At 39.7% G+C, this 72,089-nt stretch overlaps 2 long non-coding RNA genes across 2 annotated transcripts in view; both read left to right on the top strand.

The window, feature by feature from the left end:
- Positions 1 to 31,610: 31,610 nt before the first annotated feature.
- On the top strand, positions 31,611 to 60,196 carry LOC108447537. Its single transcript, XR_001863143.1, has 5 exons — positions 31,611 to 31,674; positions 31,949 to 32,114; positions 40,401 to 40,556; positions 54,258 to 54,340; positions 59,987 to 60,196. It is a non-coding gene; the product is annotated as an uncharacterized LOC108447537 (long non-coding RNA).
- A 6,599-nt stretch (positions 60,197 to 66,795) lies between these two features.
- Positions 66,796 to 72,089, top strand: part of LOC108447538 — an 8,075-nt gene continuing 2,781 nt past the window's right edge. Inside the window, exons 1-3 of the long non-coding RNA XR_001863144.1 lie at positions 66,796 to 66,885; positions 69,756 to 69,831; positions 71,134 to 71,243. This is a non-coding gene — a long non-coding RNA (uncharacterized LOC108447538). The remainder of the gene's footprint in view (positions 66,886 to 69,755; positions 69,832 to 71,133; positions 71,244 to 72,089) is intronic.

Raw genomic sequence — 72,089 nt, 5'->3', positions numbered from 1 at the left:
GTGAAACAACCACTTCTTGACAACTAGCAGCTTCTTTCAAAATCCAAAAATTTTGCCCTTCTGCCACTGATTTATTTGCTTATTGGTTTTCAGAATATCAGTTTGTTCCTTCAAGTAAAACTAAATTTTCAAAAGACAGATGTGTTGAGGTTTTCCCCCGAGCTCAAAATCCTTTTTCTTTTTGAAGCAAGTAAGCAGAACTGCGGACTATGTTTGCTTATTGTGCTCCAGCTCTTCACAAGGAAGCAGGACCAAGGGCTCTGTGAGAGTGAGATCTGTGATACTGAGCTAGCTATACATTTTCTCTCTCCTAAATTTCCACATGGAGGTGTTTGTGGCCCTCCAAGACCAAATGCCTGAATACCGGGTATGACGGCAGCCTGACGCCTCACACATCCAAGACCTCCAGCTCCCCACTGGTGGAAACGCGTCACGTACGATGGAAAAGTAAAACACAAAGAACAATTATAGATCTTTGACGAGTTTCTGACGCTGGAAGGACCCAATCAAATTTTCTCATCTGACTGTCCTGAAGAGAGGAAAAACACTTATCTTAAAGATTCACGATCTGAGTGCCCGATAGGATCTGCCGTTTCCATAGAGCCGGGCCCTAGATTTCCCTTTAATGTAATTAAGCCTGAAGATTTATGAATACAACAGGCCAGAACTTGATCCATGTTCATTTTCAATTACTGCAGTGAAAGGCCTCCATCCAGATGTCTCTATTTACAGCATTCACACAGGCAGGACCGGGGGCTGGGGGAGGAGGGACCGCAAATTGTCACACTTGTTAATTCTTCACTGAGGACACTCAGCAGAGGTCTTGGCTTTGACCCCGTGACAAAAGGCAGGGGTCTGCTGGAGCAAGTGCATCAATGATGAGGGGGCTGACCTGCCGACCTGCCAGGGTCACTCCCTCTGCTTTGTAGGTATTTGGGTAATAATGGGGGTTCATTCCTTATTTTTATTTCTGTTACAGTGCCGGGGCAGGGAAAGAAAGAGAGGAGCTCTGATGTGAAAGACAAACATACATAATGAGAGGATCAAGCTTCCCCTGGCAACAGTAACGACTATGAAATGCTACAGGGGAAATACACAGTACTTAGTGACCCACATAATCAGGCCTATTTTAGCAGCTTTGTTTTATTTTTCTTTTGAGCGTTTCTTTTTTTTTTTTTCTCATGTTCCCAGATCCATATCTTAGTGCAATGAGCAGTATTTGGGAAGAGCATCTTTTCTCCGTCACCAGACCTAACCTGGTGCTAGGTAGGCTTTTTGTCACATGTGTGGTGGCTGCTACAATACCAAGTGTTGTACTGTCTGTCTGTATTTTCATTCCAGTTCCTCAAGGCTTTTGACAGACACATGCTAGATGGTTTCTCCCCCGTTTTAAAAATGCTTAAAGCAAAGTAACTGAAGAGTTACTGTAAAAGAAAACTATACCTTTTAGCCATCTGCACAGAGGTCAGGGCTTTGTTCATCTTTGACAAGGCTGGTGAAACATTGTGAATTCCTAAAAACAGCAGTTTCTCTCTCATAATAGCATTTCTATTTTCACAACACAAGGAACAAGGCTGTGACAGGGCAATATTGTTTTCACTGAGCTATAATTGCATGTCATAAATTAAAATATCTTCATTAGAGAAAACCCCTTTACAAATTTTCCAAAAGGATAGATTATTTCTTGAAATGGCAGAAAGTGTTCCACTCCATTAGCATTTCAAAGAGATTTATTTCTTTTGCCTGCTGAAGCTGTACCTTTTTGACTTGCAGATAGGCTTAGAGGTTTTAAAGGGATTTGAACAAACTTTACCAAATGTGAAATTATGAGCAAAACCAGAAGCTCAGAGCATCCTTTCCAGTGAATAAAATATTTCCAGTGAATAAAAACTGCATAAATACTGCCCAGGAATGGCTCTTGTATAAAGCTATTTGGAAAAGGAAAGCGAAAAAGGAGGAATGAACACCTGATGCTATCAAAACCAACAAATTTTTCGTCATTTATTGAGATGAAATTCAGAAGTTTATTAAAAAAAAAAAATAGTTGAAAACAACCCAGGAAGAGTGGGTGCCAGTAATCAGAACAGCCATAGAAACACTGATTCATGTAGGTTTGAAAGGACCTTTTAGATCATGGAGTCCAGCCATTGTAAACTGTGTCTCTGTTGTAATCAGTTGGCTACAGGGTTAAGAATCTGAATGTGATTTATACTCAGCTGTTGCTCACACCACGAGGTATATGGTAGCTTCAGGCTTAAGACCTATTTGAACTTTAGGCTCTCTTGTTTTTTAGCACAGATTTCACCTGGGACTTGCTAAGCTTTGTGGCTCTAGGTTTCAGTGTGAAATGTTTCTTGGATGAGGCTCCTTGTTGTCATAGGGGGTCTGCAGTCCTACCTGGAAGAGCAGCCATTTCAGAGTGTCCACACAGGGTGCACAGTTCTTGCCCATCTGTTTTGGGATAGAGTCCTCTTGTCATGCTCCTGGTGTCCCTCCCTTTCTCGTCACTCTGAGAAAAGCCAAGGAAAGTGGCCACAGGTTATCAGGGAGGATTTGCTGTTCAAAAGACTGATCAACAAAAGAGAAAAGCAGCTAAAAATACTTTGATAAAAGAAAATTCAAGGTTTTTGCAGTTGTTTATGTCTAGGGTGAGAAGATAAGAATCCTCAAAACTTGTGTTAAATTGATCCCAAACCATCGTACTAAAAGGACTGGGGAGGAAGTGGTAAGGAGTAAGGGAAGCATCTTCTCATTAACCATGGACTGATAACAACCAGGTTTTTTCAGCCGCAATTTATAACTTTTTTTTGTAAGAAACAACCATTTTACTTCCAAATAGAAAGACAAGGATTTATTTTAGAAACCAATAAGTGAAGTTGCAGATGTGTGGCCTGATCTCGCTGTACTTGACTGTTCAATTCTTGCTTCTCTTATGGTCAGGAGGAAGAATCAGCCAGCGATGGCAATGCCTTCCATAATCTTAAATAACCCCTGATTGTGTCTTACTGAGCAGTCTGTGCTGGCCTACTGAAAACTGGACCAACACAGAGCATTTCGGAAAACCCCACCTGCAACGGCCTGTGATTAACATTACAGGCGTAGAAAAATTGCTTTAAATATACACTTATGGTTTCCATGCTACCTTGCTCAGTTGGTGCTTGTGTTGTTTTGTTCCAGATGTCATCCTGAATAAACTTTGTAAATTTTTGTTTTATGTAAGCGTTGAAATTCATAATTTTAGTTGGTTTTGATTGAAGAACATCTACAAAAGAGACCCCTAGTTTGAATGAATATTGTAATATGAATATGTTGAAAAAGAATGTATTTTATTTATAAGATTTGTCCTAGCAGAGAATACTTTAGCTTCATATTATTTAATATCATTGTTGGACATGATTACATCTTGACTACAGGAAGTAAAAAGGATACAAAACTTCCTTTGCTTAGGAAGAAGAGAATTTGTCAAGCAGTGAGCTGAGGCAGTGCAGTTCAAGCTCCACTTCGATGGAGGAGGGATTTGAAGCCCGCAGGGTAGACCCCAGCCATCAAATTGCATGGCATTTTTGAAGCAGCCCAGGGGCTGCTCTCTGCCCAGGATTCACTTGTGTTAATATTCAAACTGAAGTTTTATACCAGATTCTCACAGAAGCATGGCTCTGCTGAGGTTGATAGAAATGTGCTGATTTAAATCAGTTGTTATCTCTTCTTCCACAGTTAACAATGATCTCATATCCCAGGACTTCAAAATACGTGTTCCAAAGCTTGACATTCAGAAAGTTACATATTTGTTTATTAGGAGCTGAATGTGATCTATTACTGTAATGTAATTACAAGGAATAAATACTTTGTGGACTCTTATAATTTCCTTTTTGCGACATATTGAAACACTTTTTACTTTTTTTGTTACTATTTATCTACCTTTTCAAAGGATTTATTCTGAAATATATTGCTCCTGCGTATTTGAATTTTAAATGCTGTAGTAGGTAATGAATGTGTTTCGTTTTTTCTGCCCTGCCCTTGGTGGATGGGTAGGAGTTTTGCTGAGGCAGGGCTTTCAAAGTCAAACATACAAAAGCAAGAAAATTTGAACAAACAGATTGTCAGTCGGGTAAAACTTGACAGAAAAAAAGTGGTGGGTGCTAGTTTGTGAACACAGTTGTTGTGGATGTCAGACAATGTAGCTGACAGGTGTGTTGTTGCTTCTGGACTTGCACAGTTTTGGTGTCTAATGGAGTCTAGGAATTTGGATGTTTGAGGACCTCAAACCTCCCTCACATACAGTTTACCTGGAAGATGGCAGCTATGCAAACCCTCCAGCTCTTCAAAAGGGACACTGGTTCCTCTGCCTCCTCTTTCCACAGGTGGCACTGGCATTTGGGACCTCTGTGGTACTGGTCTTTCTCACCCATGCCCTTAAGGAGGGTTCTGGATTTGACTTTGACTCTTCAGGGAAGGCTTTGGGGTAAAAACAGGGAAGGGATGGTGTGGCTGAGGTCTGAAAGGAAACCTGCTCTCTGAGGATATACCAGTATAATTCTGGTGCCCTCACCAATATCTTTCTCTGCAGTAGAGATAGCTGTGATTGCCAAGGTTCCCAGATTATTCCCATTGCATATGCCGAGATTCTATGCATGCATTTAAATCTGGATTTATTTGCTTGGACATTGGGACCATTCTTGGTACAGGTGGGGTTGCACATATCATTTGCAGATTCAGACTCAAAGCTAATAGATCTGTAATTGCATCTCTTTCTTACACAGTTAAATTTTCCACTTGGCAAAATGATCTGAGGTGATGTAAGCTGCTTTATTAATAAAACATAACCCTCCCTTTCCCCCTTACTCTCTTGAATTCTGCTCCAGGGATTACTGAGTTTATCCTAGATAATCTCAGCAATGAGGTTTGGTTGTTTTACTCTCCTTGGAAAGATAGTGTACAGGCCCGAGAGGTCTAAGAAATCAAGATTTACTGCCAGCATCTCTGACTAATGCTAGTACACAGTCTGTTTTCCACATGTTCCTATTTCTTTATGAACCACAAACAGTAATGGTATCTTCAACTTTCATACACTGGTTTGATATAATCTTCTACAAAATGTTAGTTCAAGTCTTATTGGTATTTGTCCTTTGAACAGCTAGCCTTTATGCCTGTAATCACATTTATGGGCTTTCATCAGACCTCAGGAGTGTACCTTCCTCCTTCAGTTTATAATTTACATGATGAGCTCATACCTGAAAACACCTGTGAAAAGCCACTTAGTTTACACTTGCATTAAGTGGATAATAATGAGGTAAGCTTCCTCCCCACCCCACTGTACTGCTTCTCTCTGAAGATTTTGGGCATCATGTCCTGAGCCACAGCACAGAAGGTTAAATAGAAATTAGACCAAGTTATCTGCTTCATATCTGAAGTATAAATTACTTCCTATTACAGGGAAGAGTAAAGACGTGTTATTTTCAGAGGGACAACAAAAATCCTAAACTGACCAGTGGCTCAATATGGCAGCTTGGTCACTTCTTTCAGAAAAATATTTTGAAGCAAGTAATATTAAAGAACTCTATTTAAAACAAAGAGTGAGCTGAAAGATGATACTCACTTACTGTCTCTAAGTCTTCTGAAGGCCAAGATATTTGTAAACCTCTTTAAAGTAGCCTTAAATTCAGTATCATAAAAACATGAGAAATGTTTTCCTAACCTCTACTGAACTATACAGAAATATGAAGGACTGATCAGGTTTTCTTAGGGTTTTTTCTGACTGATGAGCTCTACTTGCTTTCTTATTTTTTTTAAAAATGTGCTTTTTATTAAAAACACCTGATACAGTAGGTAGAACCAAAATTTCTGCTGTTAATCTAATATAATTGCTGTTGTGAGGATGTTTTTACCTTGTTCTCTGAGTAGAGCCAGGATTCTGTGGTCACACTGGTGTGTTACAGTGCTCCCTTCAATATTCCATTGTTTTATGAAAGTAAGAGCTAGAAAATTCAAGTATTGAAGTTGAAAATCCCCAGTGCAACTTCATGTTAAGTGAGATGCTGTTGTTCACTTGGATTTTTTTTTTCTTCTTGTGAGTTTGATAAATGAGGCACTTGCCACACCAGTCAAAATTTCAAACTGCATATTTTGCTGTGGGGTTTCAGATGAAGTTTATTTGCTGCCTAGGTAACAAATCCAGATGTGGCACTTGTCTGTGTATTTTACTGAATTATGTGGAACAAGCTGAGGACAAACACAGGAGGCTGTACTTGGTTAAAGTACATGCTGTGGCACCCCAGTTTGTGTTACTAGGGAAAACAAATATTGTATCCTTGTCATTTGGATTTGTCTGGAAGTGAAACCAGAAGCTTGGCATTTAGACACGAATAACTGCTTGTATGATTTCCATTATCTTTAGCTGAGCTAAGATTGTTTTACTTTAGACAGTAATTGCTTTGTGTATTGTTTAAAGCCTCATGACTACAGTGTTTCAACAGAGAAGAAAATTCAAGCAGAGGGAAGAACAGGACTGATTCCTGCTACAGAAAACTAACAGTAGCTTGTGTCTTTTTATCTCTGATAACTTGAATCTTGGATCTGGTTTTCTAATTTTGATTGACTTTAAAATGTATGTTTCTGAACTGCAAAGCTCATCTTGCAGCTGGAATTCATGCAGTTATCAATAATAATTTTGCACATCAGTGCAGTACAGAGATAATCCTTCTTGGAAGACCAACTGCATTTTCTAGAGAGCAATTCACCTGGCAAACAAAACCACTAATACTTTGCTGCTAAAGGGATTTACTGAGAAAAAATCCAGGGTCCTGCTGTAACATATCTAACTTTCTGCTCTGTGCTGCTTAGCATGGTAATAACCTGAGATTTGACATCATACACATTTAGAATGTAGAGAAGTTATTTGCTGTATTTCTTGAGGTTACAAATGAAGGTAATATTCACAGTACAAATACATTGTATTCCTAATGTACTTTGAATCGTTCTGATTTCAGTGGGAGATTTTGCAGTTTTATAGCCAATTCCTGTCACTTGACCTCTCCTCAACCCAAAATGAATGTGACCCAACACGGGGGTTGAACTATCTCTATTTTGGTGAATGGCTCGATTGCTAAGAACAAACAGGGGTTAGCAGCTTGAGTGTTTGTGGTGATTGTGGTCTCAGGCTCCCTCTCTGGGCTGAGACTGCCCCTGCTTCAAGCCTTTACAACTCTGCCTTGGCTTTAGGAGCAGGACTGAGTTGATCATATTTCAGCAAGCAGACTAGGCATAATGGAGAAGGAGAGAGGCAGAGCTTGATTTTGAGCAAAGAGTTGTGATCAGTCCTGTCTCCACTGAAGTCTGTGTCAGTTCTGATGTGGACTTGGATAAGGTCAGGCTTTGGTGTGACGTGATGGGGTCATTTATCAGCAAGGCTACTGGTGCCATCCCATGCTGCACCTGAAGGAAGCTCCAGAAAAGTTTCCTGTGATGGAAATATTCAAAGAATGGAGTTTGCTGGGCAGCAATGAGACAGAGAAATAGTCATGAGGGACAGCAACTGAAGAGATTGGAAATAGTTAAAAAAAAATAAAAACCAATCCACAGCTCAACTTGCATCTTCTCAGCCAGTAACAGAAATGGATTCTAATGTCTAAAGCTCTTGCACTTTAAAATGATAAACAAAATTTGAAGGCTGAAAAACTCCATTTTACCTTATCCTCATAACTGAATTTCAGAGGCATTTTCACTAATATTGATGGGATGCTTTAAAGTTATGATCAGGGTAGCAGTGTAATAATTGATGTTCTGAAATCTTTGGAATTATACTGACTTTTCCCTTGGAATCTTCAGGAGAAATCCAGAAGGGATCCTGTCTCTTCTGCACACTTTGATAATCACAAAGACCGTAGGACACACTTGCTGTGACCAAAGTCACCTGGAAGAGGTTGTTGACAGTGTTGTGTCAACCTCCTCAGTAGTTTTGCTTACAGTGTCAGTGGTTTAAATGTGGATTTTTACATCTAAGTTGATAGCTCTTCTATAAATAGTGACTCAGAGAAGTATTGCCAATACATTGTATATCCAACATGGATCTGAATTATCTCCCATTTTAAAAGTCAGTTGTTTGGCTTAACAGGGGTGTCTTTGAGAGGCTCCATACGGTAATACTAAATTTCAAAAAGGTGCACATCTGTCAGCTTTTGACAGTAATGAATCTTAAGTAGGTTTGCAAGTTATTTACGGGTATCAAAGTGATGTTCCTATTGTAGATCAAGAGTCAGAGCGTGCTTCCCCTCTCTCCTGCTTTCCCCCTTGCAGTGCTGTAAATCTAACTTCTGCCCATCCCATTGTTGGAAGAAAAGCAGCCATATTGTGCTGATTGCTATTAAATTAAAGCAGAAAGGGAGGGAAACAAATGCGGAAGCCAATCTTACCAGCAGGGATACCACTATCTTTTATTTTGCCTTTTGGGGGTCACAAAGTCATGGCAGGCAGCTGACCTCTGATAACCTTTTCAGTGCCACAGCATGCAGTTTCTTTCGGAAGAACTTAATTAAACACAACTGAAGTTCCTGGCTAACATTTGTTCCTGAAAAGAGTTGCCTTTGATTGGTGTTTTCTGCTGAGGGGGCAGCAGAGATGCAGCTTTTGTTCGGGGGAGAAAAGTTAGCATATGTTAGTTAAGGATTTGTGGTTTCTTATAGTGGTGCTGGGTCTTTCTGAAAATTCACCGGAGTTCCCAGCTAGCACCAAAGCGGCACAGCAGTGGAAGAAAAGCACACTGAGCAAGTTTAAAACTCATTTTCAATGAGGCTACTCCTATTCATTGCTGTGCTCCAAGGTAAATAAAATTATGTTCTCCCTATATGTATTGGTGGTAGACCATGTCTTTGATATGAACCATGAAGTATCAAACATGTATCCACCAAGGCCTGACTGTGAGCCCGAGCACGATAAGATTTATTTAGTTCTTCTGTTGTGGGAACGTGCTTGCAACACAGGAGAGAATAAGCAGATTTTATGGTATAGGTTATAAATCCAGAACACTGACTGAATTTAGGTAGCAGCTATCCGGTAAAGCATGTAAAGCTCTTTTAGTTGGAGAAATACACAGATACAAGTAATCTTCTGTAGGGTTTTGTAAGTGTGATCAGATTGGCATTTTGTAAGTGGAACCAATGGCAGAACATTTGACTAGAGAGAAAGACTGTTAATAACTCTCTGAAATGTAACTCTGTTACTTACCTCATGTTTGCAGAATCCTTTTGAAATAGGAAACACTACTGATGAGTCTCTTGGTCTAATTCAGGATGTGTGAGTGTCTGCATGAGTCCTTGATGGAGACAAGCTTAAAATTTTAGCTTTGCTCTAGTAGCAACAGGCAGAGAGAAGACCTTTCCTCTTCTTGGTGGCATGGGTTGGGAGCTGGCAGTTCTTAGGTCACTGGTTTGGGCAGGGAAGAAGGCCCAGCTCTCTGACAGGGGAATTGATGTCCTCACAAGAGGGGTAGCTCTCATCAGCTTCTACCTGTTGCCATAGCACAAGGGGTTCTCAGTCTGCAGTGTCTGACTTTGTTTCCTGGGTCAAATGGTACAGACTCTCTGTCAGCTGAGGTCCTGCTCTGCTGGTAGTCCTTTCTCAGTGGGACAGGAGCTCCCTGTGAGCTCTCAGGGCAGCCAGGAGCAGGGCAGCAGCTCCTGCTCTTGTGGATTGTCCTGGATTGTTGCCATGTGAGGTGAAATGGCACTGCTTCATTGAGACCTGTGGGGGTGGGCTGTGGGAAGACTGGGGAAAGGAATACAATATGCCATGGGAGGTCGATTCTCCTTTGCTAAGGGAGATTCACTTTAGCAAATCCCAGCTAAGCAAAAATTTCCCCATTTTTTGCTCAGCAGTCTTCTCTTTCCTCCTTTTGCCCCTGATCTTTGATACTGCAAAAGAGATGTGTGGACAGTGTTTGCTGAGGCTGTGTCGCCTCCCTTGTAGTTAATAGGTGTCCGTGCAGGCAAAGGGTCTGGAAAGCATCTGTTTTCGGGGTTGGGGCCACACTGCAGAAATGATGCTGTCAAAACTGCCTGGAAAGATCAGGTTACCAGCTCATTAGAGGGAATGTGTCCTGGTAACTGTAAAATGAGCTTCCATATTCCCTCATTTCTAGCATCTAATTTGCGAGGTGGTTTCATTTATTAGCATACATTCAAGTGTGTGTGCACTTGTATGGCTCTTTCTTTAAGAAACAAAAACATTAACTCTCTAGTACACCACCTGTTTGCACTTCATTGTCAACTGTGAGGGGTTGTTTTATTGGCTTCATTGTTTTACTTTTCATGGGGTTTTTTTATTAACATGCAGGCTGCAATCTGATTTCTTTTGCTAGAAATGGACTTTGTTTGTCATTAATACCATACTTCTGGCTGTATTTCTTTATTTAAAAGAAATAAAGCTTTCTTTTATATCTAGTCTTTATATCTACCCTTGGTCTGTGCCTCTGTCCTAGTGGCTTTGCAAATGTACTTGGTTTAGCTTTTCAATATGTAATTAATGCCAAACAAGTTAATTGCTTTACAAGTGTCCAAAATTCCCTCGTTTCATTTCTATTCATTTATCAACCTTCATTATACAGCCACTGTTCCACATAAACAGAAATGATTGTTAATTAATGCCTAATGTCGTATTCATTAGAAAATCAGGTTAATGGCTAGTAATGAATATCTGAGATACTTGTTACTTTCTAGTATGTTTTTTTTTCCTTGTTGATTACAATACTTTTTTAATCTACAAAATCATACCCGTGTGATTGAAACATGATGAGGTCAAACTGAAACATGATGAGGTCAAAATTTTGCAGTAGCCCCCAACCATTCCCATATTACAGATGCTTTTTCTTTAGGTGGAGTGCTATAGATATTTGACAAAGACAGTCAACCTCTAACTACTAGTTTATCCTCAGTTTGTGATTAGGAGACTTACTCATGTTATTTCAATCATTTTATGCTAATCAAGGTGACAAAGATCATTCCTACATACCTTTCTATTGTCATGAGAAAGTGAATGGTTAGATTAACTTGATGATCCTAGAAGTCTTTTCCAACCTTAATGATTGTGATTATACAGGATTAGTACCTGTAGGTGGCACATACTGAGACATATAGTCATTCTAGTCAGAAAGCATATTTCTCATTGTGAGAGTACGGGTGCAAACTAATGTTTCCACATAGTTTTGCAAGCAATTAAGGTTGAAGATGGGTGAGCACTCAAATTGAAAGCAGTGATGTTTTATTCTACCTAAACTTTGACTAGATAATACTATTTCACAGGCATCTATATATTCATGTGCTGTTGAAGATCAGTGGGAATGAGCAGGTCTTAAACGGTTTAAACCACAGATCCTCAGCTGCTGTGTGTTGTCTCACCCCATGAGGATGATCTGCTCCCAGGGACTTCTAAAGCAGCGTTGGAGGAATACATCTGTACAGCTGTACACCCTGCTCTGATAGCTGATGTTGAGTGGAATTTTTCTAGGAAGTGATCTGCTTTATTGTAGTTCTGGGCATGGAAATATAGTTCTGCTCTGAATATTGGTTGTCACTTGGGACCTTCAGAAAATATGCTTTGGGAAAGACCTTCTTTGAATCAAAGATAAAACTGGATCCTGACTTTTTCTGTGGTTCAAATTTTACTCAAATTTATCCCAGGACAGATATGAGATCCTACCCTGACCAAATTGCTTTCTGACAATAGTTGACAGCATTCTTTAGGCCCTCCCAGAGCAGTGCGTTTTCACTTGTGGTCTCTATAACTACGTCAATCATTAGCATGGTTGCCATCTCCCACCCCTCTTGTGGTTGTGTTTTGACAGATGAAGAAATTCCTAGAGGTTGGCTATAGTGAAATGTTTTAAAATATTATGTTTTGACCTAGAAGGGTTCAGTAATCCTGATTATGCTAGATAATCCAAATGTAAACATGTGTATGTACATGCATATGTAGTGTCTTCTCCTAGATATTTAGAGAAAAATAACGTTGAATAATATCTCTTGCCTTGCTTTGTAAGGACTGCCTGCCAAAAAAAGATTCGGTTATTTTAAGTTATATATCCATAATAGCTGGGCTATATTTCACATTCTGTTTTATAAAGCGTTGGCTCATCTTTGTTTGCTGTTGCTTCTGCCATGGTAACATGAAGGTCTGGAGATCCTACAAGCATTAAAGCTGGAGCTATAGCTCTTCTGAGAACTCATTTTTGTATTGATGTCCATCAACAGCCTTCCTGTTTTGCCTTATTAGACCTTTAAGGAACTTCACAAACAGATTGAGCACTAATGGTGATGAACATGGTCCTGCTGGACACCCCAACCACAACGTCTCTTTACATTTAAAAATAAATTACTCCTTATTAGTAACTAAACCTTAAAAGAATACATTTGCCCTGATTGTAAATAGTGTGAAAAAGAATCCCCAGAGTGACTGTGCAGACTGCTGTTTGTCAGACACTGCAGATAATTTAAAAGAGAAAAAGAAACACAGTACAGTTAAAATGTAGTTATCTTTATAATGTTCCTGTCAAACAAATTACAACATGAAATAAGATGAGAGAATTTCTGCAATGAAAGACAGTAAATTGTATTTATTACTTAGTGAAAGTATGTAAGTGACAGTGCTCCATCAGAGGGCATCATCTGCTTCCAGTTAATGTTGGTAGCTTGGTAGTAACCCCAGTCAGGATCAGAGTCCTACATCAACACCACAGCTGAGTGTGTTACATGTGTTGTTTGATCTCTAGCAGGAGTAATTAGCGGCGCTGATTGTCGGAGTGATTCACAAGGGTGTATATCATATGCTGAAAGTCAAACATGTGCTGTGGGATTTTTCAGAATTAATTTCTACTGGCATCTCAGATTTCATCAGCCCCCTCTCTGTCTGCTTAGCACTTCGCATGATAGAATTTTAATAAAAGTGCCAAAATGTAGGCACATGCTGGCATTGCTCATTAGGCAAAGACAGCTTGGAATGGCTTCAAGACGCAATATAGAAGAGCATGGTGGTACCTCAAGGCAAGTGTTTTGTGCATGGCTTTAGAACACATGTATGATGGGTTCCTGGATTTGGCCTGGAAAAGGAAAGGTAAGCAATTAATACTGACACAGGGCTTCAATCCACTATGAGAATAACAGTGAGTTAAGTCACAAGTATCTGATTTTATTTATTTATTTATTATTGGTTATTTTGAGTGGGTCAAGAATATCAGCCAATATATAATGGAGCCATCTCATGCTTTGTCTCTCAGATCACCCTGCCATACTTCAAACTCACATGAGGTAAGACTAAAAACATCAGCTAAAATTTCTGGTGTGACACCTGAGAGCCTCCTTAGATCTGTTATATCTTTGAAAGCTGCTTTATAAATCTCTTCTAGAAGTGGTGTGCTGAGCCTGCAAAAGCAGAATAAAAGTAAACCACACTGCTTATTAAATATATTGCAGGCTGTCCCTTGTTACATAGCCCATGTGAATGGAGTGTCACGGGTTGGAGACATTTACTGCTGTGCTTGCCCTACTTATAGTCTCGCACACAGCCTCCCTTTTCCACCCACAAAGTTAGCTGCTTTTTATCTCATTATTTAATAAGCACTATTTCTACATCAGTAGCATACAGCGTATCCAAAATTCCCATCATATCTGTGGGAGATGGCTTTGCTTATTTTTTGTGTGTACTTCATTTCTTATGTGGTTTTTAGGAATTTATGTTCTGATCAGGTTTGGAACAAGTGTTCTTATGCTGTTGGATAGCTCTTGATCTTCTGACTGATTAAATAACCCCTTTTCCACACACAAGGATTATAAAGCAACACAAAACAACAACAAATAAAACCTCGTTTGGCGTAATCTCTAGTAGTATTTCTAGTACTATCACCTTCTGCATTTAATGTGCTATTCAGATGCTCTCTGAAGAATATTTTAGGAATACATAGATGTTGAAGCATTGATTTTATTATTCATCTGCTGTGTAAGAATCAAAATCAGCTTTATAGGTGCAATTTTCTCTTCACTAGAGGTACAAAGACCAAAAATTACAAGAATAATTTCATCTTTCTCTTTCAAATAAAAATAAATAGATGAGTTCATCAAGGAAATTGCTGACCTGTTATATTTTTTCTTTCATTTGCTAATGATCTCCTTTTTCAGTGAATGAAGCTTGAGCCTGGTGATTTTTCCTGCAATGTGTACATGTATATCTGGTAAATTAATGGCAGTGTGCTGGGGAAGATGGTAGCCATAGGCCAAGTCTTTCTGTTGCCATGGATCCATTGCAGGCCCCTCTGATTGTAGCTTGTTAGGGCTTTGTTTAAACAAGTAGGAACTGGGGGAAAAAAACGGTTTTCAGCTATTTCTCTCATTTACATTTTAACTGTTCTAATTGTCCTAATTTCCTTCCTATTTACAATGAATGGTGAAAGGAGTAAGCCTTCAGTGGTGACCACCACACTCTTCAAACTCAGGCCACACACTCTGTCCATGTTTTTTTCCTTGTGCTGCTCTGCATGGAAGGGATTTAGCCTGCCTGGGTCTGCCTGTGGGACACAACATGCTGTACCTTTGATATGTACATACTCATATTGTGTGAGAACTGGCAGTGCTTTGGTGTTATGAAACAGTGCTTAATTGCACCTCGGGGGAATGATCCGCCATGGTCAATTGTGGCACTTTCTTAAATTCACCAGTGTTTTAAACAGAGAGATACACCCTTTAATATTGTGCATTGCTGTTTGTATTGAGGCCAGGTGTATGCTGAACACAGGCTGCCTTGTGCAGCCGCTGCTGCTGTGCCAGTTTGGGGCACTGCCACGGTAACAAAATGTCAGTGGGCAGCTGGCCTTGCACGGGCAGGAGTAAAATATCTGTGTTCCCCACACAAATGTGTTCCCCAGCATAGCCTTCCTATGGGGTCCACAGTAAAAAATGGGAAATAAGTAAAATTCAACCAGGATATGAAGAATCAGATTTTGGTACTTAGTCTGCTCTGATCTGAACTTCACCTCCACTTCAGGACCTGTTATCTCCACACTTTCCCTCTCAGGGGCCATGTCAGCTATGCCTGTGCAGAAGTGCTGCCTCTCTCTTTCTACAGACCTTCTCCTGTATCAATAGAGAATTACTGTGAATCAGAAGAGCTGCTAGACCTTGTTTTCATTGCAGATAAAGTCTTTTTTAATCTAGTGAATTAGGGAAATGTAAAGTGACTTCAAGTGATGTAAATCCAGTTTACTGTTACATTAAAAACCATTTTTTCTCATCAAGTAGGAGTGTTTGCTTTAATGTAGATGAACCCAGCTTGTTTCTAGGTTTGAAAGTTGTATTTTACCCTGAGGATGAGTATTGCAACTTTGCTGTGGCTGGAGATGCTTAAGGCTGTTCCACTTAGAAGCAATATTTAGTAATGGTGCCAAAATAATATAAGTAATTATTGTCAATTTACTATCCATAATTATGTGATTAATGATGGCGCTAATAATAAAAGCCAACTTGTTGGGTGGCTTTCATTTATTCAAGTCTGTGTGAACTGGAAAGTGGGACCCAATGTGTTTCTTTTGTTCAGCTGTAAGATGCATCTCACTAAAGGACAGCATCTAAGCTTTTTAATATTGCATGTAACCCAAAAGACTCAGACTGGCCTCAGATAATGATCCAATGAAGTGTCCCAACACTGTAGAAGAAGGAGGCAGGATTAGGACTACAGTTACTCCATTTTCTTCCTCTTTTCTCAATGATAGTCACAAGCTATAGAAATTTTCTGCATTCCTTCAGCCCTGAGGTTTTTAGGGCAGAGGCAGTTGGGAAGTAAAGCTGGTGGAACAGCTGATGAAACCTCCCATAAGATGCTATTCCTCTACCTTTGTGAACTCTGCTGTTAATATTTCTTGTGACAGTGCTGGAATAGTACTTGTTCCTGGCCTCTTGGCTTTGGTGTTCCTTCACCTCAGGCACAGGCCTTTCTCCCTGCCTCTGCCGTCCAATTTCATGGTGAGGTTTTTGGGGCAGGAACTGACACTTGTGTTCTGTGCGATGTTTTACATGGTAGATCTTGGTTGTGTTTGTTAAGCTGTGTAGTTACAAAAATCATGGCAGTCTGTCTGGGAGGGAGAGGAGTTGGTTTGGTAACATTTAGCTTAAGGAATTGCCTAATCAACATTTGCCTATATGAGTACAAATCACTATTCCAGTGGGCTCATGCTTTTATTTGCCCAACATTTGGAAGATTCTCTACTTGCCTTTCTGTCACCATATTTTTTTTCTTCTGCATTACAAACAATCCAAGCATTTGTGTCAGCTTCATGTTGTGTTTTCCTCTGTTATAAATGGCTCTTAAAGGAAGTCATGTAAGTTTTCTTCTCTCCCAGAGCAGACACAGAAGTAATTTCCATGGTCTTACAGTCCTGAGGTGTGCAATGTGCTGCTGGGGTCAGCAGCCGGTGTGTGTAAAGGTCTGCAGCGTTGCCCTGATAGTTGAAGTCCTGACTCTCCAAAGCACCTAGAAATAAATAGTTTCTTGCTGGCCAAGGTGAGCAGGAGCTTGCAGGCTCTTGGTGCGTGTCTGTAATGCAGCAGCTGGGGAATGTCCCTCTGACCAGCTGCAGAGCTGTGGGGAGGCAGCTGGTCCACGACGGGCAAAACCGGCTAAGTTTGGTGCAAATTCTGAGCCTAGAAAGGGAAGTGTGGAGGCAGTGCTGGTGTGCCTATGGCAGTATAGACATAGTGGTAATACCCTCTAGTGGAGACAAGAGGTCTGCCAGCGAGAGAAGGAGGGTTGCCAGCAGATTCAAACACCGACTTGAAGAGCTTCAGGACAGCTTTATCACATACTGTACAGCTGCTGTCGGATTGTGTATAGGAAACGATTTGCTTGTACATTTGTGATGGTTAGAGAATATGATTTATTTCCACGTCTCCTAGCCACTGTTACTAGGCAGGAAGAGCTCTGTAGCACGGACCAATGGTTTGCTACATCATTCTTAGCATTATACATGGGGACAAAGTAAGTAATGAACACTCAATTTGTAATGCATAGCAACACAGGATAGAGGCTATTATCACCTTCTTTTTTGGTCACTTTTTTCTAAAATTGTGCTTTCCTGATGACTGCAAGTAACAGAAGTAAGAATTTGTTGTGTGCTCTTTCCCACTGCTATTATTCTTCCACTTCTCTGAAAACTCCATGGGAACACTGGAATTTCTGCTGCTGAAATATAAATGGAAATATGGGGATTCAGCGGAATTAAATAAGTAAACGAGAACACCACCAAAACATATTTCCCCCCACCCCCCAGTTATTTGCAAGTGTAAAGTTGCATGGTATTTTATCAAGATTTATAGCAATGTTATACTGGGACAATTGGATATTTGTCAGTAATTAATACTCTGGCATATCGACTACTTCTTTTATAACCCACATTAATTTCAGTAGGAACAGAACTAAGATACGTTGCTGTTCTGTGATGCCTCTCTTTTGTTATGAGATAATATCAGTGTCACGGAAAAAGCTCAAGAAAGGGCTAATATACATGAACCAGAAAATCTCCAGTCTTTACCTTGAATAATTTATCAGTTAAGTAAAGGATATTACTTTCAACTGGAATATGTTATGTTAGAGGAAGAAAATATATCAGAAGTCTATAATATTTGGCTTCTTTAGAAATTTTACAATTTAGCTTTCACTCACAGAAAGCTATATGAGAAATTGTTTATATAATAACACAGTAGACATAATTTGATATTATTTTATAAGATTTTTATCAGTATTGCAAGTAGGGAAACATTTCCACATAAAATACACCAGCGATTATATTATTAAAAAAGAAATTAAAACCAAACTGCTATAGGTATTGCAGAACCAAAAATAAGAGGAAGAAGTCAATGTTGATCTTCTAGTATCCATATTTAACATATCAATGCTTATCCTGTATTTATCCCTTTCTTTTGATTATCCATTTAAACGCAAAAATTTTCCACGACTTCTGATTTTGTTTGTACACAAAACCCAACATTTATTCTGCTTCTATCATTTTGTTTTGCTAACAACAAAGGTTATAAAGTATGACCTTGTTGTTCAAACAGTTCAGTTTTGTCCATGGTGAAGGTACCCAGGCTTCAGGTGGGACCTGGTGTAATTTTGCTGACTTCTGAGGAGTAGCTCCACATTTGCATCTCTGAAAGTAACAAACTTAATTAGGCCTGTTGGGTTGCCTGCTTAAAGTCCTATGGACCCAGATTTTAAAACTGCTTCCTAGGTTTTCAGCAGGCTCAGATAGGGTGGCATTTAAAGCAAATGCTTAGTGGCTTTAGATAAAGTGGAAGTTTTGGAAATCCCATCAGTGCTGATTGCTATAACCAACAGGACTAACTACGTGTAAGTGCATTGGCACACCCTATCCAGCATCTTAAATTTGTGTGAATGCAGCATAAAACCAGCATCCAAGTTTACTTTGTGAGCAGTGTGAAACAGTTATATTGGTTTAAGGTGCACGGATTAAGGCATACTGCTGAATGAGATAATGACCCATTGCTGGAGCCACTCTGGAGTGATGAACTCCGTGATGGTTTATTTATTGTCCGTGGAAAACTTCACAGGAAAATCACACATCTAAAGATAAAATGAGATGAAATTGCAGTTTAGAATTGTATGAGGCTATTACATATTATAAGGTGTGAGGGGGATAGATGGTGGGGAAAAAAGAGATGCAGTGGTAATAAGTGTGATATTCCCTCCAGGTATAAGCAACTTAAATTCATCTGCCAGGTGAATTTAAGGCACTGAGACACTCCCATTCATGGCTGGGCTCTGAAGGGAATTATTTCAGCTATGATCTGAAAGGCAGCCAGCCTGCAAGGTTACAGTATGTTAGTTTACATGTTTTCATCACAGCTGTCTGGAGTTTGTTTTTCATATTATTTTTATTAAGAACTGCAGAAAAAACCCCAAAACTTTGAAATCAGAGGATATTGGCAAATAGCAGTAAAATATTTGCCTATTTCTCATTTACCATTTTGAAAGGGACTGTTTTTTCCTCTAGAACTATAAAACTTGTCAAGCTCGGATAAAATATGAAGAAATTAATCTGCTGTGACTTTTTTTGTTTTTAAAGCTGTTAGAAAAGGAAACGATGAGTAGGAAATAAAAGTTATTTCAGTTTTTACTGGAGCAGCTAGGTTGTTTGTGCTGAATCCCTGGACTGAGCAGTCACGGCCATGAGATGAATCAATGAGTGGGAGGATGGCACCATCCCTCTCCTGTGGGTAGTGCATCACCCTCGTATCCCCAGCCCGGTAACCGCAGTTACTGCAGCAAAAATTGTGAAACAAATTGCAATATATAATTCCAGCCAAAACATAAGAATAGCCCCAAATCCCTCTTTTTGTATTTAAAATCCTGGAGGAATAGTAACCCATGTTTTGTATGATGAGAGAAAAATGCAGTAAGCTCACAGTGTTTTTCTTTCTTTGTATAGAAAGGTATGTTTTCTCTAACAAGAACAGTCTAAATATTCCATTAATGCCTATGTGCATTATTAGCAAAACCCCTTTCAGGATAGATTACAGTATTTTGATTCGTTACTCATTAGTATGTATAATTATCGTTTAACAATGTTATGAAGGACTGATGAAGGGAAGCAGGTGTTTAAACATGTGGTACCAGGAGTTTGACACAGCATTTAATTCTCTTTATTTGTGCTTTTTAAAGACATTTATTCAACGAGGGAAAACAATGAGGCACCATATAGCCATGAGTGTTTGCAAGAGAAAGAAAAAAGATGTTTAATCAATTTTTGGAGCAACTATTTTTTAATTAATGACAGTGAGCTTTTTAACGGTACTATAACATTATATGAAGAATAGTGAAAGTAACGAGATGTGTTACAGTTTTAGATAGGAAGAAATTTATATCTTGTGATGGGCTTTAGAACCATAAAATGTTTCTGGGTATCATGGTAATGGCAACAAAAACTGAAAAGCCCAGTGTGGTTTTCGAAGTTCACACACTGGGGGGTGCTAATTCCAGGATGTTGTTACCAGGACCATGAGGAGGGCCAGTGCAGCCACATGGGTGATCCCCACCCTGCCTGTCCCACGCTGGGCTTAGCCTTGTCCATTACCTCTGAGGCATCAGCATCCTTGCTGGAGAACATGGGGTGAGGGCCACTTCTTCAGAGCTGTGTGAAGTTAGGATCTTCAGGGCCAAAGAGTACTGTGAACTGTCTGCCTGAATGAGAAGACTCCTGTTTACCTCCAGGAAATGCCTGAAATCCTCCATGCTTAAGAGCTAATCTTTACCAGTAGCAGTGGTCTCCCTGGTCACTGCAGTTTGCCTTCTCGTACTAATTATTATTTAGCTACCAAGTGTAAATTAATATAAGCTAATATAACCTTATAAAATAATCTTTATTCGGGTTAAAAAGATGTGCCCTGCCCTATGGCAAAAGTCATTGTAGGTCATCCTAATTATCCCTGTCAACCATAAAATGTACAAATAAAAAGTAAACGTAAGGTGGTGTTTCATGACTACACCTGTTTCTCATTGCTTGATACCTTTGTTTTCCTTGCACAGTACTCTAATATTAATGAAAACGGCATATTTTTTTATAAGGAAACTAGTTTTTCTTTTCCTCCATTTACTTTGTCTCCAAATTGCTCTTACATGTCATTAACAGGGAGGCCTGTGGGCCAAATAAGCTGCCTTTTTCCTGTCATTTCTGATTGACCACCTTGTTCAGATGAGTTCTCAGCATGTTTTGCAGGTATAGAAATCTTTGAGCTTGCTTGTGCTTTGCTTTAATTAGGAAAATTTATTTATTATTTCAAGGGTAATGATTACTGTGATCAGAATTGTAACTCTGAGCAGGTGTGACTGTATATACTGAATCAGGCCCTGGGCAGAGCCAGTTTCAGGACCCTTCTTGTTTTTCTTGCAGACTAGTCTTTCCTACCTTTTAGCAGGCAGATGGGGCAAGGTGTTGTTCTGCTCAGCAATCAGTTTGCCTAGTTTTTAATGAGTTTCCTGTGTTAATCTGGGTGTCAAATGCTTTCATCAGGGAATTTCTTTGCCCTGCACATGGTGTTGCTTCACTTCTCACCTCTAGTGTACACCAGGCCTGATCAGGTGTTTATGCTACCATAAAGCACTACACAGAATTTGCAGTTGTCATTGGCTGTGTAAATACCAACTCCTTTAAAGGCTGTATTTGAGTTAAGGAAGGGGTTTGGGCATAAATACAGGTGGTCAGTAATGACTTAGTCCAGGAGATTTACCTCCTGGCTCTTCTGGTGGTTGGTGCTTGGAGTTTGGCAGTCTGTGCTTTTTACTGAATTTTCTTCTATTTTTCAGTGGCAATTTGAAGTCTCAAAGAGCATATTCCCACAGACCTCAACATTGGTAGCTGGCCTGTCATTTCCTGGTGGGCTAGGGGGGTCCTTGGTGCTGCTTCCTAACAAGGTCACCCTTGAGGACCCAGGGGCTCATGCCCAAGTGGTGCTCAGCAGAGGCTGGTTTTAAGGGAGCAGCTGCTGTAATTTCAAGTGTCTAAGTCAGGTCCCTGCTCTGGATTGTCTGCCTGAGACAATTTGACTTATATAGTAATTTAGGCAGCTGAGCCTCCTTATTTAGCCATCTAAATATGTACTCTGCTGCTTTATAACCTGAGGTTTCAGTCAAAGATAGACCCCTGCTGTGGGACTCCCAGCTCCCTCTCCAGGGTGCCTTGCTTCATGCAGTGCCTGTGCCCACCACACTGTGCCAGCTCTTCCTGGTCAGGGGGGCTTTTCCTTCCCCCCAGTCCCTTCCAACCTGTTGAGAGAGAGTGTCAGTTCAGCTCCTTCCTTCAGATGAGATCTGCTGCCTGGTACAATGAGAAGTTATCAGGATGCAGAGCTTGTTTCACACATTGTGTCAGTGATGTGAAACCCAGGAAAGCACAAGCTTTTATTATATTAAATATTAGTTTAAATAAATATTAGTTCAATAATAATTATTGATTTATTAAATATTATTAAGTACTATTATATTTATATAAATATATAAAATATTAGCATTTTGTCAGAGGGCTCCAATCCTTAAAAGTAAGCCAGACTGACTTTAGTGTGAGCAGAGAGTTTTGGGCACCCTGCAGACAGCCCAAAGAACAGATCCTGCAGCAACGGGCCTGAGGTCATTTTAATATGGCTTTTGTGTCTTCATAAAAAAATGTAACTTCTGGTGTCACTTGCATGAGAGTTGATGTTTAACTTTTTGGCCTTTAAGAAATTATAGTTTGACATGAATTTTAACTTTCCTGGCTAATAAAATTATCATGATGGAACAGCCCAAGTAAATAATAGATACAATAACTCTTCTTTGCCTATTGTGTGCTTTTACTATTCATAATTTTTAGGACCACAGATATTAGATACACTTACGTAAGACTTAACGAACAGTAATTATCTTTTGGCTAAAGCAAAAGCCCAAACGAATGCTAAGCTGCATTATCGCTTGGCTTCTGACATGAGCTGATAATCAGATTTTCTTGCTTAAATCCATGGTGCTTGAACAATGCTACCCACTGTCTGTCCTTCCCGATATTACCCTTAATTAGAAAGAACAGAAACACAAATCTGAATTATTTCAAAATCTGGTTTCCATGGTCAGTGGTTGGAAGGGCTTAACTTTATTACAAATAAACCTGGCTTTATTTACTAATGAAATCTGAAATGCTGGGCCTGTAATAGTAGATAGTCTAATAGCGTGGAGTTTACATGCTGAAAAATCTTGTGTGGGCAAAGTATTTTGTAATAAATCATTAAGTAATTGAATTATGATTCTTTTATCCAATTAATAAAGCAGAAAAGGAGACCCATAGGAAGCCCTATACCATAGTTTAGGCCAAGTAATGACACATTGTTCTCTAGCCTTGTTCTTTGTATGTAGGACTTTCTTCTAAGATGCATTTGGCGAATGCCTGTTTCTATCTTTCCAAACACTAGAGACTTTAATTTGTCTTTTTTTCCCTAATCCTCTGTATTTACTGGCTCCTTGTTTCTGAACTTTTAATGAAAGCGTCGGTTTTTTTTTTCTTTTGTATGTAACAGGGGAAATCATTGTATTTGGCTCTTCTTATTTGTTTAGAGGTTTGGAAGCTCCTTTTCCACCACTAAATACAGTCTTTTAATTTGCAGTGATAAGTTTTACTCTCTGTAAAAAGCCAGAAAGATTATCTTATGCTACCTGATCTCTCTAACTCCACTCTGATATAATTGCAAATATACTTTTATTGTAACTGTTGTAGTAAAATGCAACTTCAGCAAAATGTAATTTTAAGTCTACCAAAAAAACAGACAACTAAGACTACATAAATTATTTATTTAGTGAATGCTTTTTGTTTCACAGCATATATATGTGTAGCTCTTGTTAATGTACCAGAACACATATAAACTTATATGAATAGTTGGAGTTTTCTGCAGCATTTTCAAGCTACCTCCTTTTCCTAGTAAAATATTGTTCATCTTTAATAGATATTTTGTGCATAATAAAGAGTTATTTAAGGGAAAAGCCAGGAAGAAAACCACAGTGTTCTTGGCAAGCCAACAATTGAAAAGTACAGGTGCTAGGAGTGGGTACAAACCTAAAGTAAATAGTTAGTTGGTTTTTTTTTTTAATCAAAAGAAGGTACCTTTCATTCTGAGAAATTTATTTCTTTTAAATATTTGCAATCCACAGCTGATAGCACATAATGCCACTTTTCTTTCTTCCTTTACAAAGGGAATAGCTTTTGGTAACAAGCAGATGCTTGAGTGGCCTGTGTGGCATGAGGTGTACCATCAGCCAAGAAAATCAATATTTACTGTTCTAGTATCTTTGTGGTGTGGGAGTTTGCCTTGTTTAAAAAGTGGATTGTGTATAATATATAAGGCCTTGCTTTTAGTTGACCAGAAGAGGGGTGTTATTGAAAAGGGCATGTTCTCTGCAATGAGTCACACTTAACCCTCCATGTCCTATAGTTCTGGTCTGTTCATTTATTACACAAACCAAAATCAGCTGAATGGTTAGATCTGAGAGGTGCTTGCAGTCATTCTCATCCTTGAAAGTATTTGTTTGGACATCATTAGTATGATTAATAACAACAATAAAAGCAGTCATTTGTTCAGCAGCCGAATGAGTCCTCAGCCCCCAGCAGAGACCTCTGACTACTGCCTCCTCACAGTTTGCAAGAGCGGAGTTCTCCTGGTGATGACCGCAGCGAGGGCTGGTGGGGGAGGCATTAAATCTGCATTTCACTGTAAGGAGAAATACAGGTCTATGCACTACTTGTCTACTTGGGGAAATAAACTTTTCTCCTCAAGGAAGCATCCATATTGAATAAGACAATTAAGAAATCTCAGGAATAGTTTCCCAGTAATAATGGTTTACTCTTTGAGGTTTCATTTGCTGGAAAGACTCGGATCTTTGTTTTACATTGATTTTTCCCTCCCCCACCTGCATTATAAGAAGAGAGTTTCATCCATTGCGATAAATTCGCATCCTCTCTTTTCTCATACTGAGCCTTTCATCCTTATTTTTTTAAGCCATAGAGGTGGAGTATAAATGAGGAAAACAGATGCTGAAAATGGCTGTAGGGAAGCTGTGAAGTTTGCAGGCCAATTTGGTGAAACGGGAAGGCACTCATGGAATGGAAATGATTGCTCATTTCACTGTTCAGCTTTGCTCTTCTCTCGTCTTCCACGGTTTATTAGGCAGATACTGTTTGCAACACCACACTTCAAATGTTTATGAGTTGCAGTTATGCAGGAGCATAAACCTCTACTTTGTAAAACTCTTGATCCTGTGCAAGGCTCTTGACTGTGTCACAAAGGATGAGTGCTTCTTTAATGGAGAACTGGAGTGGCGAAGAGTTTAAGGGTTCCAAAGTCGGTCCCCTTGCTGCTTTTCAGTGCATTTGCTTTTGTCATCTTTGCCAGGATTTGGGAATCCAGAGGGGAAGAGGGAATCTGTATGCAAATAAGTGATGGAAATGTTTTTGAACATGTTATGGACAGAGAATGACAACCTGCAGAGGATACTAAAGGTGGGTGTTCAGTCTCCCAGGAGCTTGGAAGCTGCAGCAAGTGCAAGTCCTGAGCCTGGCTCAAAGACTAAGGCTTGAGTTGGGAGGCTGGTGGAGGGATGTCTCCCACTGAGCTACTTCTTCCCACAAACTCTCCATGAGCCTTACCTCCTGTTACTGCCAAAATCTCCTCCCTTGCATTTTCCCAGGCTTTTCTGGCTTATCCAAGAGATTGGAGTTAAATGCCCAAGGTGTAAACTGTAGTGCTGGCATGCATAATGTAGGCAAAAATTTAATTTAGTCATTGGCATCTCTTTTGACAGCCAGAAGGTTGAGAAACATGGAGGGATGTGGAGGGGAGGTGGAAAGTCTGACATACTCAGGGGACTGGTCAAGGTTACAGATGCTCACTCAGGTCCTAAAATGCTGGGGGAAGGACTCAGTGAGAGCTGCTGCAAACACAAGAAGGCTGACATGCGAAGTTAAATGCACAGGTTACTGTGCATTTGATAAAACATTACCTCTGCATAAACCAGAACAGATTCTCCAGCAGTCAACATGCTGTGATATTTAATTGGTCTCTGTCTAGCTCCTGGAAATCTGTGGGCCTTATCTTACCCAGCTTCTGATGCTTAGACTTAAAAAGCTCATGTTAAAATAAGAAATTGAAGTTATTTGTTTGAAAATGAATGTGAGATAGCAAGAAGTGCAGATGACTGGAAAAACCTGTCTGAGTTTCAAACTGTACCAAAACTACATATATCTTCTTTCTCTTTATAAACTCTTCTTATGCCTGGAATTTTAAAAAGGCAGAATTTTGTGGAAAATACTTCTTACACCTCCACTTCAGTGCTGTTTGTTCAGGGTAGAAGTACAGTGTCATATGCACAGAGATGTGTGTAATCTCACTGGTGTTTCACTTTATAGAGTACTCAGAGAGGGCAAGCCTTCCTGCCTGGCCCTGGATTTGTGGTGCTGCTGAGGGTGTTGTGTGGTCCTGGGCTCAGCACCAGGTTCCAGGGCAATCCAGCTAAACAGGGGAGTCAAACCTGGGGGAGCTTCCCCTTCTCAGAAAAATATGTGAGGCCACATAAGCATGTGTTTTATGCAAAATCCTTCAGGGATTAATGTCCAGTAAGACTCAAAGTAAGGAGAAATTATTTACTATAACTATACTTGTGTGATAAAATTATTCTTGCATTGTATATGGCAGCATCATCTTGTGACGTAGACATACAGTAGAATCACACCACATGCCATCTTTAGGGTAATTTTTAAATTTTCAACAATTATGAATGACTAAAAAGTCTATGGCAATGAATTTCTATTTCTTGCTTGTTATTAGCAGCATAAAGGCATCATGTATTGCTTATTGCATTGTTTTCTTGCAGGCCTTGTGTTTTTAAAAAATTATGGTTATAATTTTCCTGAAGATACCAGTACTTTTTTTCATGCTAACAAGAACTATTTCAACTATCTGGCTTAATCTTCCTCATAGTCCACTTGGTGGATGGCAGTAGCATTGAAATAGAGCAGTCCAATTTCCATTATAAGAGTTCTCAGGAGTGAGGAGGCTGCTGTATTTCTCCCAAACCAACCCTCCCAACAGCTACATCAGCAGCAGCACCTTTTGCTTTTCTACATCCACCTTCTCACTTTTGGAAAACACCGTGTATTTATTGATCTCTTAAAGATAGTCACCTTCTAGATAATTTTTGCAAGTAAAAATTTGGGCCTTTTTCTCCTGCCATGGTGCAGTCCAGAGGCGAAGAAAGCTTTCATTGTGGTTTATCTTTTCCATCTTTCTGTATGACTCGGACACAAAATTCCATTTTTTTCCGAGATGGGCTGGAAGCGCAGCACAAACATGTCATACTGATTTCCATGAATACCGTATTCTGTGTCTTGGAAAGAGCCATGACGACACCTCGGCATGCAGAACCTACTTAGGAATATTGCCTTGAGTTGTTAGGACTCAGCAGGAGGGGCTGTGTAACCTTTTCGCTTACCCTGAAAAGCAGAAGGTCCAGTTTGTTTCTTCCCAGTAGTCTAGGGTCAAATGTTTGCTCAATAGGGAGCAAGAGGTTTTCTGTATAGTCTCCAGCTTCAAAGGAGAATTGGTGTGAGGCCAAATGCCAAGTGCTTTGGAAATTTCTCCTGGTTGACTAAGGGCTACAGTTTATCTCAGATTATTGCCAAGAGAGGGCAGAGATTCATAAGGGAAGTCTTAATAAGAAACTCAATTTTAGGGACTGAGTCAAATCTTTAGCAGGAGGTGTTTGGAAACATGCTGAGAACAGGAGAGGACTTCCTTTATTTAGCAAGTCTGCTGTTTCCTTAAGATAAATTTTGATTTTTATGTCTTCTAGACTGGCAGCTGTGAGAATGGTCTGAAGTGCATTTTGAAAGTGACGGAGCAAGTGTGACCTATGCATACAATTTCCAGTAATATATAGGGCAAAATGAAAATGTGCTTTTAGTGTTAGGTTACAAGATGCTTTAGCATTAATTCATAATGTATTAAAGTGTTCTCAGACTGCCTCTATGTATAGGTTGCAAGTTGAATGTCTGACATAAGGAGAAAACTGTCAGATACGAAAAATAGTTGATGTATGGTCATCAAGAAGAATATTGGGAAAACAGACAACCAGGAGCATTCTGAGTGGTTTTTAATTTTTTACATGAACTAACTTCAACCTATGTGAAATGTGGTAACAAGCTGTAATACCTAGAGTAAGAGAGAAAAGGTTTTGTTGATATATGGATTATTGGATATTGCTGCTGAAAATTGTAATCTTTATTCATTATTATAAGGTATGGCCATCCTACTCTTTAAATTTTATGTTATCAGTGGTGGAAGGCAAAAAGGACACGTTCTAACTTCTCAGATTTAATTGTTTTGTATTTACTGTCTGTCTTAGTGTCTTGTCTTTTTAACAGTTTCAGCTGAAACAGTCATGCTGCTTCTGAGAAGTGTCAGGGAAAACTTTGCTGGGCTAGTGGGGAAAGATTGAGACTATTTCTTTGAGAAACACTGGAGCTCCCTGGGAGCAGGGACTAGATCTCAAGCAGGATTTATGCCTCTCTCCAGGATTTGCCTTTTGCCAGAGACCTGAATTTTGCAAAGACCGTAATTATTTATATGTTATTATTTAGAGTTGCATTAACAGAATTGCTCTTCTTGGCGTGGTCTGGTCAAGTTAGCCTTTGTATCTGATAGCATGTGGAATTTTTTCCTTTGTTCTGAGCATAAGAAGGATGACAGTGGGCCAATTTTCCATGAAAAACTTCACCTTGATTAAACCCAGCAAGATTAGGGAGTCATAGGGAGAAGCCAGATCCAAGAGGTAGGAAAGAAGTAATCCACAAGCAAAAGATGAGTGTACAAAAAAGCCCGAAGGTAAAATTCAGAAATAGGTGTAGAGACTGCTGATGGCTTTGGAGCATGGCAATGGAGAATTCAGACACCACCATAGAAAGTGAGCTGCTACAATACTGGATGGAGTTTATAAACTCTTTCATGCTTTTGCCTAGGTGCTTAGCAAATAAGTGGTCCTCTAAATGTGACTGGGATGGCTCACTGGAAATCAGATGCTAATTTTTTTGTCAGGCTGAAGGGTTGTCCCTTACACCTGATTTAGTTACAAGCAAACTTGCTGTTGCAGGTCGCTCTCAGTTCAAACAAGTGGAAATTCAGGCTCTCTACAGCAAAGCTTTTGAGCACAAAAAAAGTTAAATGTGAAGCAGTTAAGTCTGGGTCTGGCTTTAGCCCTAAGCATAGAGTTAAGCATTTTGTCAGGTCCCATGTATGATGCCTGAATCCTTTGCCTTGCCAAAAAGAAGTCAGCTGAATTGTGGTTTTTTTCCTCCCCTCCAACATAAATTTTGAATGTAGCCAGTGTTTCTAATTATTGTCTGGTTACTTTACACAGGTATGTGTCTGATTTATAGAAAGCTCTCTCAGCAGCACGACTGTCATTCAGGATTTGCAGAAACAGCCTTCTATTATTTGGTAGTGGTTTGGTTTCTGAAGGGTAGGCTGTAGACACAAACAAGAGACATAGCCCTCAGAAACATTCATGCAGCATCCTTCAGGAAGGGAGGGGAGGTTATCCAAGTCTCCATGCTGCTGTACTCATATAAATGCTCCCTCTTTTGTTGCTGCTGGACTCCAAAGAATAAAACCAAAACACAAAGCGAAGGCAGCACCACTGAGCAAATGCCACAGTGTTCCCTTAATCCATGTGGATCAAAAAACATGAACGTTTTGATTCTGTAAAGAATCTTCCTCAGCATGCTGGATTAATCACATGGATTAATAAAACACTGTTGCACTCACTCAGTGGTGCCTCTTCTGCTTTGTGTTTTCTTTTATTATTCTTTGGAGCCCTGCAGGAACAAAAGACGGCGTGTTTATAAGAGTACCATAGGCACTGGGAATTCTATAAACCTCTCTGTCTATAAGATATGCTTCTTGAATTTTTCCCCATGGATCATATACTGCAGATTTGTCTGCATACTAAACCCTGCCCTAGTGTCCCTATCTGCCTAAAATACACTCAGTTTAAATCCAGTGTTTTTTCTTTCGTTGTGTTTCTGTTTAGTTCTGCAGAGCACGACAGGGATCACATGTGGAATGCTCTCTATCTGCTTTTGTGCAGCAAACACTTTTGTGTATCATTTCAGTCACTGACTGGAGAGTAGAGCTGGTGGGCAGGGGCAGCTTCAGAGAAACACATGATTCTAGCAGCTCTCATGCACAGAAGTGACTCAGGATGTACAGACTCACACTTTTCATTAATATATACTCACTTTTGAAAATACATGCTAATGTTAGCCTTTGGGAATCTGTGTGATAAGATGCCAGCATCCAGCACTTGACTATTAAACTCCCTCTCTGTATGCTGCTTCCAGTTCTCTGTATTTTTTTACGAACTTTGCTTTCCAAAAAGCATTCTTTTCTGCCTTGTAGATGAAGGCTGACCCCCTCCTCTGCTGTAGGCCCCCACTTCTTTTCATCAGTGCAGAACATAGGATGAGTAGTAATCAATCTTGTGTTATAGATAGGTTAAAGGTCTGAAATTTCAGGGTTTAGCAGAGCTAAAATTGTAGCTTTAACCCTTGAAAAGAGGACATACTATGGTCCCTAGGTGACCCTAATGGAGTCAATTTCAAAGATGCAAAATAACTTAATATTTGTGAGTAGAATATTCTTGGAGATTTTTTGTGTGTTTATCAGTCATAGGGTTCGGTATACAGTAATAAAAAAAAGGGTCTTAAGAAAAAATATTTTGAAGGCTTTCAAAAATATTCTGCTCATGACTTGCAAATCCATATTTTATCTACATACATGCCTGTGTTTATTGTTATCCACCGTAATTAGAGATTCTGGCCTTTGTCTGTTAGCTCAGTCTCACAGCCATTCTGCCTTCCAGGACACCTGGGTTACATTGAACCTAACAAATTACAGTGTCATGGTCTCTTACAGAAATTTAGCGTGCATATGAACTGATATCCTCTATCCTAGGCCTTCTGGAAGATCTGTTCTAAAGAATGTAGGTGCCATAGCAAATCAGTCCAGCAGAATGCTTTTTTCAAACAGTGAGTTTCTGTATCCTCTTGCAGATGGGCTTTTTTTCACAGGACCAGGGAAACATCTTTCTCTCACTATTCTTCATTGTTTGTCAGGCTTCCTAAATTCCTTCTTTTCCCACCTTCCTACCCACGCCTTTGTCCCAACATGTGCTGCAGCCTCCCGTTTACACACCCATTGCTGCAGTGCTGGGTGACTCTCATATTGCACCCACCACCTACAGAATGCTCCAGACTCCAGCCCCACTGGTTTCTGTCCTACAGCATCCCCTGAACTTCACATGACACAGGTGTTCAGACTCTTTTTCTCTCTGTCCCACTGTTTCCTTCTGCTAAAACCAACCCTCCTTCCCTCTGCCAGAGATGGGAACTTGATTGACTGTAGCATTAAACCACCAGTGGTCTGACTTTTTCTTTTCAAATGCTGCTCTGAAAATGAATCTCTTTCAGGCTGATAAGGCCAATTTCAAGCAGCAGGACATCCTGCAGTGAGCTCCTCCTTTACTTTCATAGTATATCTGATTTGCCTAGGATTCCCTTTTTCATAGCCTGCTTTATTCTTTGAGTTTTAGAAATTCTCCCATGAATCGTGTTGTACAATTGATTCATGCTACATAATCATTTTTCTACCATGGATTGCAGAAATTGTGGCACTTTATTCTGCAAATTGAATTGCGCTGAGCACCTTCTTCTGCTGTCATATTTTGTAGCCAATAATGTTAAAATATTGTTTGAGACTATTATCTATCGGTAATGAGTGGTTCCAGGGTTGTGCAGTATCATTTCCTATAGAAATTCTAAAAGCAAAAAAGGTAGTGACATGGGTAGAATTGCTCAATAAACAGAATTTTAAACACATAGGGCATAAGATCTTTCCCTCTGTGGTAAGTGCCATTCATTAATGATGAATGTAGAAACACAGTCCCCTACAGACTGGTGTCACATAAGTATCCACTATAAAGCCTTTTACATCTTTCCTTTCATCTTTTAGGTGCTGACCAAAGTCCTGTGGTGAAAGGAGAAGCAATGTCCCTGATAAAATGGTAAGGCTACTGACATATGTGATGTGTTGCAAGGGAATCACATACGATATCTGAATACAGATTGCTACTACCAATGGATATAGATTGCTACTGCCAACATGAGCAACAACTGTAGAGTTGTATTGTTTAGAGTGGGAGCCATGACTGCTGGGTACTGCAGGAATGTTTCTTTGTTCAAAGGCATTTCTTATCCACCAAAGTGAAAAAAAACCCAATTCCCTCCCCCAGGTGTTTGTGTCATAAATGAAACATGTATATTCCTTTCTGTTGCTAGATGAGAAGAGTTGAGCGTTCGAGAGCAGCTGATGTGGCAACACTCTCCTAAGCAACCAGAGAATTATAGCCCGGGTTACTCTAGAAGGGACTTTGTGCAAAACTGACTACACAGATATCCAGCCTGATGAGCAGCTACAGTTTGCAGTGGTGGTGATGATGACTTGGTAAGTGTGGCATGTCCCGGGAAACGCTGTGCAGAGACTGTGCTCCTTAGCCCTGGTCACTGGAGTGTTTTGTTCACTTGGGTTGCAGATCGCAGGAGAGATGTGGTGCCTATTTTGGAGCAGAAAAGATGATAAGGCTCTTGGCAAATCGGGGAATAGTCTTTAAGAACGTGAAAGGTTGTTGCAAAGAAGAAGGGAGTAGTGTTTTTCTTCCTGTCCATGACTGTTAGGGCAAGACATAGTACTTTTAAACTACAGCCTCAGAATTTAGTTTGGATTTTTCTTTTTTTAATGGCAAGGATATATGCTTTAAGTGCTCATAATTTCTCAGAATAGCTTTGGTAGAAATCAGGGCTAGGACACATAAAGCTGATCCTGCCTTGGAGCAGCGGATGGAATAGATGAATTCTGACCTCCTGTGGTCCTGTACAGATACATTTAGAAGTGTTTCTCTTGATACTGCCATCACATTGCCCACCAGGAATGGAGTAGGCATTTTGCCTCTCATCAGGCAAAGTCTCATAAACCCAAGGTTTAATGTTTTGTTGAAATAGGGGTTCTTTAAAGACATGGGGTCTAAATAAAGTTATTTTCTTAACTGACTGCCTTGTGTTAGGTTCTAAATCCATATTTCATCATCTGACTAGGACATCTTTCACAACTGTTGAGTGTTTACTAGTTTACAAAAGACATAAAGGTTTTATTCTAGTGTATCAATTTCTGGGTGAGCTGGCAGGGGAGTGGTGATATAATTTTTCTTCAATTTTATTTTAATACTAGTTTGATGTGTCACTGTAGCTGAAAGGGCCAATAGCAAAATCATTGCCCCAGTCCATTCTTGCAGTGTTTTTCTTTGTTGTTGTTGCCTGAAATTAAAAGTTAATGTGCTCAAGCACAGAAGAAACAATGTAAATCAGCTTTAGGTCAGTTCTCATCTCCTAAAATTAAAAGGACAGTTTAAGCTGGCTTCACAGGCTCCCAAATTATTTCCAGAAGTACTACCTTCTGAATTTTAGATCTGGGGGGTTTTTGTGTGCTACAAGGCTTTTGTCTGCTGGTCCAGGATGGTAAGTATGTGGGTTATTTGTGCATTTTTAGTGCCTGTATGCTGAACAGTCTGCAGATTTTGTACAAAATTACTGCAATCAAAGTTTGCTCTGGCTATCCTGCTTACTTGTAAATGAAAGGATAACATAATATGTGCTTTTCACTCTGTCTCTGTAGGATCTGTGCAGTGTTTTGTGATGGAGAGAGCTGCTCCAGAGCATAGGGCACCTGGTGGGCCAGCAGGGGGAGAGCCCCCATGTACCCAGCAGCAGCCCTGGCCCAAGCTCTGCTCTGCAGAAAACAGGCCAGAAACACCAGTCCAGCAAGGGGAGGAAAAAAAAGTAGCTGCCTGTGTGTAGAGAGATATGGAACTGCTGCAGGACACCAGTGTGAGTTTGTGCCTGTTCCATGAGGAGGCCCATAAAAAAACAAGATAGTGGAAATCAGGAGTTGCTCTGTCTTGTTCCATTAATTTCTCTGTGTTATTTTCTCTCCCTGGATTTTAGCTACCTAGAAGTCAGGCAACTAATCTGAACTAATCTACTTGTCCAAACTCTTTTTATATACAGGAGAGAATGATAAACACCTTTTCAGGTGATCCCAGCTCTCTGCTTTAGATATCTACCTTAGAAGCAGGAGTACAGGGCTCTGCCTAGTGACCCTGCATGGCTGTCTTGTCCTTCGTCTTTGGATGGGTTCTGAAATTGCAGAAAAGTAGCAATGACTATTGCAAGGTCCAACAAGATTTGGGTATCTGGTTGGGGTGGATTAAAGCTATTGCAGATTGGGATATGGAAAAAAGTGAAGAAGATAAAGGGAGTGAAGAGCCTCAGTCTAAGCCACAGGTAAGGGGAGTGTTCCTTTAATAAAGAAGCAGCCTCACAGCCTCTGTAAGACATGGCAAAAGTGTGCAATTGACCATACTGCAAATGGCCCCTTTTGCTGGAGCAGTGATTGCTTTCAGTGCAACAGCGAGCACTAGAAAAGCTAAATGCTACAGCCAGGAAAGGAAGGGAAGAGTGTGATTTTGCTGGGACTTTGTATGGAGACAATGTGTGTTACAAGAGTAAGGAACCAACCCAACCTCCTGAAGGGATGTAGGAAGTTCCAAATGAGAATAAAGAGAACTGGCTGATTATACCAAGTCTGGTTGCTGAGAATTCAGATTGTGTATTTAACTTCTTGTGATGTACTTTCATAGGTTTTTATATTTTTGAGGGTCAGCCAACAATTGTGTAGGATGAGAAGTATGATGAAAACTTAATGCAATGTGCCTTTCTTCCCTTGCAAGTCACAACAATTGTACTTATTAAATTGAGATATTACACAAACACATCACTTAGACATCTCGTAGCAATCTTGATAATAACATGAAGGGGTTATTTTACATGAGGGGCATGAAATCCTGTCAGTATGATCAAACTAATAAAAACTGATGCAATTTTTCAAGAGTTGTTCAGAGCAGATGTGTAAGCATCCTGTATCCAGCTTCAGTGATTCATGTGGTCCTGAGCCATACAACCATGTGTTGATGGTGACAACAAGTAATGACTAGGAGGAGCTTTTTCAGGCCCTGATTAAAGAATTTTTGAGTGCTTTTAAGGACATGTTGAGTTGTATTCTTTTCCAGGAGAGTATTTGAATGGGATTTAATCCTATGCTCAAACACTTTTCTGAAAGTGGTTGTCTTCTGGAATCAACTTTCATTTCCATTTGTGGTCTAGTGACAGCCCCCACCTGGGTTTGAAATGAGGTCATTTGGCCTGAAAGGTGGGGGTAAAGGTATCTAAGTAGCTTTCACGGAGACTTATTCTGTTGCCTATAGCTACTTTCATCTTAAATAAGGAAGTGTGGCATGTTTGTATTCACAAATCCCGTTGTGCAATGTTCTGTCTCAATTGGGGCTGTCTGTGTCTCCATATTAATTCTCAGGGCAGCTGCAATTTCCTCCATTTCATGCAAATTAGCTTCAGCCTTAAAGCTCCTGGCAGGTTGCCAGCATAGCCCTCTTTGGCAAAATTTGGATTCATCGGCGGAAGGGTATTAGCCTTTTTGCTTTAAAGGCCTTTGTTTAGGCAAATATTTCTCTATTTTAAAGGCAAATACTTAAGAAAATCTCTATCTTTTAGCAAGATGCATTCTTTAACCACTAGAACAGTCCTAAAGATAGTTAAATAAACCACAACTAACAAAAATAATGGTATACATTCTTACTGCTTATCTTGAGCATTTCTATAAATGCCACTGCACCAGTGCCATTAAAATGCGTGTCAGGAATTTTCCTTGGCTGCCTCTATGCAGTCTTTTAAGATCATTTAACTACATAATGACTTTTAAAGATATTCTTTTTGAAATGGAAGGGCCTTTTTACAAAGCCTAGCTGAAAAAGGTATTCCACAGATTTTCAATGCAATATCTTAATTCCATCTCTCTGACTTTTTTTAAAAGTTAAACTCTTTAGTTTGCACAATGATTTTGTGGTCTTGTGTGTTCTACAATTATTCTGAGAATTTTTTTACCTTTTACATCATTATGAACACTCTCACAGTTTTTTGTTTTGTTCTGGGTGTATGCTATTCTTCTTAAAAGTCAGATTTAATCTTTTTCTGTAAAGATAATAAAGGTACTTAATTCTTCCTCCTTCTATTCTTTTCACAAGAATCACATTTCATAGATTTCCCAGGTACCCATTATTTAAATTCTAGTTCTACCTGAACATTGACAATAAAATAGCCTGAAAGTTTCTGGGTTCATGGTGTGACACACTGGTTTTGAATTTAATTAGGTAGCAAATAAGAGTTCTCTTTTTCAGATATCACTGCCGTAGAGTTTCTTGGCTGTTAAGATTCAAGATGTGTTTGTCCTGTATCACCTATCATCAATAGAAGTAGAAATCCTGCAGGAGAAAAACTGATCTGTGGTTCCACCTGTGCAAAACGTTATTTTTACCTGGTACTCAAACCCTCTAAGGCATAGTGGAGTACCACAGATATTACCAAAACCACCTTCTCAAGACTCTGGTTATCATTGCAATGACTGACTTTTCTCTCTCTTATTACTGTAGACGTGCAAGATGATACGATCCCAAGCTGTTTGTGACAACTGAAGTGTCCTCCATGGCTAGTATTTAGAAAAATATCACCGTATTTGCACTCTAGTGACTGGAGGAACTTTGCAACTGACTGTCTCCTTGTTCCTGTAGGTGTTGAACAAACCCTCATAAAATCTCCTGATTTTTAGGCCATCTGTTGTTTATGCACTTTAATCGTATCTGTTGTTACCTCCTCTCAAAGAGAAACTGTGACAATCATTTCAGTTTTTTTATTCTGTGGCCTTCTCTGAGTCTCTGTAGTTTCCTACAGTCCCTGGTCAGCCGTGGAGAGCCCTCTCTGCACACAGGAGTGAAGGCACCTAGTCTGCCTTGAGATTATCCTGGGTGATAGAAGAATTATATAGATATTCATTCTTTGGGGATGGATTGAAATTTTGCGAGTAATACAGAAAAGAATGGGTTTTGTTCAGCAAAATAGGACTAGCTTTTTTAGCTGCTGTAGCTCATCTCCTGGTTGGATGCTTTAGGTGGTTGGATTTTTAGAAACATTTTGATGACAGTGGGCAGAGAGTAGTTTTACTTGTGCTGGAAACTTGGTTGTGTTGTAAAATGAAGAGATAAACGTACCAGCTCTTTAGGGACACCCACTGTGACCAGTCACAGCCAGCAAATGTTACATCCACAAAGTGATGGATGTCTCTCTTTGAAAAGTTTAAGGGGCTGAAAACTTCTGTTGTGTTATTTGAAATCTTATCACTCTAAGAAGCATTCTTCTGCCTGAACCAGGGAAGAATTTGATTGGAAATACTATCTCAACCAAAATCTAAGCTGGTGGGTCATAAACTCTTTGAAGGTTTACTGTCTTTAAATGATATGTGTTTTAAAATGGATATTTGTTTACCAGGCAAATGATTTTACAGGGAATTAGGTAATGTCGTGGGTACCAATGGTATCACTTTGATTACAAAGAATCAGAATTCCATTTTAATAAAATACAGAAGTTCTGAGATCTGAAACACAATTGTTTATCTGGTTTCTTAATTTATTTTGTGTATGTAAAAATCCTACTAATGTAAATCCTATTAATGTAAAGAATTCAATAATTGCCTAGTGGTTTGGCCAAACATTGTTATTATGAATGTCTATTGGTCCATCTATTGGTACAACCAACTTTTATTTTGAATGCTGGGAATTTTCACAGTACGAATAGTCCCCCAGCTAATTACTGATTGGGGTGGAGTTCCAAGGCATTTTGGGCGGTTTTAAGTTACTTTTTTTAAGTTACTTTTTTTTGGACACAACTCTTCTATGTTGTGAGGCACAGGGGAAGTTGTGGTAGAAGCAGTTTGAAGGCAATAGCATAGATAAGCACAGAGGACAGGAATGTCTTAAACCAGCTTTGCCTGCAAGCTTGAGAGTCATGAAACTGTATCCTGGAGTTTGATCTAACTCAGTCTCAAGCTTGGCCTTGCTACTGGACCAGAGCTCCATACCAGAGTCCTGGCACTCCAGCTCTTGTTGTGTAGAGATAATTCTACTCTGTGTTCTTTGTATGTCATTGCTACTCATTAATCAAAATTAAATTACTGTCCCCAGAATGTCCAAATGACTCAGATCCACTGAAAGAAGGTGGTCATGTCTAAAAAAGTGAGTGTTTGCCATAGGGAAGTGCTACCAAGGAGCTTGTGGCATCATTTAGATTAACTTTATAAATCTGTGGTCCTTTTCTCCTGTAAATTTTAGACTCCTGCAGGTAGTAAATTTTACTTTTCAATAGGCAATATCACTATTTGACCTAAACAGGGTGAACTCTTGCCTGTACTTACAGTTAGCAAGATTTAGTGGAACATTTGGCTGTCAGATGATAATTTCTTGTTTTGATACTCTCACACAAGTTAAAGGGGACACTTAGTGCTTGAGACTGCACCAAATGGAGTTAAATCTGTGACCAAGTTCTGTTAATAAAAATGTAAGAAAACCAAAAGCCATCAGTACTGTGCATAGTGTCAGCTGTGTCCAAAATTAGTCTTGGGAAAACCTGCCTGACTAATGGACAGGCTTAACACATGATAAAATAACAGATTTCAAAACCTGCCCACTAGTCAGATCTGGGAAGCGAGGTCACACATGTGTACAGCTGCCCTTTGTGGTCCCACTGACTTCTGCTTTCTTCTGAGTTATTCATATGGCCAAAAAGATGCTTTGGGGAGAGAGCTGGGTGCCATTGATGCAATGGTGCTGCTGGGCTGTGTGGTGCAGAAAGCATGAATGACTTGCCCAAAGTTTGCCAGTGACAGCAACAGGATCTGATCAGGGATTGCACTCTACACCTGGCTCTGTGCCTTTCACCATTGAATCTACATGAAGGAAACTGAGGTGTCTTGGAACCTGTACTGTTCCCTGTGTTCTGAAGAATGGCTTTCGTCTAAGGTGTTTTAATTGTGATGCATGTTAAAATGTCTCTACATACACAGTGTATATGCCAGAGTTGCAGTTTTTCCCAAGACAAGTGGCTGTATCCTAACAAGTCTGTTTGTAAATAGTTGTTTTTATTTAAAAATGTCTCTGGGCTGCATTCGGAACTCTCCTAACGATAAGCAAGGGTCAGAACCACCAGCTTTCCTGAATGTGATCATTAGTTTATGATGCCTGCACAATATGGGGATATATCCTACACAAGAATGTACGGAAGATCTCTTTTTAATTAGAGCGCTAGGAAAAAAATCACTTCATGGAGCAAAGTGTACTTAGAGGTCTTAGCTGAGCTTTTAAGTCCATTTGATGGAACCATCAGGTGTATTTACCAGCCTTGGTCCTTGGAGGTGAGTGTTTGCTCAGAGGTCTGGGAGTGACTCCTCAAGGAGCTTGCACACTGCAGGTACTCAGTATAAATTCATATGCATCAAACGCTCAGACAAAAAAGAAGTGTGGAGGAACCTGCGTCCCGGGTATTTACACAATGCACCTCAATTGCCCGAGAACAGAGGACCTCTGTTTGAGAGCTTTGCGTTGCCAATCCTTTACGTGGCTGGAATTGATCATTTTAAGAAAGGGAGCGGTAAGATGAGAGGAGTGGGATGGTTTATTGCAAAGTTCCTTTAGTGTTTGAGAAATGGAGAAATTTGGATGAATTGCACCTTTCAGCCAGGACTTGCTGCCATCCATCTCTTGGTTCCTTAAGAGTAACTGGGATTTTTGCAGTGAGTGCAGCTTTCTGCCAGAAAATCTCAACTTTTGTTAATATATAGGCATTCATCATGTGCTGTTCATTAGCACACATATTGCTAATGCCTGGCAATGGAGCGAACATTTTTCTAGAGTGGGGTCGAAAAACTAATTATTCACCATATGGTGGCCGGCTCAGCAACAATTGCTGAAGCCATGGAAGCAAAAGGAAGTTGGCTGGTTGATTTCTTTGGACAGTTTGCACAGTGATGACTCTCTTGACACATGCCATTCATGTGGCCGCTGCATAACAGATGGGCTAAGGCTGGGAACTGTGGAAAAATCATGGCAGAGATCTGGTGGCAGCCTCTGTCTTTTTATCCTTCAGAATGACTTTGGGTCACATGGGCTGTGAAAATAACAAGTAGGGGATTGTGCTCTAAGGATTTCCCTGTTTCTTTCATAAAGCCAGAGCGTAATTTTGACTGCCTTTTCGTATTTTGTTTATTAAAGGGATCAGGGTTTTAGATGAAAGAGATTACTTGGTTTGTGGTAGGGGGCTGTGCTGTGCCCATGACACTCAGCTCATTGTTAGCAGGAAAAATGCTGGCAGTTTGATAAGGGATAAGAAAATGGAGGGGTTTTAAATTAAAATTTAAATTACTCCTTATTTGTTCTCTTCTCATTTGTAAATCTCACATAGGCAAGTTTAGATAAGAGCTGTTTTAGATTCAGAATACTCAAACCTGAAATGAGTTAGTGTTTTTTTCCAGAGGAGCCTAGTATGGGAGGGTAAGATTAATTTGAGCATGCTGCCTTTGCAACTTGTGTGCTTTCTGGATTTCATATCATCCAGACAGTGCCTGAATGGGGAAGGCACTGCAAGTTTCCACGCAGAGATTTGTTGAGCTTTGTTGTCATTCAAAATTAAATCAGGTGGGTTTGAACTATCTGAAAATTAAATTTTAATTGATTACAGCAAATTGTGTCAGTTGAGAATTTTCTCATGTCTTCTTTCACAGCAGTTTGGAAGAAGAGTTGACAAGGAGTGAAGGTGTTGCCACATCCCTTCTGAAGCTGCACTGCCTTCCCTGAGGGATGCTGGTAATACTGGTTGCAGAACACAGAGAATGGGAAAGCAAAAGTGAAGTGAAAGACTGCATGAGGAGAGCTTGCAGGTGAGCCATTCACAGTCATTTGGGATTTGGGTCCATCTTGTCAGGAGCAGCACACAAAGTTTCTCAAGTGAAATGTGGTATGTGAGCTCTTGATTCAGGATTATTGTTATGTAAGCATTCATTATGATCATATTTTACATACACAGGACCTCCTCACCCCCAACTCTCCACCCTCTTCCTCCTCTCTCCAAAAATAAAAGCAGAAAGGAATTAAGATATCTTACAAAGCAAACTTCAAGCACTATTTTATAATTCACAGGGTTTGAATTTTCTCTTTCTAAGCAGAAAGGCCCATTGCCTTGTTGTTGTGGCATTACCCTCTTGTCTGTTCACAAGCAACACAGTCTTTTTTTTTTTTGTCTTTTGACATGGTGACACAGAATCACAGAATATTCTGAGTTGGAAGAGACTCACAAGGATCATCAAGTCCAACCCTGAAGTGAACAGCCCATATGGCAAACTTGTGACCTTGGCATTGCTGGGCAGGCTGTCAAGTGAACACCAACCATGTGGCTTCCAGGGTCCTCCCATCAACCCCCATTTTACATTCTTACTTACCAAAACCAGGCCTGTCGATTCCAGAGGTGGGATCTGCATCTCTTGCAGTGCTGCTCACAGAGAGCCTCTGATGTTTGATGCAGTTGTGCAAGTACACACAGGAGAGACTGACCAAAAAGAAAAGAATGTGTTTTTATCTTGAATTATCCTGTTGCTAATTTCTGCAGGTGAGGCGGTAAATAGAACTAGTTTTCATTAGGCCATGATACTCTCCCACAGGTGAGCAGGGGAGCACATTTTATTGGCTCTAGCTCCTTTGTGAGGAGGAAGTTCACTAGTCCATCATGCTTCCACCAGTGACTATTTCTTCTGGAGAAAGGAGTAAGCCAGTGTGTTTTATGTGATGAACCTCCTAATCAGCTTTTTCCCCCTGCAGTGGTGTGAGCAAGCACAATATGAGGATATGCTGCATTCCCCTTGGTCCTGTCATGCATTACCTGCATTTCTGAGCTCTTGTGATCTCCTTGGTTCATGATGGCTGCTCTTTGCTTGGCCAGTGCATATCCCACTTCTCCTTGGTGATATCCCTATCTGTGTTACAGACAAGGAATACTTCTGGTTTTAGCAAGAAGTTAGTCCAGCAGAAGATTAGGACCATTATCCAGCAGAGGCTGCAGAAAATCTACATCTCAGTGCACTTCCAGTGTAAGGCTGCTAGACAGAGGGCTGAATTTTCAGATCACTGCTTTTCTTTAGCCTTTGGAGTAATGTTTGTAATGCCCAAACCCCCAGTGTCTCTTCAGGTGTTCCTCCATGTGTGCTCCACCTGCTGCCCATCTGAGGCTGCAGAGTTCTCTGCTCACCTGGCTGGAAAATGTCCCTCAGATTTTGGGTAGAGATTTGAAAAGAATTCTAATAATTGGAATTTATAACCTTGAATACCTGCCAGGCACAATGGCCAACAGTCTCTTTTTTCCATGAGAAAAATCCATAAGTGGATAGATGATTATTAGAAAAATTCAGCAGAATTCCTAAGGCCTCAGGTGAAGTGTTAAAGGCATTTTGCAGAATTGGAGAGAGGAGAAGGTGGCATAAAAATGTGTCTGTATACACAATTACACTTAAACATGCAATAGACGTGCATATACACTGCCGTGCCATTTTCCAGACATAAAGATATACAAGAATAACAAAATAATTTTTTTAAAAGGTATATATTAACAACATTGTATCACAAAGAGCAAAGGCAAGGAACCTGAGTGTAAGAGGAGTCCTTTCTTAGAACACCAGATGTTGTCCTAAGACAATGATGGAGAAACATTACAAATCAATTTCTTCATAAAGTGCTTCTTATCCAAAAGATGATTTTGAAGTGATTTCCCCATGCACAGCTACTCATCTCTTTGTCTGTTCTTAGGCTCTTTTCTGGGTATTTTATTAAAAGTAAGTTATATTCTTTTTTTACGGTGCATTTGGTAAATTGTAATCTGTTCCTCATCTGCTTTTGAAATATATTAAGCATGCAAGACAATCTTTAGATTTTAAAATCTCAAAAATGGTTTGGAATAAATGAGGTAAACAGCCTGTGTCCTAGATTAAGTTCCAGTTGCAAAAGACATAAATTAGTTCATCTCTGTGTTAATAGCTAATGAGTTTTCAAATGATACATTTTTTCTTTGTAATCAGCTGGAATACCACACGTTGCAGGAAAGGTAGGATTTAATATTTTGACTGTTTTGCTTGAAGTGCTCAGAAGATTGGAATTTGGCAGAAATATTCCTCAAATCAAAATCTGCTGTTGATTGTTCAGGTTCTTAGATGAACTAGAGAATGGGGGTGGGTTGTACAACATTTCCTTGTGTGAAAATAAGTTTGTTTCTGTGTTTTGATACTTCTGCTGTTCACAGTACAGTTTTGGGTTTAAACTTTCTTTCACAAGAACATTATCAAAGTGTTCAGATGATGACACATGAGCATGATATTTTGGTTTATGAATGAGGTCGAGTTCTAGGCAAAAGTTTTGAATTTTTCTTAATTGAACTAAATTCCAAACATCCAGATATCGAAATACAGGGTTTAGTTTTTGGTTAGCAAGGAAAAAAGTCTCTATAAAATGTCAAATATTATGGTTACAGAGCAATGCAGCCATTTCTGGCTAAGTCCTGGAGCCCAGACTTGTCTTCTTCACCCAGTTCTCCTAAATCATGGCACAGTCCTTTGCTGAGCTGATGGACTCACACATTTGGATAGGATGTACTGTTTATTCTGTTGCTAGGGTAAAATGCGTCTCACTTTAAGAACAGCTGAACTGTGGTGTTCTCATCCTTGTTTAATATGCATCTTATGTAGATTATGTGAACCAAATTGGCTTAAATGGGAGATTAATGAGGGATGTGTGGTGATTATATGTGCCAATAAGTGTTAGGTTATGTACTTAAAATCTTGCTGCATATATTTTTTTCTAAGTCCATTCACATGGAGAGTGATAAGAAATCCTTACTCAGAACATAGGAATTTTTTTCTGACAAAATATATTAAATAATTTTTGAATTAGCCTTGTTTCAGCTTTGTCAGCCTTGTTTGCTAAATCACCACAAATGTTTATTGGATGTTTTGGCTTTGCTACCATCTCCAACATGCGGAAGTGGGCCATGAACTCAATATAGTTTGGGAAATACTCTGCTGCCATTCTCCTGTCACACATTAGCAGTTTCAGGGTCATAAACAATGAAAAGAGAAAAAAAGAAAATTATTATTTCTGTATTTCCCTCTATTCTATTTACACTGTAAATTTTTTTTCTCTAGCAGTTATGTTCAAGCAGATGGTTTAAATGGGAGATTAAGCAAGGACTTTCCAGCCCCTTTCTTTGGGAATCTTGGGCAAAACTTGTATCCAACTCTCAGAAAGCAATTCAAGCTGAATTTTGTTTTCATTGGATTGGTGTTGGAGAGCAAACCTTCCTGCTGTTAGTTATCAGTTTTCTCAGAAGAGAATTTGTCACAAAACTAACACTAACCACTGCATTTCAGATGGTCAGAAGAGACCTCAGGGTGTCTGGGAGCTCCCAGTGAAGCCATGGTTGTGTATATGATATATGGACATATCATATACATATAATATGCAATTATATATTTAATATCTAACATTATATATCATTTATATGCTTGTATATTAGTCCCGACTAATCTGTCTCGGGGGCTGGTGGAGGCCTGCAGACGTGGGGTCTCTGCAATCCCCTCAGGCAGTGTACCCCATTGCATGTATCCTCCCTGCATGAGACTGTTTCATGGGTTTGCTGCTGCACTTGAAGGTAGTTTAACTTGGAGCCCTGCAAGACTTTTGAATTGCAGGTAGCAGAGTCTGGCAGTCAGAGCTCAGAGCAGGCTGCTTCAGATTAGCTGAAGCACAGTAGAGATGTTTCTTCTACTCGAATATGGTTAATCCCATTACTGTGCTGTCAATACTTCTGTGGTCTCCTAAACCTATGCTCCCCCTAATGCCACCAAATCACTGGCTTGTTATTTGAACTGGTCACCTTTACACATATTTCGTTTGATGTCTGTGTCAGCCTCAGCTTTTTGTATCACCTGTCAAGTGTACCTAAAGAAGATCAATGATAAACAGGTCTTGTGGTTTTCTTCTGTTTGCCAGGGAGTGTGCAATACCATTGCATTTACAGTAACATATGGAGCATTTTGCAAAGACTGTGTGATGAGTTAGCCATGGATATGAGACCAGCTTATGCTGTATGACTCTTTGTGATCATGTGCTTCAGTGTTGTTGAAAGTTGATAAAAACACGAGCAGAAAGACTGGGGAGCAGATTTCTGTATGATATGAGGAAGGGATGTCAGAAAAAATTTCAGATGCTTTTATAAGTAGCAGGAGTGTAGATCTATATATATCCACCAATTAAATAGTGCTTACAGTAAGTTGATTTTATTTATTGTGTAGATAAACTTGCTAAACATGTTGGACGCTGGGACTGAAAAAATTACTTAAGTTGATAGCAGTGGCAAAAGCAGGGGTGTATTAAATTTCCTAATGGCCTAAATGATAGTGGTACCCATATTGCCCAGCAAAATGAGAATCTAAGTATTTGTGGTCTGCATAATTTTGCATATAAAAAAACTCAGTTTTGGTCCATTATGGTTCATCCAATAAACATCTTTTTTTTTCTTTCCTCCACGTAGATTAGTTCTCATGCACACTTACAACACTCAGACTTTAGATGTATGGACAGCCACAAGCATGTAGATTTCATAAGTATTAATAAATTCTGAGCTTATTGGTATAACTGTGTGATATGGCTGTAGATGCAAGACAGGAACTGAGTTTTCTCTGATCGCTTAGTGCAGATGAAAATTTTCCATAATCCAAGAGTTGTTTCTGGCACTTACCATCTCCTAGGGAAATCTTTGTGGACTATACTGTAGGGGAAAAAAACCCAAAACAAACCAGAAGCCTAAAGTAAATCATGATTTTGAAGAAGCAAACACTTCTTCCCTATCCTACTAATGAAAACTTTATATGCTTTTGTTTTTCTCAAAATATTCGACTTTTTTTGGAGGGAGAAATTGATTTTTCTCAAAAAATTAGGAGATATATGTTGACAGCTGGGATGCGTGGATGTAGTGGCTCTTCTGTGTAGTTATCCAATTTTTGTTCTGAGAACGTTACACAAAGTCAGGCACTCACTAAAGGACCCACTGCCAAAGGCAATTACAGCTTTTAACATGCAGTCAGTTCTGTGGCTCAAACAACGAAGTAACTTATGCCTAGATTTGTTTTCCATGCACACTCATCTATTTGGCTGCTCCTTCAGTCTTTGAACAAGTGCTGTTTTGCAGTCAATGGAGAAGCTGACCCAATCATTCTAATAATATTGGAAATACTTGTTGCATGGGATGCTTGGGTTTGCATCTGGGTTTTTATTAATGTGACCTGAGTGAAAGCCTCTCTATGGTTGTGTTATTTGACTGGCAGGTGGGTGTCCACCTGAAATGTAGGTGGGAGCCTTGTTTGGGGTGGCAGGGACTACTGACCTCTGCTTGCAGCCATGGAGTGTGGGATGAGTTGTCACCAGGGGTGGATTGAGAAGGTAGTGACCAAACCCGTCCTTTGTTCCTGGCAGGAACCCAGGGAGGTAAGAACAGTAATGACCACGAGCAACCTATCTGCTACTGGCTTTTAGGAGAAAGATTTTGGGAACAGGGAGCCATAAGAAAAGTCTCTGAGAAGCATTTCTGGACTCAGGGAGCTGAGCCATGCATCCAGGGTCTTTGTCACAGAGTGGTAGGCACTTACCTGCTGCCACACCAGCACTACTGGGGAAGCCTCCAGCAGCCTGACTGCTGCAGCCTCCTTGCTGGAGGGGCTCAGTGCATCAGTCAGGTTCAGCCTTGCTCACACAAAATGCTTGTGAGTATTCCAGTGTTAGTCCTCTTCATTGTTCCACTGTTAAATAAATAATCTTCCCAAATAAAAAACCAAACAAACAAACAAAAAAACCAAACAAAAAAAGAAAACCACAAGAGAAATTTTACAGAAATTTGATATTCAGATTTTCCTTTTGAATATGTGTTGGTACAATTCTTTTCTACATTGAGCAGCTATTAAAACCAAAGTGACCAATAAATAGTATTTCTGGCTTCTAACTGTTTAGTGGGGCAGAAAATGATTGGGAAGTCAGTATTTGTTCAGTGAACAAAGGAGCCAACTATATAATTTAACTAAATGAATGAACACCGATGATGGATTTTTCCTGTCATCTATTAATTTTGCTAAAGAGACCTCTAAAAATGATTGCAACAGCTTTGTCCCTTCCATCTAAGGGTCAGACTGTGAACGTCATATACTGAGAAGCAGTTGCTGCTGTAAGTAATATGACTGACATTTAATTGGTGTAACCTCACTGGCATTATTTTCATGACTACTGAAGGATCAGTCAAAGATTTTAGCCTGCTGCATTATATCCTTTTAATTTCAATTTTTCAGATGCTTTCACAGGTGAGCAGTGTAACAGTGAGCCTCAAAACCAGAGAGTTGCTGCTACCCATTAGTAGTTAATACGAGAGCTATTGTGGAGCTCTAACTTATAGGAAGAACTGCTGTTCAGCCTAATTATTACAGATTATTAGATTAATTTTGTTAATTGAGTAGCCTAATTAAAGTAGCCCCCCTACTAGCAGTTAGGAAGACTATATCTGTTATCTTGTGTTCTTTCTCCACTGCCCCTATGCAGAATTGCTGAGGAGGAGAAGGACTGTTCAAAGTGGTCACTGCACTTGTATCGGTTGCCAGCTTTGAGGCATATTCTGAAAATACCATGTTTGGACAGATTTTTTTAAAGCATTTTGGCCCCTGTTTTGGGAGATGATGGATGTGCCACACAGATGACCTTAACACATGGCTGCACGCTAATATTCAGAACCGTGCTTTTGTTTGTCTGCAACAATGGCTGTCATTAAGAAAGCTGAGTTTGCCAATATGCCCCCCTGTTCCAGCGCCGGACCCTTCCTGATTGGGCACCGGGAAGCATCATGTGCCTTTGACTGAAATGACATGGAAGATGTATGGTCTGAGTGCTGTCCTCAGCACCACTGCTGTGATGCGAAGAAAACCACGCTGACCCAAACAGACCTGTGCTCAAACAATGTCACACCAAACGAAGACAACATATTGGGAAGAAAAATGCTTGTAAACTGTGTGTGCTGGAAGATGTATTGGCCAGGCGGCCATAGGGCAATCTTTGAACTATTGAAATCTTTAGAAATATTGTTTAGTTCTTGAAGAATACTTACAAACCTAATTAATCAAGCATAGATGGTTATTTTCACTCTTTACATACTGCTTCATTTTGGGACAAGAATAGGGCTGTCACATTTGTTTTGCTGACCACTTCCCAGGTGCTTGCTGGCACAACTGGGGTTTGAACATACATTTCCACAGCAATCCTCAAATAACAGACTTAAGAGAGCTCCTGGCCTTCTCCTAACCCGTAATATGCTTCAAAACATCCTGAGTGTTTCCATTTTGCTGTTTGTGCATGTCTTGGGCTATGGCATTTCATTTTCTTTTTGGTTTGACATCACCAGAACAGTATTTTAAAACCTGACTGAAATCAATGAGTGATGGAGCAGCTAATGGCGTAATTTTAATGTCAAATCATTTGTATATGTTCCTCTCAAGAGATGTGTGGATAAGAAGTTCCGTTTAAGATCTGTTATTACTGGTTTTTTCCTTAAAGCTTCTACTATGATCTTGTGGAAGCTCTTGGGAAATGCTCTTAACCATGAATTCCTCTTGAATTGCACATAAGCTGAGGGCTTCAATCTCTGACCAAAAGTCTGATTCTTTGGATCCACCATCCTACTGATTTCTAAATTCTGGTATCTCTACATTTAGATTATTGTTTTTATAATAAATGTTTACTGGTTTCAATTTTCTTTACATATACCATGAGGCCAAAGCCACCTAGAGTACCTAAAATAAATAACATCTCTTTTAAAATTATTTTTTAAAGTTATCATTATCTTCAGTAAGGCTAGAAACTAATTTGTACAAGCAATAAACAATTTATGAAAATGTTAAAAACTTTAAAATTTTCCTTAAGCTAAAAGAAACATAGTATATTGCCTCTTGTTATAATTAAAATCACCAAAACAGCATTTTAATAGTTTAATTCCAATTATTTAAACAAATTTAATACAAATTATTATTTTATACATATTTTAATGTAATATATAGTAGTATATTTTATTGTATTTTAATATAATGTAATAGCATATTTATCACATCCAGCATGGAGTGATTCCTGGGGTTGTCCTGTGCCAGGAGGTGGACTTCAATGATCCTTGTGAGTTCCTTCCAACTCTGGATATTTTATGATTCTATAATTACAATATTGTAATTCAATACAAATTACTATTCTTACATGCATTGTAACATAATCACACTAATATGTTCAGGTGGTCTGCTCAAATAAGCTATCATTCAAAAAAAAAGATATTTTAAATCTAATCTTGGCCTTGACTTTAAATGAAGTCAGGCTTAAAAGCATGTGTTCGAACTGCCTTCAGAGGCGATACTTTCCTAATTAAGAGATGACTTACTAAAGGAATGGGAATCCTTAAGCACATTCTTCATTGTATTTGAAGGCAATGCAGTGAGATATGCCCAGAAAATATGGAACTGTTGAATGCACTCAGGAACTTTTCTGCAGTTCTAAGTGCACACAGTGATTAATATAAATTGCATGTTTGCTATGCCCTTTTGTTAAAGCCCTGTTCGTAGCCTACCCCCCTAGTAATATAATGTATGTATGTTTAACATAATAAACTGTCCATACAAAAGCATGTGTCCCTCCCAGTCAGGCTTGAGGTGGGGTGGGAAAATATTCAGCCATTGCTTGTCAAGGTCTAGTGCACAGGAGACAGGAGTGTTCACTGCTAGAAATCTTCACATTTTCAGAAATGAGTTGAAGTAAGCCACACAAACCCCCTGTTTTGATCAGGCTTGAAACACTGAACTCATCCAAAATTAAAAGCAAATAGAAAAAGTGACAGACTGGGTGGGGAGTTAAACTGTTGGCAGCAAATGGTCTAAATGAGGAGAAGACAAATTAAATGAAGAACATATGTAATCTATGATTCTGTCTGGGTCTTCAGGGTTTCTGCGTACAACCTGATTATTAAGTAAGGATAGCTGTGTGGATATATGGGCTAATCTTAAACATTCTGAGCTGCTGGATTGAAGCAGGCAGCATTTCTGCCTCCTGTCACCCCTTGGCATTTAGAAGTTCAGGATCTTTGTAAATCCAGGAAAGGCAGTGTTTTCATGTAAAAGGAAAGATAAGTGGTGGGTTACTAACTTTAGCTTGGTGGTTGTTGCTCTGCTGTATAATGTTTGGGGTTTTTGTCTCCATCTATTTCAGTCTGTTTTAGAGGAGATGGCAAATGGCTTGTGGTATCGTGGCATTTCCAAGACACCCCAATCCGGGGGATGGGGTTCCCTACCATGTGGAGGACAAAGAAGGACCCAAATTTCCTTATACCCTGTGGGCCAACACAGCCACTGGATGAAAATGCTGCTGCATTTGGTGCAACAGCAAAGATTCAGGAGGCTGTGGCTTGGTGAGAGCAGAGGTGAGCTGCTCCGGGGGCTGTTGCAGGGCATTGTCCAGGTTAATCAGCTGTGAGAGAGCATCTGCTGGGCCAGGGACATACTGGTTCTGTGTTAGGTCCCTCCTCCTTCCTTGAATGGACTCATTTGCTTTTTCAATCTCATCTTCAGCAGCACCAAACCAAGCCTGTTTGAGATTTCTTTATATCAGCTAATATTCTGTGGCATATTTCAGAAACCAGTAACCAGATTCATCACATTTTAAATGCAAATGAAAGACCTATCTTTAGAGTGCATTTTCCAAAGCATGGAGCTCCTCTCCCTTTCCTCCAACATCAATTTAAATACTGATTACACTAGAAAATGAAAATTTCTATCATAAGGAAGCTTATATTGAGGTTAATGCAAAAGAAGAGGAACTGAGCTGTAACCCTCAAGTTTAATTGTGAGACATTATTCTGGCTTTTCAGTGGCATAAGATGTTCAGGTACCGGTGATCTTACAAATCAAATGAGGTTTTGGTCACTGTCTCAGTGTATCCACCTTCAGGTGAGGATGGAGGTGACTTTCTGGCTCAACTATGGTAGGAAGATGGTCTTCCTTGTGTCAGGTGGTCTACAGGCACCATTTCATCAGCCTCCACCACTCACAAACCTTCCGAGCGCAGCAGTTGCACAGCTTTTATGTATTTCTGTATCCCTGCAGTGAGAATAATAAGTCTTTGTTTCTTTGTGTGTGTCTGTATGTCATAGTTGCTGAGCTAAATCCTCAGTTATGTTTATTTTCCCATAAATTTGCTTAGCCTTTTCCATGACTGCCAGTGTCCTCGCAGCCACAGGTGAGGAAGGGGGCAGGAGCAACATCCAAACCCGCCAACCTGAGCATCATACAGTCTGTGTGTCTGGGTGGCCAAGGGTGGTGGCACTGCTGGCAGCCCCAGAAGACCCAGTTTCCATGGCACTGAAGACATTCTCCAGCCTTTTTCATATTCCACAAAAAAAAAAATGCTCAGGGCAAACACCTTCTTTAGCGGAAATTTGGCATGACCGTCTCCTTCGCTGCTTGCCTGTTCTTCCACCCATCTCCCCACAAAGAGGTTAATAAATGTTTACTTTTTTTCTTGTTTCCATATGGTTTGTTCACAGGCTTTTGCTTGTGTGTGTATGAATGCTCACTTGCATTGACTGCTGTGAGGGAATTGTTCTACTAATGCTGGCCATCTTCAAATCAATGCCTGCACATAACAACAGAAAGTGCCTCAGATGTAGTGGTTTCCACAGGACTATTGTTAGGCCTTTGTTAAGCATTTTTGAACCTAATAAATAATGTCAAAAGTCTCTATCCTAGCCAAAAATGTTCCCTTTGAAACAGTTCTAATAGTATTTTTGTTCTGCAATGTCTCCCAGTGTTGTGAAGAATTTGTGCCTCACAATAGGAATCTGGTATATCGCGTGCCGCTTTGCCTTTTTTTTAAAATTTATTTTAACATGTGAACCCTTCTTTCCTGAGCAGGCATTCCTAATTCCTTACATAAATGTTGCTTTTTCTTGAATAACTGTACCACTTGGAACTTCAGTGCTGTAAATGCTACTAAATTTCATGAACTACAGGAAGAACAAATCTTAATAATGATGGAATGAAGGGGAGGCAAGCAATTCATTGAACTTAATTATAGACTATTTCAGTGAAGCTCCTTTGTGTTTTGTTGCATAACTCATAATTAAATTATGTCTAAAGTAAGGTTTTAACAATTGATTTATGCACTGAAAAGCAATGATAACAATGGTCAAAGATGATCACAGTAGTCCCCTCTGGCTGTAATATCTATTAATCTAGACCATAATGACTATTTATTCTGGAAAAAACTCTAATTGGAGACTGTCTGTGATTCATTATGCCTTACATAGCACATATTAACAATACGTTTCATCTATCCTTAATATGAAGTATAATTTGTTGCTAATATTCCCATTTCAGTGGTGCAGTAGTGTGTAGCAAATCAAGCTAGGAGAAACATATTTGCTAGACATATTTTATTTCTGTGCATTTTACTTTGCTTATTTTAATTGGGCTCTGGGGAAAAATGTCAAACCCCACATTTCTCTGCATTCATTTTCTCTGTGGCACCAAAGCTGTTGGGTACTATCTGTATTAAAAAAACTCTTTCTACTGTGGGGTTTTATTTAGTTATCTCATTTCAGCTTAGAGATAAAAGAGACATTTTAGGTTGTTTTTTCACTATGTTAGGAATAAATGTTAGATCTACTGTCGGAACTGCTTCTTTGTGGTGCTGCATGGAGGGTCTAAACCAAAGTTTACTACTACAATCATAGTAGAGAATGAAACTCACTTGGGGCTTGATAAATCAAGCTTCTAATACTCCCAGTGGCATTTCAGTGTACTTAGATCTGAGTTCATTTCTTTACAGCTGACATTAACAGCATAGGTATCTTGGACTTCCACAGGGCAGACTGTGGCCTGTTTAGGAGCATCTTTGGCAGAGTCCATTGGGAGGCAGTCCTGAAGGGCAAAGGAGTCCAGGAAGAATGGACATTCTCCAAGAAGGAGAACTTAAAGGTATAGGAGCAGTCTGTCCCCACATGCTGGAAGACAAGTAGGTGAGGAAGAAGATACAGTGAAGGATGGGGAAACTGGAGGTACTTAGTGCTTTCTTTGCCTCAGTCTTTAGTAGTAAGATGAGCTGTTCTCTAGATACCAAGCCCCCTGAACTAAAAGACAGAGACAGGGAGCAGAATGAAACCCTCATAATCCATCACCAATCGGTCAAAGGAGGTGATCGTCCTGCTCTGCTCGCACTGGTGTGGCCCTGCCTTGAGCGTTGTGTGCGGTTTTGGGCACCACAATTTAAAAAAGACATTAAGCATTAGAGAGTGTCCAAAGGAGGGCCGTGAGGACAGTGAAGGGTCTGGAGGGGAGGCTGTACGAGGAGTGGCTGAAGACACTTGGTCTGTTCAGCCTGGAGAAGAGGAGACTGAGGGGAGGCCTCATTGAGGCCTACAACTTCCTTGTGAGGGGAAGAGGAGGGGCAGGTACCAATTTCTTCACTCTTGTGATCAGTGACAGGACTCAAGGAAACAGCCTGAAGTTTCATCAGGGGAGGTTTAGTTTGGATATCAGGAAGTTTCTTTACCCAGAGGGTGTTTGGGCACTGGAACAGGCTCCCCTGGGCAGTGGTCACAGCACCAGCCTGACAGAGTTCAAGGAGTGTTTGGACAACACTCTGAGACATGATGTTGCTCTTGGGGCGCCCTGTGTAGGGCCAGGAGTTGGACTCAATGATTGTGGCTCCCTTCCAATTCAGCATAGTCTATGATTCTAGGAAGGAGAAATGGTCAGCGACCTGCTAAACCACTTAGACAGACACAGTCCTATAGGGCCAGATGGACGCCACCCTAGAGTATTACTCAGAGAAGAGATTGCCAAGTCACTTTCCATCATTTGCCAGCAGTCCTGACTAACTGGGGAGGTCGCAGATGATTGGAGATTATCTGATGTGATGCCAATCTACAAGAAAAGCTGGAAGGAAACCTGGGGAACTACACGCCTGTCAGCCTGAGCTCAGTGCCAGGGAATGTCCTGGAGCGCATAATTTTGAGTGTCATTAAACAGCACGTACAGGACAACCAGAGGGTCGGGCCAGCCAGCATGGGTTTGTGAAAGGCAGGTCTTGCTTCACCAACCTCATCTCCTTCTATGGCAGGTGACCTGCTTAGTGGATAGGGAAAAGCTGTGCATGTTATTGGCCTGGACTTTAGTCCACATTGACACTATTTCCCATTGCATGATCCTGAAGAAACTGGGTGCTCATGGCTCGGATGGGTGCAGTGTTTAATGTGTAGAAAACTGTTGGTATGGCCAGGCCCGGAGAGAGGTGGTGGCTGGAGTTACATCCAGCTGGTGGCTGGTGAGTAGTGGTGTTCCCACTAGGAACTAGGGTCAGCTCTGTTTAATGTCTTTATCAGCAATCTGGGTGAGGGGATCAAATGTACCCTTAGTTCACAGGTGACACTGTATTGGGTGGGAGTGTTGATCTGCTGTGTCTCTGCTTTTCCCATGCAGAAGCAGGAGCTGTGACTTGCTGAGGTCTCTGCTCTCAAGAGGAAGAAATTTAACTACAATTCACCTGCAGGCACAGAGGATGGGTGAGTATGAGCTTGCTTTAATGTAGTCAGCTTCAGAAATGTGCTGTAAAATGGGTCCCAGTAAGTGTTTGGGCAGGTAGCCCATGCTAAAGCTGTTTCATTGGTACTTGAGGTGGCTATCCTGACTCAAACATGTGGGTCTCTGTGCACAGTCATTAATCCCGAAGGTACCTTAAGCTTCTGCTGCCTCCTTGCTCAGTTACAGGTATTCTTTTCTAAGTTCACATTTATTTACTCTCAGTGTGAATGCATCGCTCGCCAGCAGAGCCCCGAGGAGGTGCTGCTGAAGCTGCTGGGGCTCCAGTGGTGTGGGGCTGGCTTGTCCTGAGCTGGCCAGGCAGGTGGCCAGAGCTCTCTGGCAGCAGAACAGGAGCTACGTGAAACTCAGCCAGGAGCTTGGCTGGTGTTCTGCATCTGCTCTTGGCTGTGTGCTTTTCATGGCCCTGCTGCCGGGGCTTGGCTGGCAGGACTTTGATGTGTGCACCTGGCCCTGCTGCCTTTTGGACCTAGACTTGGGGGGGAATTATTTGGAAAGACAAGGAGGATCCTGTGTGTGATTCTTTGTTTTCTTTGGTAGACAGAAACAAAAAAATCCTAAAAAATCCTGAAATATTAATTTATCTAATCAAATTTATGGTGACACATGAAAGGAGAACAAAGTTGTATTTGTTCTTCTAGTGACAGAATCGAATTGCATTGTGCCAGTCAGGTACACTCCTGAGATCAGATGAAGCAGGCTTTTTTAGTGAGGAAAACCCCTGATATCTTATGAAAACACTGAAAAAACTATCCAAAGGGGAATTTTTTTTTATTTGTCACCTTCAGAAGTGTATCTGAAATGCTCTAGTTGGCTAAATGATTCATTGCAATTGCATTATCAGATAGACATAGCACTTTAGGTCTTTAGTCATTAATTAGAAGACTTTGGATTTTTGAATATATTTACTACCTGCAAAAACTTTGTTTCAGAAAACTTACACCTGTGTTTTTTGTGAACTGTTCCTTCTGATCCACAGCTACTCATTATTCATGAATTATAATTGCTTTTCAAGTCACACATGGTTTTCTCCTTCCCCTGATGTAAGGATTGGTCTTTCTATAAAGAGGGGTAATGATCTGTGATTAAATCTTGCTCTTGGTCACATGTTCATACATGAATACAGGAGAATGGTCAGTATTGGAGGATATGTCTGCCTTAACACTGTACAGACACACATGATAAACACATGATTGTAGCCAAGAAAAAAAGACAAATTTGCTGCTTGTCAGCTGCCTTTCACAGAGGCACACCAGCAGAAAAATTGACCCAGCATTTTTGTGTTATCTACAGGGAAATATAAATCCTAATTATATTCTAATTAGAAAAAAGCATACCAAACTCAAACCCACATCTGTCATGAAAAGTCTTTGTACTTGATACCGAATTTTGAGTTTATTCAATTTATGGTGCTATTAGTGACATCTATCCACATTCATCATCACAATTTTTTTTCATTTGCACCACTTAGCCAAGCTAATATTAAAGCTGATTTTTCTTTTGCCAGGTGTCAACATTAGGATAAAGCATTTTGGAAAATTTCGGCAGGTATTATTTGCCAATCTCCTCCAATAGAAATAGATACAGGCAGGATGTTTTTCTTTCTCTACAGTGAGAAAAATGTGCATGATCATGATAATAAGTAGAAAAAGGGAAAAAAATTTTGTCTGTATTTATAGTTGGAATCTTATACGGAATATGAGTTTAGTTTCAGTCTTAGATCATGCAGGCAGGATTTTCCCACGTGTACTGTAGCTCTGTTAAGAGTTTAGCATTTCATTCTCCTGAGCTGTCACTGACCCTGAGCACACAGAGGTTTCACATATCCCGAGAGGACAACTGCATGTGGGGCATCCCCATTTCGTGATCTCAAACATTGTTTTCTTTCTCTTTTGCTTCTGGTGCAGCAGCCTGTTCTCATCCCCAGCATAAAAACCCACCAAGGGGACAACGATTTTCTTATTCTCTGGGACATGGTCTTCTGTGACTCATGAGCTGTAGAGGGGGAGAAGTCACCTGAAGCAATTGCAGTGAGTGGGGAACACTGTGTTGTGGAGGTTAGTGGAAGAATATGAGAGAAAATGCAGGAAGGAGGAGGAAAACCACAATAACGCTCTAACCTCAGTTGTCCCACACTGCTGGTAGGGGGAGTTTTGTACTCTGACCCCTGTCAGGCACTTCTTGTGAAGCTGATTTAGCCATATAAATCTAAATTGCACAGCAGGTGCAACTGATTGTGTAATGATCATTTTCATCACTGTTTTGAGTGGTTTAGTTTGAGACAGGTTTGCAGCAAGTGTAAAAATCTTGAAAATAGTTAATTTTGAAAGAGGCCCTGATAGCACTTCTGTGACTCCCCTTAATTTTAGTACTGAGTAATCACTTCCATAAGGCTATAAAAGGCTTCTGAAAAAACAAATTTGGAATTCAGAGACAAAGGGTGTGAAGTACCAAGGATAAGTCTACAAGGCTTTCAAGTCACTTTACATTCATAGACATGTGTGGTGCTGCTTGAACTCTAAGACATCAATATTTTTGAATATTTAATTTTTTTCTGTTGGAAGCCAGTATATGGATGTGAAGTAAAGAAAACAAGCAGGTAAAAAAGGGATTTCACCATATCTCTAAAAACTGATCAGGTCTTGTTATAAGACAAGTTTCCAGCGTTACTTGAGATGAAATTCTTTGTCAAAAAGACAGCTGAAATATATTTTATACCAAAAAATGACTTTGCAAACTCTTGAAAACATTGACCTTTGATTAGCATTTTAGGAATATCTGGCTCTACAAGGGAAAAAACATTATAGAAGTTATAGGTGATTGAAGTTGCTTTTTTAATGGGAGGGATAATAATGGTAAATAGTGTTATGTCCATTATTTCTCAGTCTTGAAGAAATGGTCCTGGGGTGCATCAGGCACAGCATCCCCAGCTGATTGAGGGAGGGGATTGTCCCACTCTGCTCTGCACTGGGGTGGCCTCACCTTGTGTCCTGGGGGCAGTTTTGAGTGCCACCATATAATGGAGATCTAAAGCTCTTAGAGGGTGTCCAAAGTGGGGCCATGGAGATGGTGAAGTGTCTAGAGGGGAAACCAGATGAAGAGCAGCTGAGGTCCCTTGGTCTGTTCAGTCTGGTGAAGAGGAGGCTGAGGGGAGACCTCATTGCAATCTTCTGCTTCCTCATGAGGGGAAGAGGAGAGGCAGGCTCTGATCTCTTGTCTCTGGTGACCAGTGGCAGGACCTGAGGGGACTCCGTGAAGCTGTGCCAGGGGAGGTTTGGATATTAGGAAAAGGTTCTTCACCCAGAGGGTGGCTGGACAGTGGAACGGGTTCTCCAGAGATGTGGGCACAGCAACAAGCCTGACAGAGTTCAAGGAGCACTTGGACAACACTTCCAGGCACATGGTGTGAATTCTTGGGCATGCTTCTGTACAGGGCCAGGAGCCAGACTCCATGATCCTTGTGGGTCCCTTGGGACTCATGCTATTCTCTGATTCTGTGATCACTGACCTACTTCAGAGGTACAAGCTTGTGAAAACAGAACTGACTCCTTGCCTGCTGTGGAATTGTTGGAAGTTTTGCCGCTACCTTCAACAGAACTGAACTTTTAGACATTTTTCCTGTGTGAAGCTGCTTATAATGGAATGTCCCTTTGCTACAAATGCAGATGCAAATGAATACACTTCATGGCTAGTGCTGCTGAACTGGTGCTTTTTCAGACTTGGTGCTTATATTCCTATACAATGCTGCATTTAAGAGTCAAAAACAAGCCAGAATTTGACTAGAAGAGAAACTAGACTTTTAATAATAAAAATAAGGATTGGATTTGGATAAATAAATGGCTTTAGATGAATCCTCTATTTCATGGAAGATTTACCTTAGGAATTAGATTTGTGTAAATTAAGTCTAGAAGCTTTTATAAAATGGCAACTTCTGTGATTCGTGTAAGCATGAAGAGAACGTGCACACTCAAAGAGGTTTCAGTAGGCTGTACAAGTATTGATTTAGATAATCTGCACGAAAGCAAAACTATTTTCCACTTTTTTTCCTTTAAAACAGCTGTTATATACAAATGAGTAAGTCCATTTCAGTACCTAAGATGTACCCATTTGCATCTAGCCGTACAACTCACAGTGATTCCCAAGGGCATTTTGTGAAAATTGGAAGCAGACAAATGAAGTTATGGAAAAATGACATCTAATTCTGTCAGAGTTGCTGTCGTTTTTCCCTTTGTTAGTAAATTTGTATGTCTCTCGCTTTTACTGTGCTTTGGATGCATGTTGCTAAGAACTGACCTATCTACTGAAATTCAGTTTTACCATTTGTACTGGTAGGAGTTTTTTATCTCCATTTCACTATGACATTACATCAGCATTTTGTGTGTGCCCCCCCATACTTGCCCAGCCGAAAGATGTGCTCTTTTAGATTTTTTTTGTGTGGGTGACTTTAACAATGTTCTGTTCACATTTCCTTGGATAGACCAAACAATTGCTTGTTGACCCATTTTAACCCCTTTTGAGCATCATCTTCAAAGTGTAACTGTCCTTGACAATGAAAGAGACCTTCCTATTGTCTGGTCCTTCCAGGCAATCTTTAGCATTGAGTTAAATGGCTTTCAGATGGAGGAGTTGGCTGGAAGGAAGGAGACAAAGTGGTCTGTTGTTTCTGAGTGACTTTGCTAGAGTTTCCCTTTTTTCTTTTAGAATGGTGCATTTCTATAGAAGATGACAGACGTTTTGACAGGTGCAATATGCTTTGAACTGTTGTGTCAGATAATTCTTTTGTCTTGGTTTTTCCCAGCAGAGTGGTACATCTCCTTAGGATGCTGATATTGTTTGCTTTTCATTTAGTGTGGTGAAGCCTTCCATCCTCCTTTTCCCTCTCCCTCTCTTTTTTAATGGCTCTTTGCATATATGTAGCTCACCCAGATGGGAAGGCGGAGTGGCCATGACTTAAACCTCTCTCTCCAAACTTTTGATCATGATAATTGACACTTAAAACTCAGGAAATTATAATGGTAATAGAGAAAGAGCTGGAAAAGACACAGAAAAGTACAACCTCAAATAAAATAATGTTAAAATCTCATCTCTGACTGCAATGAATATGCTTGGGTGAAAAATATGGTTTCAGGGCTCTTACTTCAGAGAAGGAAATATTTAGCTTTGCTCATCTGAGCACCAACCTAGGTGAAAACAAACTGTAGTCCCATCACATAATCAAAACTGGTTTAAGAGGAAAAGAAGAACTCCAAGTTTTAATACTTATGTTTTGTCTTGCTTCTAGTAAGGATGTTTTATTTCTTTCTTTATACTCTTACAGTTACTGCAGAAAATAGTTCTCAAGCAGGTAGATTAATTTATTTGGAGTATGTAGAGCATGTTCTATGTTTGTGGTGAATATTTATAGCTGTGGGGGTTTTTAGTCTTGCTATGAATTATTGTGTTGTAAATAGCAGCACTGGTAAACTGGTCACACAGAGAACATATTGGGATTTGTGCCTGATGCTATCTTTCTGCATAAGTCCCTGCTTCTGCCTGCCTGCCTTCCTGCCTGTTTTTGACTTAAACAGAGTTTTTTACTATTACCTTTGATGTTTTCTTTTTATTTTCAGAGTTAACATCCCTTCTTTTGGTGGCCTGGGTATGACTCTCATTCATTGTGTCATGAATGACATCCGTGTTACTGAAAGACAATCTGACCCTGAAAAATTGAAAACAAGATCTTCTTTGCAGTTGCTTCACATGGCCCAACTCAATGGGGAAGAAAGATTTAAAGGCTGCCAATCAAACAGAGGAATGGACAACATAATTTATTGTAACAAGGAGAGGTAACTTGGAAAGTGCTGCTTTATGAATCCTTGCAGAACATCTGAGAACTCAGTGTAATAGCTCATGGAATATGTGTTTAAAATATTTATATCAAGTTTTTTAAAATTAGGGACTAGCAGCTAAATCTCTGTAAACCATAGTTGGCTGACCTGGTGGCCTGATTTCTGAAAATGGCAGGAGTGCATCAAGCTGTGTTTTTCACAGTCAGGGTGAGAGTATCTCACTCTAGCATTTTAGCCTACAAGGCAATTTTAAAATAGTATGTGTTATTATGTTATATAGTGGGTAATCTTGAATCAAAAAAAAAATACAATTACTTCATCTAAATGATAACATTTATGGGAAGCTTTTGAATGGTGCTTGTGATAGGCCAAACAGTGAATAACTATATTTGTCTCTTCACTAGTAGATGCCTTTACTAGTGCTGCAAAGTGTTCTACAGCAGTATTTAAGCATTTGAGATCATAGACCTGAAATAGATGGCTAAAACATTGTTTGAAATTCAGTCTGCTGCCACAGAAGGCTGTCAGTAATTGCTACACTTGACTGTAAAAGTCCTTCTTTGAGATCACAGAAATTTTCAATCTCTACAGTTACCTTTTCTTCAAGTAATTCCTGTTTATCTTGCAACTCTTACTTTTGTAAATCAGTCATGCAAACAAGATAAAAAATCTGGTTTTTTAGCTATTCTTCTTAGCTGAAAACACAGTATTTTTGCCATGTCTGTTCTCTGCTGACCTGTTACCATAGTCCTTGGTTATAATTTATTTAGTTATCACACTGATAACTGGTTGAAACTCCTTATCTCTAAACAGTAGAAAATAAATTTGCAACACCAGAAATTTCTAAACTGAGTTTTGTAGTTATCTATTGTAGTTTTCTGTAGGCAGCTAAGAACAGGTTCTCAGGAAGACTGTTGGATGGTCTTTACAAGAGGCCTATTTAATGACACCGACTCTAATTGGAGTGTGTCATGGGAAGTTCTCATCTCAAGAGATCTGACATTGTTCCAGGAAGAACCAAGCAGATCCGATGTTAAATTGCTTCAGGCTCTTTTGCAAAGTAGAGCATTTCTGAAGCTGGGAGAATTTTGCCAAGGGACTCACAGGGCATGAATTTCTTGGGATGATGTGCATCACATTCAGTTTTATGGTTTCCCTTTCACTGTTTGAGGACATTGCATAGCTGAATAGATTGAAGGGGAACCCACGCCTTTTTCACAGGAGTCTAGTGTAAGCATGGCAGAGTCCTTGTTATGGTCATCAGCGAGATGGGTATTTATTACTTGATCAGTATCTGAAATTTCTAAAGGGTTCTCATAAACAAAATGAAGGTGGCTGCTCTTTTGATCAGGTCTAGTAGGAAAATATGCAAAGAGTTCTCACAGGCTGCCGATGTCCCAAAATATGTCCACTGTAACAATTCACAGGCTATACAAACTTCATGGTTGTCAAGTGTTCTGCTTGCCCTTGCCATATAGACGTCATGGTTGTCACTGGAGATAGAGCGCTGTACCTTCTGCTCCAAACACATAGGCTCCTACTGTCAGGGCTGGTATCGTGTTGAGAGCATGGGGAGACTATGCAAATTGGATAACATAATGCTGCTCATATGGGAACTGACTGAGCTAATTCCCACATTAATTCTGTGAGCGAGTGCAGTATGAACAAGACGCTCACCCCAAGGCGGGCTTAGTCCAAGCCATGTGTTCCCACCACTGAGACAAGCTGTGGCTGCTCTCCAGGTAATCAACTGGACTCCCCAGACCTCACTAAAAGGTGCACCAGCCACCTGAGCATTTTCCATTATCTTGGAAGTGTTGAGTAATCTGCAAGGAATCCACTGACGAAAAGTTTAACATTTAACATCAACTCTGCGTCTTTCCAACTTTGCTAGAATTTGGATCACACGGTTAGCAAGAAGGTCATGTTGGGCTTGCTTTTGTCACAGTAATCATTTCACCTGTCTGGCAAAACAACAATAGATTGATGCAGCTTTCTTAGAGTGACAGAATGTGAGAAATAGCACTGTTTCCCTGTTTGATGTTCAGGAACCATTCCAGGATCATCGGGTGAGAAAGAAACTACTACTGAGTCAGGCAGCTGATGACAGCTGTAAACCCCTTTCAGCTGAAACTATTCTATTCTATCCTATCCTGTCCCATCCCAATCCAATCCAATCCAATGCACTCTATCATAATGATGATGTTTAACCAGAGATTTTTCATTTATGGGGGATTTCTCTCATGTAGGAATTTAAACATGAATTGAAAGAGATGATGCACAGAGGCTATGCAAACTTACTTTGATTCCTACTGAAATACTTTATGTAGGATTTAGATGGTTTCTAAAATGTTTCTGAATGACTTTGCTCTTTTTATTTGGGCTGAATATTTCCTGTTTTGATGTCTTTCCCTTTTAGAAAATACTGATTTTAGAAAAAAGGTGTGTTCCTCCAAATCATACAGATTTTATCACAATTTTTAACCAAAATTCCAAAGTGATATTTTTCTTTTCAAGTACAAATTTTTTCAACGTTTTCTTACTTATTTTCATTGTTATTATTTATGTTATGGTATAAGATTAAAAAAAAGGAAATATAAAATATCACCATGAAATACTTGATAATGTCAAAACAAGGTCCATCATTGCATGGACTTCTGCAATAAAATTTTTTGATTCTACTTCCATGGGAAATATCAACATGTATTTTAAGTTAGATGCATAATAGGTGCTGTCCATCAGTTTTCCCGTATGTTTTTCTCTTCAGGTTTTTCAGACTTGAATATGATATAAAGAAAACCAATACACATACAGTTTCTGCTTTCTCTTTCCACTGAGTTTAGTTTATGTACAGATGTGTGTTTCAGGATTTTTGGTCTTATTGCTTGACTGAGAATCGAAATCAATTGCTTGGCTCAGCTTTAATCTGCTTGTTTGAAGTCTTGAGGTTGTGAGGGTGAGCACTAGTATTAGTAGGGTAACTGATAAGTAAATGGAAGGAATCAAGTTTTTTATTATTTAGAGGAGATTTATATTAATAATGTCATTCATTTCAATGAATGCTAGTCTGGATCTGGAACATGACTGTTATGACCTGGCCCTGAAGGCAAAGGGGCTGAAGTTCTTATTAATAGATTCTCTTGGGGCAGATTAGAGTGAAATGACACTAAATCACTGGTGTTTATATATTTGTATGTAGGGTTTATTTGGTTGCAATAGAAATGAGGTATTTGGCAGTTTTGGTTATTATTATCTATAGTAATATAGCAGTAAAAAGCATTTCAGACTTCAACTGAAATGCTTTTGCTGATGTTGACTGTAGAGAAAAGGATCACAGAAGGCATTTTAGTACTAGGTTGCAAAAGGCCTTTTAGAGGAATATTGCAATTACTGCAAAAAAGAGGAATGCACGTGCAGAAAGGCACTGGAAAATCTGGATATCCAAATCTGGATATTCATTCTTTAACCCTGGTTTGCTGTAATTTATTATTGTGGCATTTCTTTCTTTCTTTCTTTCTTAAGAAGTCAGAACTTTTAAGGAATTCTCTTAACTATTCACAAAAAAAAATCAGCAAATCACTTTAGCCCTTCAGAAAATGTCAGTATAATTAATAGCATTGTTTTCCATGTCTGAACTGAGTTTTGAGTATTGGTTATGTATGCAACAATGAATACATGAATGGATAGTATCAACTTGCTCTAATGGAGCACCAGAAATGGGAAAAGATACACCACAAAAGCATAATTAAAATGATTTAGGAAGAAAGCAAAATTTCCAAAGATCTTGCAGGATATAAGAGGCAAAATATTATTGAACCTACTGCCTTCAATCTACTGTTGAACATAAATGGTAGGAAGACACATCAATGGGACTTCACTCTGAAGTAAATCTAATCTTCACTTGGATAGCAATTAATATATTTGCCAGTAAATGTGCTAAGTCCAACGGTCTGGGAGAGAAGTCACCCGTGTGAACTGTACCAATCTATAGAGGCCAAGAATGTTTTCACTGAGCTGAGATGCATCTTCCTTTTAGTGAAGCTCTTATAAAGCCAGTCCTGAAGGCCATCCTTACATAGCCCCTGTGGTCAAGGGTAACACCTCAGTGGCTGAGGATGTAAAATCATTAATGCTGTTTAGGAATACATATTTGTATTCATTCTAGACATCATGACCCTACTGGCAAGGCTCATAAATTGGAAATTCTGAGCCTGAGATCTCCTCCTTACTCCAGAAGCATTGAAATGCCAACCTGTAATTCATGTTCTCAAGGACCAGTGCTTTCCTTGGTTGTGTGTATGCTCATGTAGGCATCATGAAGGTGTTTGAGTATAAAAGAGAAAGGAATTTGGTTCTCAACTTAGCACTTGTGTTTCTCCTGGGGTAATGAGTTACCTCTTTTGTGGTACCATCACAGTTTCCAGCATCAGTTCACTGCATTAATTTCAGGCACAGACTCAATTTTCCTCAGATTTGCTACAGCTTTACTCTCTCCCTCCTCTAAATTTTATTATATTGTCTTGAGATGTAATTTGAGAGTTTTTGCTGTCTTTGATTTCCTATTATGTACACTGTGGGAGAAACCGAACTAATCATGGTGTAGTCAAACCTGCAAAGAGGAAATTTACTTTGGTAAAATAAACTGAGACACAGACTTATGGCACATGTAACAAGTAAAACAAGGACATAATCTACAGTTGCTAATGAATTGTGTCATAGGGATGTACAACTTGAAAAATGAACACCTAAGTGGTGAGCTGTCTTTCTCTGTCCCAGCACTGCTTTGGTGGTATGATGCATATTTCTGGAGGACATGCAGATGAGATTAAATAGCACACAGCTTTTTAGCCTGCATTCTGAACATCATGCACTTTTCTGGACATAAGACAGATGAGAATATAGATCTTGTGCAAGCTTTAAAAAAAATGTTTCTTAAATGATTTTCATCTCTATAGCTGTAAGGGAGGTTTCCCATATCAAGATGAAGATTTCTGAGGATGAAATATTTGACTTATGGCCCAATTTCAAAATATAGAGATTTCTGTAAATTATTGTGGTGTAGGAGAGGAATGACATTGATCATCTGTTGTTCAATTTAGTTTTAATTTTTCTGATGAATGAATGTTGAAAAAGACCTTAGTTAATTTTTATGTGTCAGCATTCCAGTAAAATGCTGATGTGGGTTTCTCCAGTACCTATTGATTTGGATAAGGTTGGGGTTGGATGTACCAAAATGATATCTATATTTATATTTTAATTATAGGGGGGGAAGAGAATTCAAGATCTATATTTTCCATAGCTGGCAAAGCACAGATTATTTTTAAAACACCTGGTTTGAACAGGGTTTATTCTTGAACAGGGTGTATATGAGCAGGACTAGTTTTGTTCCCAAATCAGGGGGGACAATCCAGCATAGCATGTTTACAGTGTGTTTAATCCTATTTTACTACCTGAAAAAGGTCTCTGGTTATACATTTATGCCTGATCCTGCACCACTGCCCAGACCAAATAAACCAAGCATCTTTCCAAGGCCAAGTCTTCCAGTTCTTTAAGAATACCTATGAGCTGGTGACCTGGCTAGGAAAGAACACACCAAAACAGAAGGGTTGCTTCTACCTGCAAGGAACATCCTTGTTCCTACCAGAGTTTTGCTCCTGGGAAGCAAAATGCCAGCAGAACATCACTGTCTCTCTTTGACTGTTACTTGCCCTTAGGTGCCTCAGAAGTCAAAGTTTTTAGGACATAGACTGTTTATAAACTTATATATTCCCCACATATTTTATTGTACATACAAAGGAGAAATAAAACATGTATTTGTTTTGCTTTTGTTTGCTGGCTTTGGAAAGTGGAAAGTCTAATGTGTCTAAGAACTAAGTTTTCATGTTACATTCTCTTTATTTTTGGTCAGCATGAATGAAAAGCTTCTCACTCAATCTGCATTTTGTATAATATTTTACTCACCTGTAGGTACCCAATTTCAATTTTGCTACAGGGCTTCTTTGTTTCTCACATAACTAACCACACAAAATTATTTTTAAATTTATTTCATATTAGTCCAAATTCAGTGCACTAAGGGATAAACAGTAGACAAGGAAACTTGAGGACATTCTGGACCCTCTGTCAGTTCTGACTACACCATGATCCACTAACTGAATGATCCCTAACTGAATCATCCAGGGAGTAACACTTGCCAAAGTGGGTAGGGATTTCCAAATCTAGGCCACACTTCCCTGCAATTATTTTTCTTTATAATTTTATTTGAACTTTTTAGCTTCAAGACTACTCTCCTAGCAGAAAAGCAATGGGTATCGTTATTATATATTTCCATGGCTTGTCAATCATAGGATGTTTTCCAATCCTATTATGTTTTGCTTGTAATGAGACAATGGCAATGTTTTGTTTTAGATGTACTAGAAATTATAATGGAGAAGGAAAATGGAGCTGATCTGTTTAATGGGGATGAGAAGTTATTTTCTTCCTAGTTTCTTATTACTCTACTGCTTAATTCCTGGCAGCATTGCATTAATGTTAAGCACTGGTCCCCAGCACCAAGTGGCAATTTATCATCTATTTTGGCAGGCTTCCTGCTTCATCCTGCACCTGCCTCCTTGAAAGAAAACAAGACATCAGATACTTATTCAAATAATGCAGTAGCTGATCAGCAGAGTATCTACACAATGGTAAGTTATCCATGATAAAAGGACAACTTTTTCATGCATTATATGTGACATATGTGTCCTTTCTCTTAAGATTTATGACATTCATGACGGTTACTATTGTTACTATAATCAAATCTTTTACAGCCTAGCTGCAAAGGTTCAACTTATTGTCAATAGATTTCTATATGAGTCAATCATGCAATTTCATAAATGCTTTGAAACACCTGCACTCTCCTTGGAAGTGCAGAAATAGCAGTATCATGATCTCATCTTTCAAGTCATGAAACTGCTATGTCTCAGTAATTCCCTATTGGCAAACAAAGTGGGAGACAAATCAAAACTATATGTTCATTTGCATTTGCTCCACCTGATACATACCTCTGTTACATATATACATGTGTATACATTTATATATGTATTTGCACCCACATATATAAATGTCGGTGTGTATGTACATAAACCTTCTGAAGAACCGATTATGGCCTTAAAGTACAAATAAAGACGGTATCAAAGGAAACCTGTATCTATGAGTCAGAATGTGAAGAGAATGGCAGGAACTATTAATAAAAAGGATACATAAAAGCTTATTCACATATATGAAAGGAAAGGTCACTTTACAAGCTTCACTGGAAACAAAATGCATAACTGCTAGAATGCAAGATGTCATGTTCCTGCTGGCATGGGAAGGGGGTTCTTTGCTTAAAGCATTAATTAGCTCGAGGTGTGGAAACCAGTTCTCTGTGGTGCCACTGATCCCCTAGGACTGTCTTCTGGCTTCTCTGAGCCTCACTTCCCATCTGTAAAATAGTTAAATGTAGCCCTTCCCTCTGCATTGTCTGTATGTGTAGCTATCAAGGACACACACAGGCACCAGTTAGCTCCTTGTATTTGGCCCAGACCATTTAAAATATTAGAACAATGCAGCTGCATATGGCAACATGGTGATTGATAAAGCCAGCTTATGTTCCATTAAGGAATACTTTATTATCTATGATTGTTAGGAATCCATATCAACAACCCACTCTGTCAGGAGCTGTAACTAAGGATAATTCTTTCTTGAGAGCTCTCATTTTAATGAGAAAAACAAAGAGGGGGTAGAAACACTCAGTGGAAATGGAGCAATTAAAGAAAAGTGGCAAGAGTATGAGGATATGTATGTACACAAGTGGTGCAGGTGAAGAGATACCCTATAGAAGTACATTGTACAGTGAAGATGTACCATGCAGAGCTGCTCAAATAATTAAAAGACAAAATGCTTCTTCTGGGTACCCATCTAAGGGCAGGAACTTGAACTTAGGAATCTCTGCGCCAGGCAAATGCCCTGGGGCTGGGAAATGTCCATCTCCCTCTTCTCAGAGTTGTTGCAGTCAGACATAAAATTTTTGAATGTGGCAACAGAGAAGGACTACAATGGTGACAACAAAGTACTTTAAGGTAAGCTGTTTATTTAAAGCTCATGTTGTGAAGGATTTTAGCACAGAGCATCACATTTGCCTACTGAAATGCCATCTGCAAGAGCCGTTTGATCTAGAGGCTAGATCTGATCTCTGTCTCTTAAAGAATTCTCCATATTGACATTCTGATTAGGAATTTCCTTTTTTTTTCCCATAGCCTGGTCTACAGCTGAGGTCCTGTTTTATTTTCTGCTCAAAATGAAGGTTTTCTAGTTGTCTGCAGAACCAATTCTATAGCTGACACATAAATGGGTTTCTAATTTGTCGTAGAGTGCTGAGCATTAGAAATATTTGCTACCTCCTGAAGATGTGCAGCTTTGGTTCTGCCTTTATCCCTAGGGTTGGGAGAGGTTGCCTGTATATTTGGCAGGCTTCTTGGAAGATTTTTTCCTGTTGTAGTGCTTGCAGTGGTGCAAACAGCAATGCCAAAAAGCTGGTGGAGGGCTGTCTTGCTGTTGCAATACGAGGGCTCTGGTGGTATGTCGAATACAAGCCTTTTTATTGCTACTCCGTCCTGTCTAGCAAATTGGTTTTCCTTCTTTCAGGCTAGAATTTTGCTACATATGACCTTGACATTTGATAGAGGCCACTCTTCCCTCCAAGACAGCAGAAAAGGAGGAGAAAACCAAAGCATGCTGATCACAGTAACAGTGCTCTTAGCTTCTGAAACCATGCTTTAAAAAGAGCCAAGGCTCTGTTTAAAAAAAAGAGCCAAGTTCTGTGGACTTCTGGAAGCTGGCAGACAGCACCAATATAATACTTAGACAGAACCACCAAATTTCAAAGGTCTCCTGGGTTATAATGGCTGGGTTTTTAAATGTTCTCCTGTTCTTGCCATAGTGCTGGTGCAGCTCAGTAACTATGGGCAGGTTCGGTAGCAAAGGTTTTCTATAGCCTTTAGTATCATCCCCCCCCACATGAGAGTCATTTGCTCCTCACAGAGTGACCTAGGACTGTGCTGCTCTTGCTCAGCACTTCACAGCTGGGCTGGTCTGGGAAGATGACTCTGGCTGTTGGACCTCAGAGTCAAGGAGAAAAATCTACTGGAAATGCACATGGACTTTTTTTTTTCTGCCATACTGTATATATGGCTTTTCATTTCTCAAGTTTCCTTATGTGTTTGGATACCCTAATGTTCCTAATGAGTCCTCATGTGCAACTGCTTAGTAAATACCAACCTTAATGCTTGTGACTTAGAAGCTTTGTTCAGTAGCCACAAAGGCAGAATAAATGCATGAGGCTTTGTGTATCTGGTTGCTTGGCCAAGTTGCCTTACTTAGCAAATGCAAAGATATTAAATTTCTATTCAGATGATTACAAAAAAAGCTTTTTCATGTTTTACCGCATGACTTGCTCTGTTTACGGTGCATTAGGTGTTTACTATAGTGATAGAAAAATGGCACCTTCCTCATCTCCCTCTCTTCTCCTTTGTAACAGATGTTTCCTCAGAAGGACTTGCTGATCACCTGTATCTCCAACAGCATCTAACAATATTTCATTAAAAGAAAAAAAGGTGATGTGTATGCTCGCCTTTATTTTGCTAAGTTTTGATTTCTAAAGGTAACAGCTAGTGTCAGGTTTCTCAAATGGCTCCTTCTATTTCTTGTTTTCAATTGAAACTGTGTGCTGTGTCAGCAAAACCCACAGCTCGCTGCCACATTCTCTTTTGTGTGGCAGTCGTTTGACACATGAAACTGGCAGCTGCTCTTAAAGGACCCTGCAAATTAACTGTATTAAAGATAAAAAACATGGAGGGGTCCTTTCTCACAACGATGGGAAGCTTTCTTAACTACATTTAATTCAGGAGCAAACCTTTACTGCCATAATTAAAAAGAGGAAAGAAATAAGAGAGTGTGTTACATGCAACAGGACTGCTAACACCGAAGAGACGGGATGAGATGGGATCAGAACAGCCCATGGAGGGGCTATAGGCTCAGGTCTTCCAACAATTATCCTGATACCTGAGCTGTAGTTGTGTGAACTTTTTGACTGCTAGCAACATTGTTCTCTGCCTGCTGTCACTGCAGATATTTGTGTTGTGTTTGGCTCTTACATATAATTGTCATCAAGGTGAGAGCCTCTGGTGTGATGATGCTGCAAACAGTCTTGGAGCCCTTGGAGCACTCCTGTTTTTCAGTGAAGTTGCACACGACCTGTGGGCCTGCATGGTCTATAAACAGATGCAATCTGTGCAATGCACTGAACCGGAAAGCCTGAAATAGAACCTAGCAATCAGCACCTGAAAAATTATTTTGTTGGTGTTTTCAAACCCCAAATTTATCCAAAATTGGGAAAAGTAACTTTCAATTATTTGGGCAATTTTAGGGTGGGAAGTTTTTCTTTATCTGAGGAGAAAGAAAAGACCCCATAAAATGAATCAGGCAGGGTCCTTCTTTTGGGATGGGGTTTTTAAAGTATAAAGTACAGCATTTTACAATTGAGTTTCTGTGAGGAAAACTCACCCTGGTTTAAGTCAGTGCTAGCCCAATCTGTGCTTCAAGAATCCATGGGAAGTAAGGTGAGACAGCATGGCCAGAGGAAAGGAAGCAACCTGAACATCATTTTTCAGAGGAGAATAGGCAAACCCAAAGAATGAGTACCTGGGAGTCAAACTACCACTAGGAAGTTATGGCTGCCCATTCCCACTGTAAAAGCTTCCCATTGTAAGAACATCCAGTCTTTTCCTCTGTGCTTAGAGCTGGTCCAGACTATCACAGATGGTGAGAAGAACTTCCTTAGTTCAAAACAAAAAGAGCTGCAAGGTCCTCAAAGCTTCCTAAGGGCTTGACTACTGCCAATCTGTTTCACCCTGCAGATTTGCATCTTTCACTGGATTGGTGGGCAATGGCCAGAGCTTCAAAGCAGTGGCTGTCATGTGGCCAGAACCACAGATGTTCAGAACTCACAGTGGTAAATGCACTTAAGGTAAGTGTCCTTCCTTAAGAAATTGCAGATCAAAGTGAAAGTTTAGATAAATATTACAGATTTTGAGTGAAAGTGAGAGAAGGCAGAGAATTCGTTGCTATATTTTGCATTGTTTTTAGAAAGTGTTCCAGCCCACTGAATTAAAGCCTAAGGAGGATAAAAGCCTTGTGATGTGTTTCTTCATAACATTTAAAAATGTTAAAGATCCATAATAAATTTTTTAAAATATGTATGATAATTTGTCCCTATCCTACTGATCTTCTCCTGCAAAAGATATTGCTTCAATTACTTTATGAGCTGGACCCATAATTTTGATAAATATTTACTGAACCAGTGTTCTATCAGAAATCAGAGAACTTAAGGGGTTTAGTTCCTCAGGTTCCCAGCAGTCTCTCATTTTAGCATGTATGGAACATTCATCTTTCATCAGGAGTACATAAAGTGGTTTGTTAATTTGTAGCAGGAGATTTTTGTCAAACTTACATATTTAACTTGGCACTGTCATATGAATGATGCCAACTGTACAGCATTCAATTGGAAAATGCCTGCCAAAGGTCTGTTTCATGAGTGGAGCTTGCAACTGTGACATGGAGTTATATCACGGAAGATTTAGGTTAGATATTAGGAAAAGGGTTTTCACCTGGGAGGTGTCTGGGCACTGGAACAGGCTTCCCAGGTCAGTGGTCACAGTACCAAGCCTGAGAGAACCCAAAAAATATTTTGGACAATGATTTCAGGCACATGGTGTGACTCTTGGTGTGTCCTGTGCAAGGCCAGGAGTTGGACTCAATGAGCCTTGTGGGCCCCTACAATTCAGGATGTTCTATGATTCTAAGTATTGGGCAA

This window comes from Corvus brachyrhynchos, unplaced genomic scaffold, assembly GCF_000691975.1.
Source record: "Corvus brachyrhynchos isolate BGI_N302 unplaced genomic scaffold, ASM69197v1 scaffold56, whole genome shotgun sequence".
Lineage (NCBI taxonomy): Eukaryota > Metazoa > Chordata > Aves > Passeriformes > Corvidae > Corvus > Corvus brachyrhynchos.
Note: the sequence above shows the minus strand (reverse complement) of the source record. Positions and strands in the feature narration are given on the sequence as shown.